This window comes from Micromys minutus, assembly GCF_963924665.1.
Source record: "Micromys minutus genome assembly, chromosome: 27".
Lineage (NCBI taxonomy): Eukaryota > Metazoa > Chordata > Mammalia > Rodentia > Muridae > Micromys > Micromys minutus.
The window spans coordinates 38947638-39008585 of record NC_137962.1 but is presented as its reverse complement, the minus strand read 5'-3'; the positions used below and the strand labels follow the sequence as shown (position 1 = coordinate 39008585).

The 60948-nt window shown below is 51.7% G+C and overlaps 2 protein-coding genes across 7 annotated transcripts; one reads left to right on the top strand and one right to left on the bottom strand.

Annotated features, from left to right (window-relative positions):
- The first annotated feature begins 2509 nt into the window (after window positions 1-2509).
- Window positions 2510-12375, top strand: MAFF (MAF bZIP transcription factor F). 3 transcript variants are annotated; one of them, XM_080939563.1, is made up of 3 exons: window positions 2510-2706; window positions 11360-11426; window positions 11780-12375. In XM_080939563.1, the coding sequence occupies exons 2-3, from the start codon at window positions 11391-11393 to the stop codon at window positions 12212-12214; spliced, it is 471 nt and encodes a 156-aa protein (XP_080795689.1). In that variant the 5' UTR covers window positions 2510-2706; window positions 11360-11390; the 3' UTR covers window positions 12215-12375. The 3 variants fall into 3 exon arrangements, with proteins under 3 accessions (XP_080795689.1, XP_080795688.1, XP_080795690.1); XM_080939562.1 differs by lacking the exon at window positions 2510-2706 and adding an exon at window positions 3054-3187; XM_080939564.1 differs by lacking the exon at window positions 2510-2706 and adding an exon at window positions 9092-9205.
- Window positions 12376-14760: 2385 nt separating this feature from the next.
- Window positions 14761-55032, bottom strand: TMEM184B (transmembrane protein 184B). 4 transcript variants are annotated; one of them, XM_080939396.1, is made up of 10 exons: window positions 54923-55032; window positions 32013-32261; window positions 30599-30764; window positions 23718-23808; window positions 23477-23552; window positions 20814-20905; window positions 19889-20058; window positions 19281-19475; window positions 17692-17712; window positions 14761-16923 (listed from the first exon to the last, which is right to left on the bottom strand). In XM_080939396.1, exons 2-10 carry the CDS (start codon window positions 32202-32204, stop codon window positions 16682-16684), a joined length of 1245 nt encoding a protein of 414 aa, XP_080795522.1. In that variant the 5' UTR covers window positions 32205-32261; window positions 54923-55032; the 3' UTR covers window positions 14761-16681. The 4 variants fall into 4 exon arrangements, with proteins under 4 accessions (XP_080795522.1, XP_080795524.1, XP_080795523.1 ...); XM_080939398.1 differs by lacking the exon at window positions 54923-55032 and adding an exon at window positions 54543-54574; XM_080939397.1 differs by lacking the exon at window positions 54923-55032 and adding an exon at window positions 48461-48566.
- Window positions 55033-60948: the final 5916 nt, after the last annotated feature.

The window sequence follows — 60948 nt, the reverse complement described above, 5'->3', positions numbered from 1 at the left end:
CCTACTATATATATACATATATATACATCTTTGATTACGTGAATATGTGTGTGTCTGTTGTGAGTACATACATGTGGGTACAGGTGGCTCGCTGGAGGGAGGTGTCAGATACCCATGAAGCTGCAGTTACAGGAGGTTGTGAGCCACCTGATGTGGGCAGTGAGAACCTAGCTCAGGTCTTCTGCAAGAGCAAAATGTGCCCTTAACTGCTGAGCCAACTCGCCAGCCTGAAATACATTTTTATTTTTTTAAGTTTTATTCATCATCTTCTTTGTTTTTTACCTATATTCTTTATTCGTCCTCATCTTTTTTTCTCCCTCTCTCCCTCCCTCCCTCTCCTTGTGTTTATGTGTCTGTGTGTTTATGTGTGTGTATGTCTGTGTACATATGTGTGACATGTCGAGGTCAGAAGGCAACTGTGGAGTCAGTTCTCTCCTTTGACATTATGTGGCTTCTGCAGGATTGAACTTGCATCCTTGGGTGACAAGTGCCTTTACCTGCTGAGTCATTTTGACTGGCTCCAAGTATGTGAATTTTGTCAAACACAGATGCTGATGATCTGCTGCAATGTTTTATTACGGACGGGTGGCTCCTCGGTCGTTTTCTAGGGTCACTATTCTCTCTTGAGACAAAAAAAAAAAAAAAAAAAAAAAAAAAAAAAAAAAAAAAAGAAAGAAAGAAAGAAAGAAAGAAAGAAAAGGAAAAAAAAAGAAAAGAAAAAGAAAAAGAAAAGGCAGGGTTTCCTGCTTTTGTCTCTGATTCTGGCGGTGTGAATACTCCCATCTTGGTTGGTTTAAAAGCTGAAGGTGCCCCAGACTTAGGCAGTGGGAGTGGCCTCAGGCCTGATCTCACAGGAAGGCAGCTTATCAACAGAAAGTAACCTGAGCAGGCCTCTGTCCAGTGACCACAGTGACTTTCCTTCCTGTGGGGACTGTTAGAGGGGACAGAGGTAACACCTTTAGAGGGTATGAAGGTGGCACCCTCAGAGGGGATCATCTCCCTTTTCATCCCAAGTGAGCAAGAACTCGAGGTCACAGGTCCTGGGTCTGGTAGCTTTGTTTTGTCCTGTGGCCCAGAGTCTGGTAGATGGGGTGACAGGACAGCAGATGGGGAGACCTGAGCTCTCACCTTCCTCCCACCAGTCCCCTTACTAGAACGATGGGCAACATGGACACCAGTCTCACTGAAATGATGTGACAGATCCCAAATAATAATTTTCTTCTCCAGCTACCCAAGCTCTGAAGCCCAGAACCTGTTCTTCCAGGATACCATTTTTTTGCGGTTGTCCTGTGACTCTGCTGCTGGAGAGTGTGAGAAGGCCAGCCCCACTGTTAAATGCAGCATTGCACAACATTTCGTGGCCATTACCAAAAGGTCGACTTCTGTGGGCAGCAGGGTGTGGATGCTGAAGGCTGACTCCCTCGCCCTCTGAGACTGAGGACAGGGGCACAATGGACTTAGCCACATGGGGTCCCCACTGTCATACAGGTCTACTGGATTTCTTCATTAGATGAGCACCTACTATTTGGTAGATATGGCCTCAGCTCTTTAGAAGGTAGGAAAAAGGGGGTGAACAGGATTGTGTATTTTCTAGAATTGAGAACTTGAGTTCAGAGGTAAGGTTTTTTTTTGTTTTTTTTTTTTTGTTTTAAGATTTATTTATTATATGTGAGTACTCTGTAGCTGTCAGACACACCAGAAGAGGGCATCAGATCCCATTACAGATGGTTGTGAGCCACCATGTGGTTGCTGGGATTTGAACTCAGGACCTCTGGAAGAGCAGTCAGTGCTCTTAACCACTGAGCCATCTCTCCAGCCCCTAGAGGTAAGTTTTTGAAAGGTCTTTTTCTTATTTATAACTGTTATGTTTACCTTAAATTCACCTATTTGTTATGTGTCTGTATGAGAGCACACATGCCTCCCTAAGTATGTCAGAGGTCAGCTTTCAGGAATCATTGTCTCCTTCCACCGTGTAAATTGTGCAAACTGAGTGCTAGGTACCAGAGTTTAGTGACAAGCACATCTACCAACATGGAGTGTTATTGGGGCGAGTGGAGGTAGGGTTGAAGATCTGGAGCTGACACCATGTGACATCCAGGGGTAGGCAATTGCTGTGGCTCTGGGAATACAAACCTAGGGCTCACAGGTACAGCGACGGGCAGAGACTGGATGAGGTCATCCGAGCAAAGGATGTAGATCAACGAGGGAAGAGGCCAGACAGTGAGTTGTAAAGAAAAGCAATGACCTCCACCCACACCGCCGTTCTCCAGAGGTGTCACATGAATGCATTCACAGGACACAGTCTGAGCCCTGACAACCCTGGCGGCTCTGGCTGTGGGTGCCCAAGAGCCGGGCCTACGGGGGCGTGGCCTCACTCGGGCGTGGGCGGGGCCTCGGTTCCCGGCGGCCGCTCTGGTGCTTGCTGGCGACTGGGGCGGTGACGTCACTGAATGACTGGGTTTTTATGAATGAAAGGAATCCTTTGCGTGAGTAATTCCGGGAAGCTCGCCTTACAACTGCGCGCGGCTCCAGCCCCCTGCGCCGCCTGCCCCATAACAAAACTCGGAGCGGCGCTGCGCGGAGCGGGGTTCCTAGTGAACTGCGGTCCTGATCGATCGGAGAGGAGTGGAGCTCGAGAGTGGCCTGGGACCGCCACCGCGACTGCCGCGACACGCGCGCACTGAGCGCCGGGCCTGGTGGAGAGCGGTAAGGACGTGCCAGGGACGGAGACTGAGCTCCAGGAGTGTACGCTCCGGGTCCTGCCTGGGCGGCGCGTGGTCCGGCCCCTTCGGCGCCCCCGAACACCAACTTACCGAGGGGCCTCTGAGGGGCTGGCTGGAAGGCGGTGCGCCCGCCCGGGAGGAAGCCCGAGTGGGGGCGGGGGCGGGGCGTGCACGTACGTGACTCGATGAGAACAGTCCCTGGAGCCGCGCCCAGCACCTTGTGTGCGCGGTTTGTTTACGTCTCCCGGTGGCGTGCGTGCGCGCGTGTTCTCTGGGGAGCGCCTTGGGTTCTGTGGGCACACGGTGTACTTCGGGGTGTGTGTGCGTGTGTCTGTCCGCACGCGCTCCCTGGAGATTGATACTAGCTAGGTGTATCTTGAAGTCGGTACGCACCAGTGTCCACTGGAGCAAATGCGGAATAAGGACCCGAGCGAAGGAAGTGGCCTGATCGGTGGTCACACCAGGTCTGGAATTTTTCTCCCTCCTCTTCCACCCTCCGTCATCCTCCCCCTTTCCACCAGCCGGGACTGCCCGGCCCCTGTTGTCTCTGGAGTTTCCCCTGACTGGAGCCATGTGACATCAGTGTTTGTTCCTCGCCCAGCGCGAGTGTCTGCAGCTCAGAATAGAGCAGAGGTTAGCCAGCCAGCCTTCTGGCCACCTGGTGGATCTGGTAACCTAGTACATGAAAGTCCTTCCTTAGCCCCAGATTTTCTGGCTCAGTATGGACTGTTCATCCCTGGATTGTCACATTCCTCCTGTCTCAGGAGAAACAGGGAGAGCCAGAACGCTTGTGACAGATTGGGGAAGGCAAGGCTCCCGGTGGCTTCTGGTGGCTACTGTGGCTGATCTGGGTGTCACCTGCTGGGTCCTGGAGGGTGGGGTGAGGCCGATTGTCCCACTCACTCCTCAGATTGGACTTCTTAGACTGAACCTCTGTGTCGACTGCTGGACCCCAGGGTTAATTAAAGACTGGGCCAGCTGGCACATCTGGAGTCCACCCAGAACCAGCAAGACCAGCAGCCAGTGCTAACCCCTAGTCTTCCTGAGGGAAGGGTTAATGTGGGAGGGGAGGGATGTAAAAAAACACCTGTTCTGGGAACCCCATAATCCCACTCAGATTTTCCCTCTTGCCCCCCACCCCCCACCCCACTTGAGGGTTCTAGAATCTGAGGAGGTGGGGAGGTGTCAGCTGAGCTTGTTAGGGGGCGGAATTGATGATATTTTAACTTTGAGCCTGAGGGTTCTGCTACCACTGTGAGGTGGTCCCCATCTGCAGCACAATGGCAGGAGAGGCTCTGGAAGATGCTCTGGGAGCTGAGATGTACAGCCTGTTTTCCAGCGGGAAGTGGAGTCAGTCCCAAGGCCTGGAGCTGGAAGTGTATATAGAGTTGGGGGTTGTGGGTTTGCAGCCAGGACCGTAGGAATCATGTGGGTCCATCCTCAAACCTCATCAGGAAACATCCCCCAGTAGTAGAGCTGGGAGTCAGAGGTGAGGGGAAGTGATGGAAACAGCCTTGGAAGATTCTGTTTCCCTTTGAGTCCCCAGGGACCCAACAAAGGTCAGAAAGAGGGTCTTGGAATTGTAGTTATGACCAGTTGTGAGCCATCATGTGGTTGCTGGGAACTAAATATAAGTCCTCCTCTGTAGGCGCAACAAGTGCTCTTAACCACTGCAACACCTTTCCACCTTATTTATTTTGGAATGGAAGACAGATTTATTTGAGCTCATGCTGTGAGGGAATATACACTCGCTGGGGCAGGAAGGGGTGTTGTCTGTGGCTGGGGGTGGCACTGGGCGACATGGGGCAGCATGGGGCTGCTGCCTCCTCTCAGTACACCTGGGAGCTGCTCCGCCAGATGTTGGGGGTGAGGCCGACAGGCAGATCCAGAGATCTCCTGCTAGGAAACAAAGTAAAAGAACCAAAGAAGTAGATACAGTGTAACGGGGGGATAGGTAGGAGGGAGGGAAAGCCACTTTTGCCAAAGGAGCAACAGGGCTCCTACGTAGCTCGGATCCATCAAGGAAGGTTGCCCTGAGGATGTGTCCAGGGACTAGGTGGCTGGTGGTGACTCTGGAACCCTGAAGACAAGAGCTATGATTCCTCTTTGGGCCTTCAAGGCTCAGCACAGGACCTGGCATAGAGTAGGGGCTTCCTGGATGTGTGGCTAGTTGAGGAAACAAGCAATGGGCCCATGCCCTCTTGCTCTGTGACACAGATGGAAAGAGGACCTGGGGTCCAGGGAAGCAGACAGCAAGACTGTGGGCTATTGGAGGCTTTTTAGGAATTTCTCCCAAATAAGCAGGTCCTATAGGGTACAGGAGCGTTCCACACGCAGAGCCCCTGTTCCTTTTGCCCAATAGTCATTAGGAAGTCCTATCTGCTCATTTGTCGGTTACTAGGTAGAAAGGAGGGGACCTGTTAGCAGCCGGAGGCTCCTCTGTGGCCTGGGGCAGCTGACAGCGTGAGCTCTGTGGTTTTGATTTTTCCCCCCCAAAGATTCTTTAAAACTCATTTTCTATTTATGTAGATGTTTGTGCCTTAGTGAATGTACCACATGTGTGGATGCCTTTGGAGGCCATGTGTCAGGTCCCTGGCGCTGTAACTGCAGGCAGGTCTGATCCCCTTGAAGTTGTAGGTCGTCTGCAAGAGCAGCAAGTGGTCTTGACCACTGAGTGATTGACTTCGCCTGGTTATTTATTTATTTATTTATTTATTTATTTATTTATTTATTTTTGATATAGGGCCTCATGTAGCTGAGCTGGCTTTGAACTTCTGGTGTTCTTACCTCTGCCTCCTGAGGGCTTCCATCCTGGTGTACATCGAGACCACACCCACTGACTAGCACAAGGTCTCAAAACATGCCAAACATGGTCAAGTTTGTAGGTCTGTGTTTCTTCTAGTGACCCCTTTGACGCTATTGGAGGTGGAGGCGTGGGAGGGGGCACAGCAGTGGTGAGGCTGGAAGAGGAAGTGCGCCCCAGCTGAGCAGGTGGAGGAGAAAGGAGGTCAGGGCTCCATAGCCTGGCTGCTTGTGCTCTTGTGCTTCTGCCTCCAGGAGGCCCTCCCTGGTTTCCTTTCCTTCCTCTCATGCTTCCATTATGCTAGGGGCTTTGGAGCTTTATGCTGGGCAAGAATCTGACACTGGGAACTCAGACAATGCCACTGCTGGGTGGTACCTTAGGCTCAGGGGAGGTTGGGCATGTTGGGAAATCCAGGCCCAGAGAAAGGCAGTTGACAACCTGAAGCCACAGGGCTAGAGTGTGGGTAGCTGAATGGGGCTGGACCGGCAAGCTGTTGCTTCCCTGGGGTGCCGCTCCGCTCAGTCTGGCTTGCACCCTTCCGGCAGGGAGGAGGCGCTCTGCATTTGCTGCCAAGACTCAGGCAAACACATTTTTTCCCTCTGTCCTCAGCCAGTAAGCACTATGGCTCAGCAGCCAGAGAGGAGCCCGTGCCAGTGGGTGGGCCGCCTGCAGGATGTCTCGGGTGTACAGCTGGGGGCCAGAGACAGGGACAGGAAGGCCATGGCCCATGGCTGGGCAGCCGTCATGTTCCCCAGAATGAGCTCACTCCTGGGTCTCCAAAGAATACAAGGAACCTCAGACCTGGAGTTGGCCCTGCTGGCTTCCCCAGGAAGAAGAGAAACCTTGAGGGCGGGGTCCCTGGGTCAGGCAGACTGGTGGCAGTGGGCTGTCCTTGCCTTGTGTGCTGGAAGCCAAAAGCCAAAGGTGATGGGAAAATCCCCCTTCTCGTGTTGGGACATTCCCTCTGAGACTGGTTGATTGCTGAGCTAAGACATTCCTGGATAAATGTGGGCCTCCATGGACGTCTAGGATGCCACTGAGGAACCTGAGGTCAGAATGGGGGTTGGCGGGACAGAGGAGGATGGGCAGGTCCCCAGCCTTCCTAGGGCCAAGCACTCATTGTCTCTAAAGAGTATGGCTGCAGTCCCATTTCTTGGGGGGCACAGGGGACTGGCTGTGTAGAGAGGGATTCTGAGGCTACTTGAAGAAAGCAGGGAGGGTTTGAAAGACTTGGGCTGTTCTGGCTCACCGGAAACAGCTGATTGGTTAGAACTGTCTATACCCACCCACCCAAGTCCGACTCTGACTTGACTTAAGACTCATGCATTTCACACACTGACTTCACTCTACAAGCAGGGAGGGAGGTTCTATAAGCACTCAGTAGGTCCTTAGTTAACCTATGCGGGAGAGACCCCCTTCTTCCACCAAGTCTCTTGATTAAGCAGTAATCCATACCCCCACCCCCACTCAGCTCCACCCAGCTGGCAAGAAGGCCTGGATGTGTGCGTTGTCATTTGCAGATTCCATCCATTGCCAGCCTAACCCGGTTCAGGCAGCAGAGGCAGAGGGGCTTCTTCACAGAGGTGAGGAGACAGGGTGCCAGAGAAGGGGCTGTACAGAGGGGGTGCTGTGAGGTGTCTGGCTCAGTGGAGCTTCAGTCCTGGGCTCTGGCCTGTGAGGCTGTGTTCCCTCTATCACCCTCTCTGGGCATTACTTGACAGTGTAATCAGGAAGATCATGAAGATGATGGTGGGTCAAGAGTGAGTCCCAAAGTCAGACAGTGGTGGCCCAGGCCTTTAATCCCAGCACTTGGGAGGCAGTGGCAGTTGGATCTCTGAGTTCGAGGCCAGCCTGGTCTAGAGAGAGTTCTAGAACAGCCAGGGCTACACAGAGAAACAAACAGTACTGAGGTGGAAAAACCCAACCAGTCCTGTTATTTTTCCAGTGTCAGGATTCTACCCCCATTGCAGATAGGTAGCTATGTATGTGTCTTCTAACAAGTAATTACCCTCTCTGGGTCACTACCTAGGGCCTTTCCTACATGCAGTTCTGTAGGTGGCCCTTGCTGGCTATGCTGGCTCAGAGCCAGCCCCCAGAGCTGGCTGCAGCCCTGACAGCTGGTCAGGCTCAGCAGTTTTCCTAAGTTCCCAGCTGTTCTCTGCCCCTCTATTCATATGACAAGTTCTCACTAAAACTGTAGAAGAAATCATCCCACTCTACAGATGGGATAGTAGAGACCCGTCTACTATCTACTGGAGAGAGAAGTAGCTCTCCCTAGGTTGCACAGCCTGAAGAAACAGACAGGACTCTGGGTTTGCCTCCCAGCCTGTGCCCCTTTCCCTGTTTCCTGTGCCCGGATCTGGGCCAAAGATCACATGGGTGGGGTCCTGATGCTTGTTCCAGTTCTCCTGACAACTGTGACATCGGCTCCACATCCGGGCAGATAGCAAGGAGGATGAGGAAGCCACCTAACAAGTTTCACTCACACCTTGTTCCCATAAGCTGGTCTTGGAACTCAGCTGGGTCCCTGACCAGCTGGGTGACCATGAGAGAGACTCCAACCATCTCTCACCCTACTCCTTGTTCACCTGCTCTCTGTCCCTGTTGGGCCTTTGCTGGGCAACCTCAAACACCCAAGGCTGACTCAGCTGTGTGGTGCAGGGACAACAAGGACATGGATGGTGACACCATTAAAGGAGAAAGGCTGAAGCAAGAAGGGCTGGGGGACAGGGGGCGAGCAGAAACCTTTTGGACAAACTGAGGGGAAAAGCAGAGAGGTATCAGAGGATGGCGGTGGGGGGGGGGCAGGGTATGAGTGTGAGATGAAGTGAGATTCCCCAAGGCTGGAGGCATAATGGAGGGAGGCAGGCTGGTTGGGGCCAGCACGGTAGGGCTGGGTACTGGGTACAGGGCCTCCTGGGGCCCTCCATGGGTGCCTGGACGCTGTCTTCTGACTACTAGGGATCCATGGGACCCGTCATGCAGTGTCATGTCAGATTTATCTCAGTCCCATCCTACCCAACTCCCCAGTGTGTGGCTCAGACAGGGCACTGTTTAAAGAAAAGCCGCAGGCACAGTGGCCCACACCTGCTGCTCAGATGACTGAGGCAGGAAGATCAGAAGTTCTAGGCACTCCTGTAAAGTCAAGTGGAATTCTTTACCCAGAATCAGCACTGGAGCCTAGACCTGCCCCAGCCCCGGCCCCAGGTGCAGCTTCCTCTAGCTACACCCATCATAAGAGGCACAGTGGCTTTTTGTTCCGTAGAGATAGGGTCTTGCTATATAGCCCAGTCTGGCCTGGAACTTGATATGTAGCCAAGGCTGAACTAAAATGTGATCTTCCTGCTTCAGCCTCCCAACCCTAGGATTACAGGGTCATGCCTGGCTTGGTGGCTCTTGCTTAGTTTTTGGTTTGTTTTAATTTTTTTTTTTTTTTTTTTTTTTTAGGCAGGGTCTCACGTAGCCCAGGCTGGCTTTGAATTAACCATCTATATGATGACTTGAACCTTTGACTCTCCTGAATGTTGGGGATCACTGCTTTGTGCCTCCACTCTCCAGCAGGCCCCCTAAGAGACCCTGCTAGCCCTGAGGCCACAGAAGCTGTTTCAGTCAAAATGTCTTGAATGGCCAACTTCCCTTTCCTCCTTCCTGCTGACTGAGCTGCTAGACCCCTGACCTGGTAGGAGTTCTTCCTCAGAAGCCCCAGACTGTCCCCACCTCGGCCTGAGTCACACTGAGAATCCCGAAGTTGCCACATGAACGTGTTCTCAAGCCAGACACTGTTCTCAGCCCTGGAGAAACCATAGAGGATTCAACAAGGTCCCTGCTGTTGAAGAGGGGACCTCCTCACAGGGCAGACACTGGGCAGGGTGCTGCATGCATGTGGTAAAGACTCAGTGTGAGATGTGTATGTTAGCACGCCGGGTACAAGCGTGTATGGAGGCCAGAGGTTGTTGCTTAGAGTCCACAATTGCTCGTGGTCTTATATAAGTCAGAAACCCCAGTTTCAGCTAGCCTAGCTAGCTCGCTTGCTCTGAGGAGTCCCACACCCACCCTGTCCATGTTGGAAATACAAGCAGAGCACCACACTTACCCTGTATTTACATGAGTTTTGGGGATCCAAACTTAGGACCTTTTACATTTTTAATACGTATTTTTATTTCATTTGTATGAGTATTTTGTCTGCGTGCATGTCTGTGCACTGTGAGTTCTATCCCCAGTGCAGAAGGAAAGCAAAAGGGTGGGAGAGATGGCTCATGTAACCCAGGCTGGCCTCGAACTATGTAGCCAACATTGACCTTGAAGTCTTTCTTGAACCTCTGCTTCCAGGGTTTGGGGTACAGGTGTGAACCACCACACCAGCTTCCCTCTGAGTTTTTATCCACTTGTCTCCCCCATTGCCCTGTACATGGCAAACTGCAGCTAATCAGAAATTGCTCACTGGGGGCTGGAGAGATGGCTCAGCGGTAAAGAGCACTGAGGTCCCAAGTTCAAATCCCAGCAACCACGTGGTGGCTCATAACCATCTGTAATGGGATCTGATGCCTTCTGGTGTGTCTGAAGACAGCTACAGTATACTCACATACATAAAATGAATAAATAAACAAATCTTCTTTTTAAAAAGGGAATTGGTAACTGAAGGAACGTGAGGCTCCTAGGCTCACGGGGAAGGCTCTGGGGACCAATGGGCTAGCTTTAGGCTAGGGGACAGTTGCTGTTCCCTCTAGAGCAGTTGTTCTTAGCCTGTGGGTCTTGATCCCTTTAGGGGTTGAATGATCCTTTTACAAGGGTCACAGACCAGAGACCCAGCATTTTAGATATTTATACTACAATTCATAACAGTAGCAACATTACAGTTAGAAAATAGCAATGAAAACAATTGTATGGTCTGGGCTCACCACACCATGAGATGTTAAGAGGTGCAGTGTCAAGGTCGAGAACCACTGCTCTAGGACCGTGCTGATTTACTGGTGGGCAGACCTAGGCAGTTTGGGAAACCTTTCCAAAACATGACGTAGCACAAATCCTGCTAGAAAGGAGACGTGGGTGTTGTATCTTGGTAGCGTGCTGGTTAGACTTTGGACTTGATGAAGTGTTCACTGACCTGCACACATATGTTTTGGGCACATTTCTGTAGATAGCCTGTAATCCCAGCACTCAAGAAGCAGAGGCAGGAGGATAGTGAGTTTTAAGTCTAGCCTGGATTACAGAAGAAGGCAAGTGAGATGGCTCTGTGGGTAAAGGGGCTTGTGGCCAAGCCTAAGGAACTGAGATCTATCCCCTAGAACCCACAGGTGGAAGTTAAAATATGACTCCTACATATTATCCTCTGAGCTCCACACAACTGTCACAGCTCTGGTGTACCTGGCTGAGGCACACAATAAACGTAATAAGAAATTGAAACAAACCCAACACTTGCATGCCCTGATCCCATGTGGGAAAGGTGGGTGGAAGGATGGCCCATCCCCTCAGTTCACATTTGTTGAGAACCTAGTGTATATAGGCACTGTCCATGGTGTGGTGAGGCTGTGGTGAAACTGGCACTTCGGTGGAGAAGGGGGTGGGGAGGGACAAGCCATCCATTGGGATGGGATGTAGAGAGGACACCTCTAAAAAGGTGGCACTGGGCAAAGACCTAGATAATGAGGAGTCACCCTGGGGAGCTGGGGCAGGACTGGGAGAGCCAGAGCAAAGGCTGAACTGTTGGGGTCAGAGGAGGTTGGCATCAAGTTTGAGATAGAAGCTTCTAATGCCAGGTATGGAGATTGAATTTTCCTCAAAGTAAAACATGAACAAACCAACCAAGGTGACCCTGAACTTCTTTCCCTCCCAGGTCTCCAACCAGGAGGGCACCTTCTGCAAAAATGTCCGTGGATCCTTTATCCAGCAAAGCCCTGAAGGTGAGGCGCTAGCTCTTTGTGGTCTCTTTCTCTCTCTGTTGCTGCTGCTCCTGGTAGAGCAGCGACGTCCCAATTCCCCCTTTCTTCCTGGAAGCCCCAAAGGTCGCTCAGCAGTGACCAGGCTACAGCGCTTCCCCCATGGCAAGGGGCTTTCCAGGCTGGGTTTCTCAGCTGGGTCCAGGACTTGACACGTGGTTAGTTTGAGCCCTCGGTGGCCTCCTGTGTGCGGATGCTGGTCCTGCTCACCTTCAAGGTCTTGGCTCAAGTCCAGTGGCCGCCGAAACGGGGAGAGGGAGGGCACAATGGGAAGTGGGGCGGCATCCCCGTGCCTCAGTTTCCCCATGATCGCTCAGGTCAAGCGCGAGCTGAGCGAGAACACGCCGCACCTGTCGGATGAGGCGCTGATGGGGCTGTCGGTGCGCGAGTTGAACCGCAACCTGCGCGGGCTGTCGGCGGAGGAGGTGACGCGGCTGAAGCAGCGGCGCCGCACACTCAAGAACCGCGGCTACGCAGCCAGCTGCCGCGTGAAGCGCGTGTGCCAGAAGGAGGAGCTGCAGAAGCAGAAGTCCGAGCTGGAGCGCGAGGTGGACAAGCTGGCGCGCGAGAACGCCGCCATGCGCCTGGAGCTCGATGCGCTCCGCGGCAAGTGTGAGGCGCTGCAGGGCTTCGCGCGCTCGGTGGCCGCCGCCCGCGGGCCCGCGGCCCTGGTGGCGCCCGCCAGCGTCATCACCATCGTCAAGTCCACGCCAGGCCCCTCCCCTGCTCCTGACCCCGCCCCCTGCTCCTAGTGCCCGCCCCCACCCCATCAACACCCCTCGGACCCACTCCAGTCCTAAAGAGCCGGAGTGCCTTCTGCTCCCAGTCCCTTTTCTCTGCCATCCGTTGTAGTGACTTCACATTCCTTTCCTGGGCTCTAACTCTTGCAAGCACCCAGACTGGGACATGATGGCCCTGGGGAGGGGCAGCTTTGCTAAGTTGGGGGTGGGGGGAGGCGTTGGGGTTCTAGGTTTCCCTGGGCTGAACGTCCATTTCAGATTGGAAGAGGACATGTAGAAATGGCCTGGAGAACTGTTGGAAGAGGCTTTGTTTGGATTGTGCCAGTATGCCCTTCTGACCCTCCCAGAACTCCCAGGACTAGGTGTGTGGCCTTGTGAGACTGCCCTGCTGGGAAGCAAACTCAAGAGACCTCCCAACTGTGCTTGGGGATCAATGAAGCTCAGTTGACACATGGGCAAACTGTCAGGCAAAACGACCTAAGGCCACTGAGCACAGAAAGCTGAGCTGCAGACCCAAGTGCGGCCTTCTTACAGCTTCCTTAATGAACATTCCAAGCATGGCTTTCACAGAGGGAACAGTACACCAGGACCGAACAATGTGGTTAGGAAGCCTCCCTGGCCTGGGAGACAGCTGTGTGGTGGGGAAAAAGAGAAGCTGAAGGAGAGAGGAGGTGACAAAGGGATGACGTGAGGAGCTGGCCAGCCAGAGGAGGGCTAATGGAGATGCCCACTGAGGTAGAGACAGACATTACAGTCCTGATGCGTGGGAACAGGGTGGGGGTGGGGTGACTTGGAATTAAGGCTTCCACTTTGGTCCGGAGTATCTGTGGTTCTGGGGGGGGGGCAGGCTGACCACTGTCCCCCCAGCACCTTCCCAACACTGTATACAGCTGACTCTTCCACACTTATTTATTGCGCGAATCTAAGTTATTCTCACCAGCCAGAGTCCAGCTCCTCTTCCCTGGGAAATACATGGGCCCTGAGCTGGACTTATTATATTTTATATCTACAAATAAATCACATTTAATCTTATATTTAGGGAAAGCTGGACGGCAAACAGGTTTTTTTAAAAAATTGCGCAGCTCCCAGAGTTTATTTATTTTCTGACTTCATGTGAGCCAGTTACTTGTCTTGAGTATTTTGTAGACTTTCTGAATAAAGTCAAATTCTCTTTTTCCACAAGAAAAGTGCATATCCTGGATTGTTTTGCGCATGCTCTGAATGAGTAGCCTCAGATGGGCAGGAAGGGAGTTTTGGGATGGGGAGGTTATATACACCTTGCAAACAGGTATGGATGGACACAGACAAAAAAGAGCACACACTGTACAGTGCCAGGCAGAGAGAGGTCCTAAGTTTTGAAAACTCTTCCTGCTACTTTCACATGGGTCTGATTTCCTACAGTCTCATGGGAACTACTTCCCAGTGTACTTGATGAAGAGAGAAGTGAATTGCTGAGTTCCAGGAGACAGGCTTCAGTCTTAGGAGGGATGTGTGTACTCGCTGACTCTCCTATCCTCGGCGAGGAGTCTTCAGCCAGGGGACTAGGGTTTTCCTGGGTAGTACTTCCTGTTTTCTTGTAGCTCCAGTTTACTTTGAAACAGAGGTTCTCAACCTTCCTAATGGTGGGAACTTATAATACAGGTCATGTTGTCGTGACCCTCTAACCATAATTTGTTGCTACTTCCTAATTGTAACTTTGCTACTGTTAGGAATCATAACATAAATATCTGATAATACAACCCCTATGAAAGGACTGGTCGACCCCTAAAGGGGTTGCGACTCACAGCTTTAAAGGCGCTTTAGAGGAATAGTCTAGAAAAGCCAGATAGGCTGCAAAGCCTATAGACCAGAGGACTAGAACGAGAATTTTTTATGTGGCTAGTCAGGGAGGGAGAAGCCAAGGAAAGGGGCAGAGGGGAAGAGCCAGATCATGTGGCTTGGCTGGACCCACAGAACTTTCTCCCCCTCAGATTGGGGCTGTGCCAAGACTTCTTCCTGAGAGGCTAAACTCAGGCCTGGCAGCAGGAAGGGGTAGCTGGTGTGGGTGGGCATGTGCACAGATGAAGTAGGCTGTTCCCCTACCCACATGAATTCCAGCCAGGCCTGTCACCCATAGGCCAGGCTCTTTGAAAGGCTTGAAGCATTAGAGAAGGTACCCTTGACCGGTACTCCTGCCCTAGGCTCCTAGTTCATAAGGATGGAGGATGGGTTCAGAGAAGCTGAAGCGGGTGTGCAAGTCTCTGATTTGATTTTCTGGGAGATACCCATAAAAAAAGGTCACCACCTCCCTCTGGAAAAACAAAACAACAAGGACTGAGGCCCAACCCTCTCGGGGATGGGGGAAGGAAACTCCTTGGTTAGGCTGCCTGTGAAGAAAGGAGAAACTGTCTAACAGGGATGTGGAACCTGATTTTAGTCCCAGACAGCGTGAACACTCCCCATGACCTACATCCACTCCGCACACAGGAAGAGGGCGGACACCTCTGCCCACGGCCACTACGCTTCTCCCAGACACAAGAGGGGGAAGGAAACAAAAAAACCTCGCTGGCAGGCAGAAGAGATTTCAATACAATCTGTATTGTCTCATATATATTTCCTCCTGGCTTTATTTGCTTCTGTCACGCATTTAAAATATCACAGAGACCAAAATAGAGCGGCTTTCTGGTGGAACGCATGGCAGTCACACGACAAAATACAAAACTAGGGGGCTCTGTCTTCTTATACATCATACAATTTTCAAGTATTCTTTTTTTATGTACAAAGAACTACTCTATCTAAAAAAAAAATTAAAAATAAATGAGACAAGATAGTTTATGCATCCTTGGAAGAAAGAACGGGAAGAATGAATGGGGCAGTTGGGTACAGATTCCTGTCCTCTGTTCCCAGGGATCACTAGCTTCCTACCACTGAGCTCCCCCACAGCCTCACCCATCTTGTCAGCAGGTAAGTGCCAGGGAGGGTGGGGACCAGTGGGGACAGGAACCAGCAACATACTTTGGCCTGGAAGATAAGGAGGAGTCTCAAAAAACACACCGGGGGAAGCAATCCCAGGAGGGAACCATGGCCATGCCCCAAGGAGCTCCCACCTTTCTGCTGCCTTCTTGGGCAGCTTGGGACCAGCTGGCCAGGCCCTCTGGGTGGGGCCAAAAGCTGGCCTCTGGGCCGCGAGGAAGGAAGGAGGCTAAGAAGGTTGCTAGGATGCAACAGCCCCATGAGGTCCCTCCTCATGGATCCCAGGGAAGGAACCTGTTTGTTGCAGAGGTGACCAAGGGGAGAGCATCCAATGAAGGCTATAAGGTAGGCTCTTCTCCACCTACTGGAGCCAAACCCAAGTGCTGCTTGAATGCTGCTTGCCAGGCCCCCTGCAACCCTACCTTGGAGGTTCCAGTCCTGGGAGGCAGCTCTGGGATGTAAGGTGTAGAGGGAGCCAGGGAGAGAGTGGGTGGTCCCAGACAAGGGTGCCCGACCCAGCGCTGCAGAACCCTGAGTGCCAGCAGCTCAAGAAGCAGTGCCTGGAGCAGGCGGGCACTGGGGAGGGGCTTTCATATGTGACTAAGGCACAGAAGAGATGGGCCAGGGGCCAGATGGAGCAGAATACCAGGCCCTGTATGGTCAGGGGACCCAGGAGGGTCTGAGACCACCCCTACCTTGGCCCTGCTGCATAGCCATCCCTCCAGCCTCCCTCTGGAAGTGATCTGCAATGTGGAGACTCAGACTTTTCCTGTGACCCAGGAGGGATAAACCTCAGGGAGACCAGGACCCAGTAGGAGTCTTGCCTGCTCCACTGAGGAGGTGGTGGGGAACCCAAGCCCTGGCACAGTCAGGAAGTATGGGGGCGGGGGGTTGGGGCTCTGCCCCAAACTATCAAGAACTGGACCCAAGTGAGAGGGCAGTGTGGACTGCTGGCTGTTCTCATGGTGAGAACACCCAAGGATCCAGAGCTCCACATGTCACCAAAGGGCCCATAGGCACAAGGCATCCTTCCTAGGTGGGCCCTGAGGCTCCTGGGATCTGGCTCTGATCCTTGCAGCATGTCAGACAGGCCTAGGTTGGAAGAGGAGGAGGCTCCCCAGAGCATTCACATCTCTACCTGCCCAGAATGTGACAAAACTCACATTGGACAAGGGTGAACAGGGAGAAGCGGGCAGGTGGGAAAAAACCAGGTTGGGTCTGGGTATTGCACAGTATTGGGTGGGCTGGGCCTGACAGCTCGGCAAATATCCTGTTGGGGAAGGGGCTTAGGATGCAGCTTCTGGCCAATGCACAGTACAGGATGGGTAGCAGAGAGGTGACAGCTACAGCCACTGTCCTCTGCTCCTGCTCCAGGTAGTGCAGGGTTGGCCAGGTAGAAATATTCCTGAGGCCTGTTCCTCTGGAAGTGATATGCGAGTTTCTGGTCCAATAAATAAAAGGGCGGCAGCCACACTGACTGGCCGCTCCCCAGCCTGGCAGGGGGCCGGAGGAGACACCTCTCCTTCCCTAGAACTCATCATCAGAGCTGAGCAACAGAGTCTTCTCATTGTCACGTGCACCGCTAAGGCTGTGGGACCGGGAAAGGCTGTGGGTGCCACCACGCCAGGTGGGCCCAGGCTCCAGAGTGGACTGCTGCGTGTACTGCTGGTAGGCAGGTGAGAAGTTGTGGATGGCATCCTGAACGATGTCATGAGGGTTCATGGTCTCTTTGAGGCTGCTGGAAATGCTCTTCATGGGTGCGCAGCGGCCTGCAGGGAGGAGGCAAGTGGGGCATGGGGCCAGAGCAGAAAGAGGAAAACTTGATCAGCCCCTGTTCCTGGGACAGACCCCACCCCAGTGATCTCTTGCTCCCTCCTGGGACATCAAAGGGTAGGACACCAAGGCTGCTGCTGACAAGAAGAGACCTGGGGAGCTGTGAAGAAGGCTAGGATAAAGGGGCAGAGGACAGCACTCACAGGGGGTGGGGGGAGAGGACAGGGCAGATGGGGAAGCTGCAGGCAGTCACTGGGCTCACAAAACTCCAGTGCCAGGCTATGGGCCCCGCCTGGGCTGCTAAACCAGATACAAGAGGCCCCACAGTAGCAGGCTGGCCTGTTGGCTGTCCCTCCAAGAGGGCAGGAGCTTGTTACTTCAACATGCTTCTAACTTATTCATCTGAATATCCAGGTAGGGGTGAGGGCACAGGGTAGGCTACCAAGCCAAGCTGGACGGATGAACTCAACCCTGGGCCCAGGCCTTGAATGGGACTCATAGTCTCTTCACCCTCTCTGTTGTCTTGGAAACACTGCTAAAAGCCCCTACCATTACTTTAGTGGGGGCACTGTGTCCCAGAGCCTAGCAGCCCGAGGCAGCCAAGCACTACGAAGGCAGCCCTCTTAGTCAGGTGCTCAGGGCTCTTGCCCAGGAGTGCCAGCTTGGAGGAGTTGGGTACACGGAGGTTACAAAAAGGCATGCCACTGACAGGAGCAGACCGACGTGCAGGACAGACGTGCAGACAAAGCAGAGAGCAGACCTACCGTATGGGCCGTATGTCGGCACTGCCCAAGGCCAAACCCAGAGCAAATGCAGAGTAAAGGGGCAGGGAGAGAAGCCGAGGGATAGAGAGGACAAGAAGACAGCTGAGTGAAAATTGCCTGCTCACCCCAGGCCCAGTGACACCCCCCACCCAGCCCCAGACACCCAGGCTGTCCCTGAAGGACACTGCTCATGCTGACAAGGGTCATTCTGATGACAGTGGAAAGTCCACTCCACATCTGAGGTCTGCTGGAGCTAGGCCTACACGGAGCCCTGTGTCCTGCCACGCTCACGCCAATGTATAGCTTTGCAAATCAAGGCTCGGGACAATCACAGAGCGTGCTCACCCCAGTGTAATGTGAGGCTGGGAGGGATGGGGTGCCATGATTATGAGAATGGACTACAGTAGCTGCTTGTCCTGGGTGGGCTGTTTCTTCTAGGGTGGGTGCATCTATGGGGGGGTCTCACCTGAGGGAAATACAGGGAAAGACCACCATGTCACCGGTAAAGTGTTCCTGCAGAGCCACCAAGACACAACACCCCTCTGTGCAAGACAACCTGGCTTGCTTCTAGCAGCCTGGCTAACCAGGTTTAAGAGGTATGGATAAATGTTATCAGATCTTTCCCACTGGGGCCTAGCAGGAAGCAGAGTGGGGTTGTGGGGGGCACCAGCCAGCAAGTAGTTCAGCAGAGAGAGTAGAGATGCCCTCAAATACCAGGGTGGCAGCTAGTACACCAGTGTGTCAGAGGGCACAACCCAGCAGAGGCAGCTGAAGGTCTCTTCTCAAGCAAGAACAGTAGAGGGACTGGACAGGGACTTCCCATGCCAACCACAGGAACCTATGGTGGGCACTGAGGCTTGGGGGAAAAGTGTTTCTGCCTTCCAGCCATGAGGTAAAGCTGACAGCAACTGGACGGCAGATGCTTTCATCAGGAGGCTTCCCTTTCCCGCCCCTGCAGTCTCACTGGATGGTAGCCTCAGGATTCCCCTCAGGAACAAGCCTTCTGTCCCCCTGGCCCACTGTTTCTCCAGACACCTGCACTAGCCAGTCACAGAGGTGCCTCGGGTGGGCCCTACCCACCAAGATCTTTCTAGGGCAGTCTCCTGTACCGCAGGGGCCGTGGGATACTGCCTCAGTAACGAAGGTTAGAGGTGTGAAGAGCCAGCACTGGAAACTGCCTTCTGACCTTGCTTCTCATGGGGAAGCAGCGTTTCTGTGCTTTGTTCCTTGAAGAGCCTCAGCAGACAGATGACAGGTCAGAGCAGATGCTACGCTGTGGAGTTCACTAGTCTGTCCTGGCTTCCTTTTTTCCTTTTCTCAAACTCATAGTAACCCTTCTGCCTCAGCTTCCTGAGTGCTGGGATTCTAAGCATATACCTACCCTTCTATAAATCTGTGGGTCTCCACACTAGGACCTACATGGATGAACTGAGCTTCTAGAGGCAAACTGGGGGTCCCTCTGGACTCTGACAGCCCCTCTGCTCTGACCTCTTTACTCTTCCTCCATGATGGTTAACCCTTACAAGATGCTGGGTGGTGGGGGTCTCATGAGACTGGGGTCCCGTCCTGGGTAGGAACCTAGCTCATACCTTGAGCGTCCAGTCTCTTGTCAGCGTAGACCTTGTAGGTGAAGGCATGCCGCAGGGCCAAGGCTGCGAAGAACATCTCAACACAGATGATGAAGTCCTGATAGCCGGCAGCCACAGTGCCCTCACCCACTGACACGCGGGCTGAGTTGATCTTGGGGATGGCCCCGCACTTCTCTAAGATGGCCAGAAGCATGCCTGGACAGGGAGAGTCACTATCTGGTCACATACTGGATCCATTCCCATGCCCTTCATTCATGCAGTGCCACCCAAATAGCCACATGCTCCAGGGCACAATAGATACACTTTGCTCCTGGAGGCAGGGATGACAGCACTGAACCAAAGCCTTTGCAAACCCCACTTTCTCAGGCACCTGTCAGTCAGAAAACTGGGATATTGCTAACTATACATGGCTCCACAGATGTTTCCTGAAAGCTTTACCCCTCCCAAGTGCACAGTGGCCAAGGTATCTCTGAGTTCCAGGCCAGCATCTTAAAGGACAGCACTTTGTCTTGGGACCCACAGTTCTGGAAGCATCAACTGGAGTGGGAGGTGGGACTGAGACGGAAGTGGGCATGGGGCTGTGATCACCAGGCTGAGAGGAGGCCGACCTTGCCAGAAGGAGAGAAAGATGACGGACTTGACCATGAAGAACTTGAGGACGGGGCTGTAGGGACTGAGCAGCTCCCGCGTGGCGAAGTAGAAGAGGAAGAGAGCGTAAAGGGCCAGGCTGACCGAGATGTTGTAGATGATGGTCACGTAGAGGTACCCACTGGTGACACTGTGAGACAGGCATGCTGTGGCTGGGACCAGCCCTGCGAGGGCAGGCTGCTCCCTCCTCTGCCCTGCCCACAACCTGCTCCCCATGGGTGACGGCTGTGCTCTCCAGCAAGGTACAATGACCTCCTGGAGGGAGGGGACAGGGGATGGGGACACAGTGGGAATGGGGAATGGGCGTGCCTGTGAGCAGGCCAGCCTGCCATTACTGCTTCACCCGCTCACATGGAGGTCCTCCTCTGAGCCTCCTCCTGATGGAGGACACTAGAGGGAATCTGGGGCTATGCTGGAGGTGACAAGTGTCAACAGTGGGCATCCTGAAGCTTGCTCTCCTCCTGATCATGGTGGACTCATCTGCTTAGGTGGGCTGTGGTACAGGTTACAGGGAAGAACTCAGTGCACAGGGACTGCTGTAAGGTGCCTTTACTAACCCACAAGTGAAAAGGTGTGGCTGGTTTACACAGTAGGGCCTTTACATCCAGGACTAAGGACTGCTTCCCAGGGCTCCTTTCAGAACCTGCCTTAGAGCAGCCACCACCTTCTGAGACTCACCACTGTACATCCTGAACATGAGCATGATTGGCCAAGAGCTGGCATCTGAACCAAGAGCAAGATGGCCACTGCTATGCTCAGGCTCAGAGATTGAGGGAGGTCTGAGCCCCATGCAATTCAGGAGACCACAGTGGGCTCTGTCAAGGTAGGGACCCATCTGTATGCCAATATTCCACCCACAGAGCCCAGGGGAGGACCCCTGCTTACTCAAAGTCCCCGTCCCGGTACTTGCCAAAGGCCTGGAGGATAACAGTGCTGACGGCCATGAGTGGCTTCACCACACAGAACTGCAGGGTGGCCTGTTGGGGAGACAGATGAGGCAGGATAAGTAGGGGTGTTCAGCCTTAGCATCTCTTCTGGCAGCTGGGCCTATGCTGGTTGCTAGGAAGGAGGAAGGAACTACCTACAGGGGAGGCAGAGTGTGTCAAGAGGATGTTGGGGACTCAAGGACTAAAACCACAGGACCTAGTGGGCCAGGAGCAGCAGACATCTCAGAGAGAGCTCAGAGGATGAGAGGCCTTCAGGAAGATGCAGGATGCAGACAGAGGGAGCAGCTCCAAGCCAATGAGATGCTTCAGGTAAAGGCGCTTGCTTGCCAAGCCTGCTGACCTAAGTCTGATCCTCGGGACACAGTGGGAGACAAAGACTCCTGCGAGTCACACGGGTGCATGTGCATGTATGTCCGCACACGCTGCTCATACAGAAGCTCGCTCGGCATCATGTGAAGGCCGGGTGGTCACACAAGGAGCTCAAGCTTCTCGTCCTTCCTTCCGCTTCCTTGTCCATGCTCTGGCCTGGCCAGGAGTTCTGTAGAGCTGGGGTCTGAGCAGGCTGGAGAGAGCCTTCAAGAGCAGGTGGGGGCAGGATACCCCTTTAATATGCACGAGTCCCAAAAGGTACATGGGAACTCAGGACTGGCTGACTGTTCACTGACTGACTGTTCACTCACTCAGGCAGTAGGCGTCCGGATAAATGTTAAATAACCCATGCCCACAGCACAGAGGTGCCCATGAGGACAGAAGACCCAGATGCAGTATCCTCCCGAGGCTACCTATTCTAGGCACAGTCAGGCTTTTTCAAACTTGCTCAATCACAGGAGGATGTGCTAAGCCAGCTCTGCGGTTTCTGTAATTCAGTGAGGTGTCCGTATCACTACAGGCTCACACTGACCTAAAAGCCATCATCCTCAGTCAGAAGCCCTGAGTGAAGGGGAGGCAGTGGGCACATGAAGCAAAGTGCCTGATGAACTGGTGGGGCTGCTTCTCGTGAGGGACTTTCATCACCTCAGTCACACACAAGTAAACTGAGGCACAAAGCTAAACTGGCCGATGCAGCAACTGGAGCCCAAGCCAGCAGGCTCCAGAGCCTTTGCCCAGCTACACCATGGGTCGGTCTGAGGTTCACAGACCAGGCGAGATGTCAAAATCATGTCAGTCCCAGAGTGGGCAGTCCTTTCTAGAGCTCTGTAGGGTTGGGTTGCGGGAGGAAGCACTGACCTGAGAACCCTTACTCCCCTCCCTTCCTCTGTCACCCCCCGATGCTTCCTCATAGGGACAGAACCCAGGAAAACACACACACACACACACACACACACACAGTGCTTTTCCACTACACTGTAGCCCCAGCCCAGGAATTTCCCCTTTTAACAAATGCTCCAAAAGACTCAGACACTGGGCTCCGGGCCCGAGGACATCCTGGCCCACCCTATGGTGCAGGAATGAAGACAAGACTGTGAGCACAGGGGTGCCTGCTGGGAGCCTTCACATGCTCCTTTCACTCGCTGCCTGCCATGAGGAGGTTCCACAGCTGAGCCCCAGAGCCCACAGGAGGGGAACGGCTTGTACCTGGTGCTGGTGGGGCCAACCGTGTTCTCTGTTCTGCCCGAGAGCAAAACTTTGAGAATAATGTAATGATCAAAAGCGGCTGTGAGTCACAGCTGGGCCTAGACTGAGTGGCTGAACCACATAAACAAAGGCCCTGCAAGCCCCACCCTGGACCTGACCAGTGTTAACCACTTCGGGACCACTCCATTGGAGAGAACCTGAGGCTCCCTCCGGGAAGCAGAACCAGCAGCAAAATTGGGGCTTCGGCACGTCCACTGGCAGGCTGCTGTGTAGGCATCCATGCTGTGGGCCGAGCCTTCTATAGAGGCCAAAAAGAGGGATAGTCTGTAGTATCCCTGGCAGGGGGGGATGTCACTTCTCTAACTACTTGGCCATGTTGGAGGGACTGACAGAGGCCCCGCAGAGGCCCAAGGCAGTCATGAAGTCTGGGTGTGCCACCCACAGACGCTACTTCCCGGAATGAGCCAGAGCCATTCTAAGGACTATATCCTCTTCCTCATCTGCCCCCTCAGGCACCTCTTGGGGTGAGTACTGCCACCTCCATTTTAGAGAAGGACAGACAAGCTTAAGAGAGCAAATGATGAGGTCACACAGTCAGAGAAGCTGGAAGTCCAGCTCTAGCCAGGAAGTGGTGACCAAGAAGACCAGCAGCCATGGCGCTGTGATTGGAATGTGGGAGAGGGCAGGGGCTGCGCATTCAGGTCTCTAATGCCTAAACCTTCTTGGCCCAGAAACAGGGATGAGTTTTCAAATTGATGGTCCAGAACCTGTGTGCTTCCTGGTTCCTGAACACAGCAAGATTCTGAACCAGTTTCTCTGGCCCCAGGCTGCCCCTGATACTTCCAGGATGTTCACTGCCAGTCTCAGCAGATGACACTACCATGGCGTCTCCAGAACAGCTTGGGGACAGCTGGGGGTCCACAGATATGGCACAGGTCAGCATCACACCAATCATCTTCTAGGACAAAGGTCTGAACCAGGACCCCTAACCTGCTCCCAGACCTGGGGCTGTGGATGGGCACATACCTGTTTACAGAACCGCAGGAACCCGATGGAATAGGTCTTTCCCCAGAGGCAGCACGTGCCATACATACAGCTGGACCTGGGAATGACAAGTAGAGAGGGCTGGGGCCAGGGGGTGAAATGGTCTGTGTGCCCACCCAGGGAGTGGGGTGCTCTGTGTGCCCACAGGGAGTGGGCGAGGTCTATGTGTTCCCCTGCCAGGCTGGAAGGTGCCCATGTTGGCTCAGGAGGCTGTCATACTCACTCAATGGCCTTCCCTCTGATCTCAGACATGATGGCACTCTCTCCCCCAAGGTACTCATAGCACAGGCTCAGGAAGTTATAGATGACAAAGGCTGTGAAAAGTCCAGAGCAGAGTATCCAGGTCAGCAGAACGGTCACTCAGCGCAGAGCAGCAAGGCCAGGGCTAAGCTGCAGCAATACTCAGCCCTGCGGTCTTCTGGTGATGTCTGACCCTTCACAGTACACAGAGCAGCACAGAGTTGGGGCAAAGAGCCACGTTCCAGGGCCAGACTGCCCTGCTGTGGACCTGTCACTTAGGAGCTATGTGGCTTTAGGCAGGGTTCTCAAGCTCCTTGTGGCTGTTTCCTCATCTGTGAGCTGGAAACAAGCACTTCTTTAGCCTGCTGTGGGGAGAAGAGCAGCAACTATTCGAGGCCCTACTGAAGAGTGAATTCCCAAGACATGCTCCCATGTGCTCAGGAAATGGTGCGACACTTACTCCAGAACTCCCTGAAGGGAGGAACTGGGTTCTACCCCAGTACCAACCCAAAGCCCTGGTACCTGCAGCCAACACGGAAGGAATGAAAGTCAGGGGATGGTTATGGCACCTAGTCCCAGAAGCATCTACAGAAAAGGCCCAGGGCAGGCCACAAGCCTACTCTCAGACTGGCTTCCACAAACCCTCCCTCTGGGGGGACAGGAAAGGAACCCTTCTTCAAACAGATTCCCCCAGAGAAGCCACAGGGCCCAACACCACCTCCCTCTTGCCCAGCAGTGCCTGCTTTCTTTCAGAGGACATGCCGCCAGAGCTTACACCCTTCCCTTTCTGTGTAGCCTGTGTCTGGGCCAACCACAGCAACACCCAGCTCTGACGGAACTGCTCAGACTGCCACTGCATTCAGCTCTCAGCTCAGGACTGTCTATCAAGTACACAGAGCAGCCAGCGTGCTGTTTCACTGCAAACAATCCCCAGTGAGTCACTAATAAATTCACCAATTCTCAGAGAAAGGAGACGAGAAACAACCTCCCCAGACATGACTGGACTGGTCAAATCAGTTCCCCTGTCCATCTGGGAAAATTCATCATCCCCTTTAGTAGCAAACATTTCAACCCCTCCCGAGGTTTCTACCCTGCTTTAGACAATTTAAGTTCCCAGAGGAAAAGACACACACATAGCCTTTACACTTACAGTAAGCATCAGTACAACAGCTGGTCAGAAGAGACACAGGTAGGGTTTAGGTTTTGCAGGCTTGGAGTCAGAGGAGGACCATGAAAGGGAGAAGAGGAGGGCAAGAGGAAGAAGTGGCCACGGGTTAGGTGAGCCATACGAACATGGTCCTGAGGGCTGGCTGGTTGGAGTTAAGAGCAGCCCAGATAGAACACAGTAACAACTCGGGGTTATCCATAGGAAAGTAGATTCTAACAGCACAGAGGGTGGCAGCTGCCCAGCTCTTGTTTCGCTCAAGGCTTATTAAAAATATAAAGGCTGATTGTGTTTTTTTTATCCGGGAACTCAATAGCCAAAGGTGGGGTAGAAACACGGGGTCAGGATTAAAGTAATTTCTAAAACATTTTCCCTAGGAAAATACAGATTCAGACCCAAAAATGGCATTTACGCAAGAGGCATCTACACAGGCCAGAAATAGAACAGAGAGGCTGACACATGCCCAGGAGTGGGTGTAATTCAGGTTGCAGGCTACCGTCCACCACATTCTCAATATGACTCCAGACCTGGTCTCTGGGAAAGCAGTACCTACCACAGCCTGCATGCCAGGCTGTGTGCTAGGCCGAGGGACACATTAGTGACCATGGGGCCCACAGTCCAGAGGGAAGTGATAGTCTCACCTCCTCCTGCCCTAGACTGCTGGATATTTGGAACTTTCTGCTCCATTCTAGATACCACATGTCAAGTTAAAGAGTATGCCCTCAGGAAGGGAGGATGTAGGCTTGTCCACACAGCAGATGGGCACCCACAGTCTCATGACAGATCCCACAAGGACTTCACTTCACAGACTAAAAACCCTGTTCTCCCTTCATCATGTAGCTGAGGCTGGCCCCAAACTGGCAGAGATCCTTTGGCCTCTGTCTCCCAAATGTGCTGAATTACAGGCATGTGTCACCACACCTGATTTGGAAAGAGTATTTCTAGTGAACATCATCAGAGAGGGAGGTCTGAGCTCCCAGCTGATCATTAGAATCAAGCATCAGAAGCAGGCCCCTCAGCAGACACTGTTGTCCTCCAGTCCTCAGTGGCAGCTTGTCTGGTCAGTAACTACCTAGACAGGAGGTTATAGCCCACGCTACTACAGCCCACTTGGTGTTTTAGCTGTAGTCGTCCCTACAAGCGAACAGCTACAACACTCAGCCTGGGAGCTCAGGACTTGGGTAAGAACCTGCTCGGAAGTGTCCCAGGTCAGGAGTTATATACTATTCAATGTGCACCACTAACTACACCCTGCCACATGGTAGGCACTTTGTACAGAACTGATGGTCCTGAGCGCATCTGGCTGCTCCAAGCTCTCTCCTGTTAAATGTGAGCACCTTCTGCTTGACTCTGTCTCTCTCCAACACAGAAACTCTGAGTTGATCTGGAGAGACCACACTATCTGGGACATTCCAGATAACTGAGGGGATGTTTGGAAAACAAGTGCCAGCTGTGGACTAAAGTACTCCCTGCTTGGCATGCCGAGCCTCAGAACATCCCTCCCCATTTTTCAGGAGTGTGTGGGCAATCACAGTACAGTGGATCAACCCTATGCAAATGTGCCCAATTCCAAGCTGCTCCCAAACCCTCCTCTCAGGTGGCTCCTTATCCTTTATACATCCTGCCTGACCCTGCTCCCAGCACCCCACAGGCTGCTTCTGATTCCTCTTCCTTCAGACCTCTCCCTTTACTCAGATCCTCTGAGCTCTTACACTTCCGGTTTGTGAGCTTGGCCAGTGGTGCCTTTACCCATCAGGTGTCCTGGCAGCAAACTGGCCTATGGTTCTTCTTAAATTATATTCATTTACGTATCTGTACAGGTGTGGACATGTGTGTGGAGATTGGAAGAGCTCGCCTTTCATCACATGGATCCTACAGAGGCATTATGGGCATCAGCCTTGGTGGCAAACATCTTTACCCACTGAGCTCCCTCCCTGGCTCCCGTCCTAGGCTCTTCATTCATTCACTGCACCCTCTCTGTCGAAAAAGATGGTTCATTTTGGGCCACATGTCAAGACTCAGTGTATCTAAAATACAAACTCTGGGACCAGGTGTGACGTTGTACATCTGTGATGCTGTGCAAGGGAGGCTGAGGCCCAGGGCTCACGGATTTGAGGCCAGGCTGGGTTATACAGTGAGACCTATCTCAACAACAAGAATCTGAACTCTGAAACGGGCAAAGGACACTGTGTTCCTCCTAGGTGCGTAAAATCTTTTTCCTCTTCTTCACCAAGCCCAGCGTGCATCAAATCCTGGCTTCATCATCGTCAGGTCCTAACGGGCAAGTTTTGCAGCTACCTGCAGCCCTGTTTTCACACTGTGTAATAGGTATGTGATGCATACTCCATCTGGTGCCAGGGAGAGAAGAACCTGGGGTAAACTGTGAATGCCACACAAACATCAGGAACAAAACATACTGTAGGGGGCAGAGGAAGCTGCATCTCTACCTCTGCTCACTGAGCCTTCCAGACTCTTAGCTCACCTCAAACCCATCAGACACCAAACCCGTGGCGATTGGTTCTCACCCCAGCCCTGTAGTCTCTTCCAGCTCGGTGTGAACTACAGCTCTCATCAGGTGGGTGCTATGTGGAGCTGGGGCATCCTGGGAAAAGCACCCAATACCTCTGAAACTCAGCCCTTGCCAGGTTGCTACCTAAACAATAAAATTTAAATAATTTTTAAAAGGAAAAGAAAAATATCAAAGAGACAAACAAGGAAAGGTCTCAGGCTATGAGCTGGGGAGTTCAAGCTCACAAGGCCTCCCCCAGCACGGTGACTACTACTCTATCTTTGGTGAGATTTTGGAACTTTGAGGTTGAAAACAAAATCTTAAAAGCCTAGAATATGCAAGCAGCTGGATCAGGGTCTAACAGACTCCCTAACAGCAGCAGCAGGAGCTGAATTCAGTGAGAAGAAGCCTTCAGGACCTAGAGAACAACTCCCAACCTTGAGGTATAGTACCTTCCAAACGACATCAATCACAGAGCAACCCACTAAAGACACGTCACATCAGACTTCCTACCAGCAATCCCTGGGCCTCAGGAAGTTGGTGGAAGATGGGCCCTGACCAATGGAGAGAACCAACCACAGATGAAGGAGAAAGGGGACAGGTGAACCACGCAGCACAGGAGAAGCCAACACAGGTCCAAGAATGACAATGACTGGCAGCCTAGATGCCAGCAGTGGAGGCCTGGAAAGCCGGCAGTGCAGACCGTGGAGCCTCATCAAAGGAGAGCCAGGGCTAACATTCACACACGGCCACCACAGGGAGAGCAGGATTGGCTATTTTAAAACCCAGTTGTAGTGTTCAGGGATAAACAAGTGACAAGCATGGAAAACTGGACAAACCCAACATTAAAACAAGTAGCCAAAACCCAGGCGTCTACGCCGGAAAGACAGAGAGAGCGCTGCAAGCACTGCACTCGGGAGCAAGTGCCCGGCTGTGGAAGGAGCTGGTCCCCAAACCAAAGGAAACACAAGGAAAAGAAGATGGGGGGGGCAGTGCAAGGCTCAGCTCCAGGCAGCATTTAAACACAAACATGCACATTCCGATTGCACACCTAGAGAAATCTGTAGGGTCTCCCCAGCACGGTAAGGATAAGAGAAGTGTTAGTGTGTGTGCATGCATATGTGTGCACAAATGTGCGTGTGCTTTTTTAGGTAAGTTAGAGGCAAAGAGATCTGAAAGGAAGTACAGAGGAACAGGTGAGAATGAGGGTCAGGTACTGTGTATTGTTTGTGAATGCCCCGGGAGATGACAGGCCAGGGACAACAGCGTTGCTAGGAGACAGGTGGCTGACAGTGGGGCTGGGTGGGTCAGGTGGGAGGAACAAAGTGGCTTCTGAAGTGGGGTGTGGCCTGCCATCCATGCTACTCTGGGGTGTTGAGGGAGGACAGTCTGGTAGCCCTCCTCCCGTGTCCCCACCGTTTACTACAGGTCCTGTCTTCAGGGTCCTTAGACTACACAGGACACACAGACACCAACACACACACAGAAACACAGACACATACATGGCAAGGGAAAACTTTTTTCTTCTAAAAGAACCAGGGGAGGAGCTGGTCCAAGTTCCCACTCGAGGCTGGCAGCTGCAGGGAGGGTACTCCGCTCCCCCATCCCAGACAGACGCTCCCCGGGGATCTTCTGCTTTCAGGAACATCAAGCACAGTGGAGCACTGCCTCCATTCTCTCCTGGGAGGAACTTTAGAGAGCACCAGCCAGGAGGAGGGTGCCCGGGAATCAATGCAGGTCCACAGAAAGGTTGGACAGGGCTCATAGTGCGCTACCAAGTCCCTTTATTCAAAAGTTATGGGGTTGACTGAGGTATAGCTTAAACAAAGGGCACATGCCTAGGATGTCTGAGCCCCCATTCCTCTAACACACATGCACACACACACGGACTGGACTGGAGATGTATTTTAGTTGGCAGAGTGCCTACTTAGCATCTAAAACGTCCTGGGTTCCCTGTCCAGCACCATCTAAGACCAGGTGTGGCAACATATACGTACAGTCCCAGCACTTGGGAGGCAGAGGCCGGAGGATCTCTGTTCAAGGCCAGCCTGAACAAGTTCCAGGACAGCTAGGGAGGGAGGGCCACACAAAGAAACCTGTCTCGGAGGTGGGGGAATTTGAGGCTAGGGCTGGAGAGATGGCCAAGCAGTCAAGAACATTGGAAGAGCATCATCCTGGTTTTCAGTTCCCAGTGCCTTCTTCTGGCCTCCTCGGGCACTACACATACATGCAGGCAAACACTCACACACATAAAAGATAGACAAAGTGTATAAGATGCCCACCTTTAATCCCTGAACTAAAGAGGCAGAAACAGGCAGATCTCTGTGAGTTCCATGTCAGCCAGAGATATAAAATGAGACCCTGATACCTGCCCTCCCCACCCCCTCGCTCCCTCTAAAAAAAAGTTTGAAGCCAGCCTAGGCTACATGAGATCCTGTCTCAAAGAGGGAGAGGAGAGTCCACTGCTGTACTGTGCCTGGCTCTGTTCCCATAGAGTGAAGCCTCCTGTCAGGGCTGTATCCACGAAGGGACAGACAATGCTTGTAACCATGCATGGACAAGGATGTGACACTGGGGAAGAAACAGGACAAGAATCAGTCCCACACGGGGCTGGAAAATCAGACCACACCAGCTTCCAACACCAGGGAACTACCTACTGCTGAGCTGAAGTGGAGGCTGATGTGTCTCCTGAAGAGAATGTGGTGGGGGACACAGAAATAAGGGGGAATGTGGCAGAAGGTGCTGAGGAGGGGGTGACAGTCCTTTCCTTTGAGATACAACAGAGCACCACATGGGCTTATGGGCCCAGCTGTGTAAATACCTGTGTTTTCTATCCATAGATGGAACATTTAGAAGTTGCCAACCCAGCTAGAGAAGCCAGAGCTGAGAAATAAAGGAATCAGAGGTAGAGCTCCTGTCCCCGAGAATCTGTGAGGGTGTCCTGGGATCCCCCAAACCATGTCTGTAAGCAGAGACTTGGGCTACATGTGGATGGTTATCCATCTATTAGCAATAGACAGACAGCCAGGAGGGAAAGAGGAATCCAGATACATCCTTGTGAGGTTAGTCCAGAGGCTCCTGAGGAATGATGTGCCAGCCTCAGGTCCTAGAGATGAATGAGGGGCGTGCACCCCGACCCCATGGCCCCAGCTCCCCAGCCTTCCCTCAAGCCCCACTGCAGTGTGCTCACCCTCATAGCAGTCACGGACGGTGCCGAAGTACACATAGTACTGGTCGTTGGTGAAGAAGAGGAGGCTGAGCCAGGAGTCGAAGGCGTAGATGGGCACGATGAAGAGGATGCGCACAATGTGGCGCTGCTCATTGGGGCGGCTGTAGCAGCGCAGATGCATGTAGATCTGGGTGGAGGGCACCAAGTCAGCCAAGTCCCACTGCCACTACGCCTGCCTCCCGCCTGCTCCATGGGAAGAGGGTGGCTCCTGACATCTGTCTATCCTTCCTTGCTCTGTGGCCTGATGCAAGTTACCCACTCTGAGCCTCAGTCCTGCTCTGTAAAATTAGATAAGCCTTCCAACATGGGAGTCCAATCAAAGGGACCACATAAAGCTGGTGTGGTTCTATCTACAGGTCACCTTCAGCTACAGGGGATAGTTAGGCCACAGCATTGTTGGAGCTGTGGTCCTCAGTGTGTATTCCTAGTCATTCTGCCTCCCCAAAGTCAAGCTGCAAGGTCTCACAGCAGCAGCATGGAGTTGGCTGAAGGCTGATCAAGGGTAAGTTGAAGCCATCTGGCTGTGGCTGCTCTGCCTTATCCCTTCGTAGATGCTAGAGAGGGTAGAGCAGCTGAGAGCCTCCCTCTGGAGGAAACACACACTTCCGGGCTGTGTGGCCACAGTGTTGTGCTCGTACTATGCCTAGTTCCTCAATCTGCTGAACTAAGGCAGCACTGCACTGTCCCCAGGGAGGCAGGAGAAGGCAGTGCCATTCTGGAGAAGCAGAGCTAAGAGTGCAGCCTCTGTGCCTAGGTCCGGCTCTCATGACATCATTCTTGGCCCAGGCCAGGCCAGCCCTGACTAAGGAAAAGGACAAAATATTTCCATCCGATGTGAGCCAATTTCCTTGGACACTGATGGATCTAAAAGAGACTGAGATGCACGTGACAGCTGGTGAGGGGCTGCCAGGGGTCTGAGCAGACCCACCCTGCCCTCTACATGGGCTCCTCCTTGGGCACCCAACCTCCCCTGAGGCCGTACGGACAACAGACAGGAGACCTGACTCTCTCCCTGAGCTGCTACCCACATATAGCGACCAGCTCCTCTGCCATCTGCCTCAGGCTCCCAAGACACGTGTCTAACAGGAACAGTTCCGTGGCCTCGGCTGGATATGCACACGGCCAACAGACTCTGAGTAGAAGCTCATAGCAGACAAGTATCTGTCTGTCTCCTCACAATCCTGAGGCTCAAGTTGCTACTGGACAGAAGGTGAATCCAGAGCCACCACCTGCTTGCACCTGAGCTGGGCTGCGGGAAAGAAACCCTAGGAAGCAGAGCTTACACTACTGTAGCCTGGCTTGCCCAAACACTTTGTGGAACTAGACACCACTCGGGACACTCAGGGGTGATCCCTGTCCCGTCACGCCTGGGTACCTGGTGGCAGGTGATGAGTAGAGCTGTCCACACAAAGAAGCCGGAGATGGCCTGGGCGCCAGTGGTCATCAGAAACACAGGGTGCTCCATGGCTGTGGGACTGCCCTCAGGGGTGGCAGAGACACTAGATGAAGCTGCTGTAGTTGTGGGTGATGCTGGGTCTGGGGCCAGCGCAGCCCCCCTCACCGTCATGGTTCCCAGCAGCAGCGGGCTCCCTGAGAGAATCTCTTGCAGTGAGTAGTGGCTGGCCTAGAGAAGAAACAGGAGTGAGTGGTGTCATGAGCAACCCTTCCAGGTCTGCATCACGGGCCTAGCCATGCCCGGCTTGGCCCTTGCCCTGGCATCTCTGGGCCAACACACAATGGCCTTATGATGTTCTGAGACCTTAGTCAGACCTCAGTCTTTGTCTGCCAGACATCCTCAACTTTCCCTAGGAAGTTAGAAAGCCAGAACACAGCTAGGGATGCAGGGGTACGGAAGAGACCTACAACTGTCAATAACAGCTTGCCCATCTGCTACCCTGGCCGTCCCTAAGTACTGCTGCGGCAGGCCCTCACATGGCACACAGAACTACCCCATGGGCCTCTTGTTACTCTCCTCGGCAGGCCTTGAGCTCAAATCCTCCTGCCTCAGGTTCCTGACTACTAGGATGAAAGACATGTACCACCCTGATATGGCAGAATTGGTTTTTTTTGTTTTTTCAAGACAGGGTTTCTCTGTGTAGCCCTGGCTGTCCTGGAACTCAGTGTGTAGACCAGGCTGGCCTTGAACTCGCAGAGATCCACCTGCTTCTGCCTCCCAAATGCTGGGATTAAAGGTATGAGCCGCCGCCACCCCAGCTTGGCAAAATTGTTTTATTGCCATGGGAATCCTCCTGAAGGGCTTGCCTTCTGAGATTTCTCCCCGACTTCCCTAATGGCCACCAGCCACCCATTCCTTGGGGACCCAGCTGTGCTATCATGATGACTCTTCCCAATTTGTTCATCTTCAGGCTTCAAATTCTAGAGCCCAGGACTTTACACACGTCAGGAAAGAACTCTACCCCTGCCCCCATCAACCCCCTAGAAATCATCTTCTAACTCAGTGTAGGAATCCTCCTTCCTAAAGCCCTGCCCATATGTTTCCCCAACCGGATACTCCAATCCATTTCATACGCCCTGATTATTCTCTAAGGAACACAAGGTCTACGTTCCGCTCACGAGCCTCTCTTCCTGCCTGCTCAGAGGCAGTGAGCCCCCATTCCCATCTTCCAGTCTCCAGCATCAAGTCCAGCACCCAGGCGGTGTGTCATGCTCACCCTCGTTACCTCACTGATCTGCATTTCCAGAGATGGGAGGGAGGTGGCCCCACACAAGGAACATGGCAGAACTGAGGAAATGGACATTAAGGGAATTTCCTGAGGGCAAGCGAAGCAAAGGGTAGATGGTGTCTCTGTGGAAGCAAAGCCTTTCTAATTCTAGATAGAGCTGGGGTCCCATCTGACATGGAGAAGTAATCCTCACATAGCCCAGAAGAGCTGCTGACAGGTACCCACCAGATGTTTGCCAATTGGGGCAAGGCTGGACCAGACAGCGGAGCTACTTTCAAAGAACTAAGCTTTCCAGGATCATCAGAATGTGCTCTTAGGAGTGACAGCCACAGTGATGTATCAGGAGGGGGTGTCTTTGGAAGGTCAGGAGGGTGGCACCCTCATGAAAGGGATTAGTACCCTAGTGTGAGAGCTTTTCTCTGCAACTTGAAGACAAAGAAGAGTTGTGTATGAACCAGAAATAGGCCCCACTAGACAGTGTGGTCAGTGCCTGGATCTCAACTGCCCAGCCTCTAGAACAGTGAGAAACACAGGCCAGTTTCCAGCCTTCTGTATGGCAGCCAGGAGTCTAACTGTGCCTTCTACCCAGGCACCAGAGCCCAACGAGTCTCATCCTCCTCAGTGCTGCCACCTATTGGCAGCAGTCAGTGCTACCCAGCCATCAGGTGACCAGGAAGGCCAACTGCCCAAACATCGGACTGGACTGGCCGTGACCCCATTCTACAGCAGTGCACGCACGGCCGAGAGGGTAAGTGGAGAAAGAGTACACAGCACAGACACTGGGAAGAAGTCTGATGGAAGCTTGAGTCCCCAACTCCATCGTCAGCCCAGGTGACCAACCAAATCCCAGAGCTGACACCCAGGCCGGAATGTAGTGAGTGACACCTGAAGAAGTCCCGCCCCCTCTTGGTAGGGTCCAGACAGCTCACATCTGCCCTATGGTCCAGAAACTTCCTTGCTGCTGTCCACCTGCACACCTCCTTGGCCATCACTAACATCCTGTCTTCACAGCTAGCTGTCAGAACACTGGGACCCAGGCATAGACCTTGGATTGCTCTCTTCCACAAAAACAATCCCTAACCACCAACTAAAAGACAGATTCAAGACTCAAAGCGGGAGAAGGCATCTAAATTGGGAAACTGAGAAACAGAAGATGTCTAAGTATGAGGACTGGTGGCAAGCTCTGGAGAGAGAGAGACCGTGGCAGCCTAATAATAGCTGCTGTGGGCACGGCTGCCAAGTTGAAAGCTAGTGCCTGAGACGTTTCTTCAGAAAAGTTTGCACTGTGAATCAACGTCTTTGCCTGTCACCCCAGATTAAAAGGATAAACATGGAGTGGGCAAAAATACCCACCCCTAAATTGCCAGCATTTCCCCCCAAATATGATCTTATGTTTGTTTTTCTTTTCCCTCATGGCAACTTTGAAGTGATATTATCTACACCTCGGAACTAGAATAAAGATGTGAAACTTGGCTTTCAGCCCCCATCAAATGGTTTGAAGGTTTCTAGAACATTCTCTCAGATAACAGTTAAAGCAATGCCCTCACTCTTGAACATCTGGTCCCTGGTCCCCTTAAAAGGCAGGTGTAACAGCTCCTCTACTCGGACCCAAGACCCACATGAAGGCTACTGACCACATATGCAATGGGGTCTACATCACCCTAAGCTCTGCAGACTGTTCACAATGTGCAGAGGGTGAAGGGGGAGTAGATCCTGGGACCCACTGTTTACAGTGTGTATAGGAGAAGAAAGATAATAATAGATCACACTGTCCCACACCTACGACAGACAGCTGTCTCCCTGGGAGGGAGCACTCCTGACCCAGATCCCAGAGCAAACAGCACTGGCTTGTCGGAGCACCTGGCCCTCAGAGAAGCAAGAGTGACTGTGGTGGGGGACTACAGTTGACATGGCACCCTCTAATCTGCACCGTCTCTGTGGCTTCCCTTTTAAATATAGTCCATGTTCCTCAAGGTGGGCAGGAGACATACAAGACAAGGTGTGAACTCCAACTGCTTCTAGCAGGTTACAATTCTTTTTTCAGGGGCGGGGAGGGGCTTCATCTGTGTGCAGGTGTTGCTTGTATGTGCCTGAAGTTGTTTTTGAGACAGGGTCTCTCACTGGCTTGGGGCCTTACAATTCAGCTACCTCTTGTTTTTTACATGGGTTCTGGGAGCAAACTCCAACCTCATTCTTGGTGGTTAGCACCTGAACCAAGAGCCATTACCCTAGCCCATGGTTCCCATTCTTAATTGAGCACCTGTCAGAATTCGGCCAAGGGTCTGGCAGAGGGTTGTAGGGATACACCAGAATCAGAACGTATCCTGAAGCCTCTGAACCCTCATGGGCTTGGGAAGAACCAGCCTTGACCTTCAGGAGCCCGAAGCTCTTTCACCACACTGCAATGTGGAGGTCACATCCCACCATGCTACGAAGAGGTGACCGTGTGTGTGGTCAGGCGTCTAATGGGCAAAGACTTACCAGCAGCATCTAAACACAGATACTGCAACTAACTTCAAACTCTTTGTAAGGAAGTTCCCAACTATAAGCTCCAGCCGTGGTCTCCAAGAGACTGAGGATTCCAGGTTCCTTGGCCAGGGCAGCCCATCAGGAGCTACTTAGTAAAGGACTTAGCAAGCTGGTTTCAAAGCACAGAGCCCAAGTCATTTACACCAGAAATACAAAGGGTGGAGATGCCCCAGCTGCTGGTGAAGATGCATGAACAGGTTCAATCAGCTGTACGTTTGGGAAAATAAAACTTTATTGAATAAGAGAGAGAGAGAGAGAGAGAGAGAGAGAGAGAGAGAGAGAGAGAGAGAGAGAGAGAGAGAGGAGAAACATATAGGGAAACCTTTCTCAAAAAGTCTGCATGGGGGAATCTCTTAAAAAACAATGACAAATATATATATATATATTTGTAGCCCTGGCTGTCTTGCTCTGTAGATGAGGCTGGCCTCAAACTAAGAGATCTGCTTGCCTCTGCCTCTGGAGTGCTGGGATTAAAGGCGTGCACCACCACCACACAGCTAAAATGAAACCTGTCCTTAACAAACTCCAACTCTGACTAAGAAGGGAAGAAAGGAGGGAGGTGTTCATACTGTGAGAGTTGTGCTGTGGAGTGGTGGAATGTGCCTGCAGCACAAACCTGGGGGTGGCCAGCATCCTAGGCAGAACAGAACAGCCAAAAGCTCAACTGCACCATCCAAAATGAAAAGAGACAAGAGACTTGAAGAGCATTGGCTAGGCTGATATGCAGCCAGTGAGTACATCCTATCATCAGACAATAGAGAAGAAAATGAAATCCACAGAGAGGTACCCCCAGAACTACACAATGAGACAGCACTGATACAAACGCTGGCAAGGAAGCCGAGAAACTGAACCACACACACACACACACACACACACACACACACACACACACACTGGCATGAAGTTAAAGCAGATTAACGCCTGGCCATTTCTTAAACAACCATGCAGCCTGTGTGGCAGCCCAGCCCACTAGTCCCAGTACTCAGGAGGCTGGGGCAGGAAGATCATTTGAGCTTGGGAGTTCATAACCACTGTGCCAGTCAGAATTAATGGTCAACTTGGCAAATCTGGAATCACCAGGAAGGTAGGATTTTAAGCCAGGCTGAAAGGGATTGTCTTGATTATGTTAATTGATATGGGAAGATTTGCCCACTCTGGGTGACACCATTCCTTAGGCAGGGGATCTGAATGGTAACAGTAGAGAAAGCAGCTGAAAACAAGCACACATGCACAAGTACATATGTCTTCACTGGCTTCTTCTGACTGCTAAAATATTGACCAGCTGCTTCAAGCTCCTGATGCCTTGAATTCTTCACCCTGATGGACTACACCAGGAACTCTGAACTATAATAAGCCCTTTCTCCATTAAGAAGCCTGAGAATACCCCAAATGTCTGTCAATAAATGAAGATCGAATAAACCACTACATCCAGATCTTAAGACTACTTCTCAGCATTAAAAAAAAAAAAAAGAGTGTCTGCCTGGTTGTGAGATAAATATCTTTAATCCCAGAGTTTGGGAGGCAGAGGCAGGTGGATATCTGAGTTTGAGGCCAGACTGGTCTATAAGGTGAATTCCAGGACAGGCAGAGCTACAGAAGACAGGCTAAACCCTGTCTTGGAGAAACAACAGCCCCAACACTAGGCAAAAAAAAAAAAAGCCCTCACGTTTGGGCAGGGTTATTTGAGAGTCGCCTAAAACATTCAGCCTATTGCTATTGCCCTCCAGAAGGGGAAGTTAAGGCCCTACCAACTAAAGACACCAGACACCTCAAACACAGGGCCCAGAGGTCCTGAGCTGGAACTGGCCTGAATGCCTCCTCAAGAACTAGTTTCCATGGTATCTGAAGGCATTATACAAGTTTTCAAACAAGGACATGGGGGCTGAAGAGATGGTTCAGCGGTTAAGAACACTGACTGCTCTTCTAGAGGTCCTGAGTTCAAGTCCCAGCAACCACACGGTAGCTCATAACCATCTGTAACAGGTTTTGATGCCCTCTTCTGGCACACAGGTATGCATGCAGATAGGGCACTCATACATAAATATTTATAAAAAGATTTATTTATTTAATATATTTATTTGAGTACACTGTAGATGTCTGTCTTCAGACACACCAGAAAAGGGCATTGGATCCCATTACAGTTGGTTATGAGCCACCATGTGGTTGCTGGGAATTGAACTCAGGACCTCTGGAAAAGCAGCCAGTGCTCTTAACCACTGAGCCATCTCTCCAGCCCAAATAAATAAGATCTTAAAAGGGGGGAGGGGGGAGGGTGTGACCAACAACAGTCTTACCAGCCATTATGTATCATGAATCACAACTACCAACATGGATGGTACCAGTGGTGGCCTGAATATTGTGACAGTAATCAACAGCTTTCTAATGGAATGTAAGACCTGCTCAAAAACAGAGAAATCACACCATACTGGAAACCTAGCCAAAAGAGATTTTTTTTTTAAAGTACCAATACATACAGCATTGTGTTGCCTCGAGGGCATTATGCTTAGTTAAAGTAGCCAATCCTAAGGTCAGAGCATGCGGTCAGGGAGAGGGAGCGTGCTGCAGGCAGGCGGGTTCCTTCCAGTGATGAGACGTCATGATGGGTTCACAACTCCACATGAGACATCAGAACTACAAAGACACATGCCCTCCCTCAGGTGACAATACAGAACTGAGTGAACCTCACAGCCTGGTCCCCATTGTGCTGCTATAGCTACAGCCAAGGAGGATGTCACCAATGGACGGAGCCTGCACCTTTACACTAGATCCGAACTCCCCGTGGATCTCAATTTGTTTCAAACAGAGGATTGCTTTTTGGATTTGGCTTTTATTTTTAATTGTATTTTATATGTATGAATATTTTGTCTGCATTACTGTTAGGTGCACAGTCCATGGACCTGGTGCCCTCAGAGGCCACAAGATAGTGTCAGATGCCCTGGAAGTATGATTACAGATGTTTGTGGGCCACCAGATGGTTGTGGGTGCTGAGAAATGAACCTGGGTCTTCTGCAAGAGAAACAAATGCTAACTGCTGAGCCATCTCCCTAGCCCCAAATAGGTTTTTAAAGTCCACAGCATTTAGGGATACATACTAGCATGTTACATGGGTAAAAAAAAAAAAATAGTGTGGTGCTATATCTGCACCCCCATCCCCGCTGCTCAAGGCTGGCCTTAAATTCCTATGTCCTGTGTTCACGGGATCCTCCTGGGCTGGGGGGAAGCTCAGTTGATAGCCTACCTAGCATGCCTGAAGCTCTAGGTTCAGCCCTCAAATTGCACAGAACTAACTGGGCATGCTAGTACAGAGGAAAGGGAACAGGGTTGTAAGTCATCTCCTGCTACAAAGTAAGTTCAAGGCCAGACTGGGCTATATGAGACTCTATCTCAAGAAGGAAAAAAAAAAATCCTCCTGTGCAGCCTCCCAGAGCACAGCATCCAGCTCGTGGTACTTTTTAAGGGAAGAGAAAAAAATGAATAAGGTTGGTCACACAGGCGACTGCCTAAGCCCAGCGTAGGGTGAGGGAGAGATGGCTCGTCAGTGTGTAATGAATCTTCCATAATAAAAGCAAAACATCAAAACCTCCACTGAAGCTGAGACCCGGTGACTGAGGAGAGGCAAAGGAGAGACTGTCTCCCTACCTTGCAGAGAAAGCGATCTGAGTGGCCAAACCACGCAAGAGAGAAACTGAGGCTGCTCAGTGCCAGGTGCTTCCGTCTTAAGCACTGAAAAGGAAGAAGCAAACCGTCCCATGCACGGACACTGGTTCTACATTGCCTGCAGAGGCGCGCTTCCTATGTGCCTTCAAAATGTCCTCAGACACATTTGTGACATTCCTTCACAAGACAGAGCTGTTGTCTGAGAGGCCCTCCCTGTGACAGCGCCATCAGAAACACCAAGCAAAGAAGGCTCTACGCAGGGCTTTGTGACCAGCAACAGTGTTATCTGGCATCAATTAAAAAAAAAAATCTCAAATCTGTACTCCTAAGACACAATAAAAGAGAATTTTTTTAGCTGACTTAAAAAAAAAATCCCAGTGAATCTGAGTGTGTTTTGAATGCCTGTGTTAGAGACTTTGAAGCAAATGCCTCTGTTTGGTTTATAAAAACATCTGACAGACAGAGGAAATGAAAGTGTACCAGCTAAGCTCTGACAGTTCCTTTGTACAAACAGTGGCTGAGACGGAACAGTGAGTAGGGGGGGAGGCAAGGAAAAAGCCCTGTCGTCCAGTGCTGTGCCATGTGCCGGGAGCATGTGGCAGGGAGCTTTGTCAGGGAGGGCAGCAACAAAAACCGGGCACAGGAACTCAGTCGGCAGGGTCTGACCTTCCGGATGCTCCCTCCACAGTGCCAAAGCTCATCCACCCTGAACATGCCAGCCTAGGAAGCCAGAAGGCTCGTGCCTTCAAAGACTCCAACTTTTAAGGCTCACGACATCAGCTTGACCTCTGACCTCTATGTGGAAAGGATCTTACAGATAAAGGGTTACGGGAAGGGTGAGTTTACAAATACTCGCCAGCATATGAAAACCCACAATCAAAAAGTCTGGTGTTTATCCATGTAAATGTGCTGTTAAATGTGTATACCCATGTGCACATGGGCACTGACCAGATGAGGCTATCAGGTGTGTTCTATGGCTCTCTGCCTTACTCCCCTGGGACAGGTCCCTCGGTGAACCTGGAGCTCACTATTTTCTGGCTAGAGTGACAGCAAGTGTTAACAATGTCACCTTACTTGTGCTAAGGTTACCGTATGCACAGCCACATTTGGCTTTTTACATGGGTGCTGGGGAGCCAAACACGGGTCCTTACGATCGCAACAGAAGGGTCTCTACCCACTGAGCTATCTTACAGCCCAAGTTTGCTTTTTGTTTGTTTTGTTTTTAGACGAGGTCTCACCAGGCGGGCCTGAAACTCAGAGATCCACTTACTCTGCCTCCTGGTGCTGGGATTAAAAAGCTGGCACGTTTGGGGTTCCTTTGCTGTTAACGGTGTGTAATCAATAGTATGCCCAGCCAAGGGCACTGACATCAAGTCTCTCTGACTCTCTGTGCTAATAGCTCCCAGCACAGTCCCTTAGCCCCACTCAGTCCCAGGCCTCAGATCACACAGAAAGTAAAGCCAAGCACTTGCTCGGCCCACCTGCCGTAAGTGCTGTCACCCCACCACCTACCGTTCACCTGGCAACCTGCAACTCTGAAGAGACCAGGTCTCAAGCTGACCCTCTGTCCCAGGCCCTGACTCAGGTGGTGGAGCTGGACGGAGCAGTGAGCAGGCTTTTATCTTGGGAGCAGAGCAAAGGTGCATACTGTTGCCATGGCCTCTGAGTCAATAAGCTTAGCAACCAGAATTGTCCACACTTTCCAAAGGGTGTAGGGCTGGAAAAGTGGCTCAGCGGGTAGAACTGAGTAGCACCCTAAATTCCACCCAGCACCCTAAGTTCCACCCAGGACCATATAAACCAGAAGTGGTGGTTCATGTCTGTAATCCCAGAAGAAGGCTTGGGAGTGTAAGACTAGTGCTGGCTACACAGTGAGCTGAGGCCAGCCTGGGGTGTATAAGACTATTTCAACAAAATTAAATAAGTAAGTAAGTAAATAAATAATTATAGCACTGCATATGGTCTGCCATTCACACAGGGGTCTAGGCAGCCCCCCAAACCTCCCATGCACAGCACTCCCATAGAGAAAACTGTAGCTCACTTCCCTCGGTAAAACCTTTAAAGTTATAATTAGTCTCCCATCAATTCAGGTCAGATTTTGGCTGCAAAATGAGTCTGCTGCTGACTAAGGAAAACCTCTGGGTTTCTGCAAGATCTGGCGTCTACTTCGGTGAAGAAGGGGCATGGCTAGGGAGGCTCTCGAGCACAAGGACTGACTTCTACACTAACAACACCCTCCAAACCTGAAATCTACTGGGCACTGACAGGAATGGGCTCCAGTCTTGAGTCCCCAGTGACCAGGGCCTCTGGCCTCCTTCCCAGCCTCCTGTCTGAGCCTCCTCAGCAATCCCTGTCGCCCTACACGTGTGAGGTGAACTCATGTCTGAGTGCTCAGGTGCTTCTCCTCTGCCCTGATCCTCAAGGTAACAAGACCACTAATTCTCACCTCACCAAAAAAACATCACCATCACCTTGGGCCCCGCCCACTCCAGCAGAACCTGGCTGCACTAAGATTCTTGCTTCCCACATTCTCAAGGGCCATGATGCCAGGCCTGCAGTAGGAACAGGGGAAAAGGCAACTGTGAGCTCCTGAGCAATGTGGAGCCTGGCCTTGGAGCCAGCCAGCTGACTCAGTGGGCTCTGTCACCTGGACCTTCCCCACTGCCGACATTTTGCAGCTTGGCTTGAGCAGGAAGAGGTGTTCAGATGGAAGGAGGCACGGAGAGGGCAAGGGATGGAAGCTGAGTCACACCCACTGTCTTCCAGCCTGAGAAGCCACACCAAGGAGCCAAGGACTATTACACGGTGGGGGCACAACAGCATGAAGGCAAATCTAGGGAAACAGCCGCTGCCACCAACTGTCACTCAAGCAAACCAGAATAAGGATGTTCCCTGAGCTAGAGATGCCGTCCACGGGTGGGCTCACACCTGCCTTCTCCATGACAACACTGTAAACTCCTGGAGGTCAAGGTTCGAGTTTCAGGACACCTGCTTTGGGCATTAGAATGCTCTGCCATTCTCACTTCTGAGCACTGTCCTCAACTGCCTGCACATGGCCACTTTCTGTCATGTCCATGGTCTTTTCTCTCATGGCCATTTCCACTATGTTGTTTGGCTAGAGTGTATCTGCTGAACACTGATTAGGGGACGGAGCCAGCCTGTGCCCTCCTGATGTTTTAGTAGGCTTGTGCCAAGAAGGCCTCACACAGGAACGGCTGGGCAGGCCACACATGGCGCTGTGCAGCTCACAAAGGCCTTTGGCCACATGTGAAGTAGATCTTAATCTGGTCAGAGCACCCAGACAGATGAGTGCCCTCCCTGGGTAGAGACCCAGAGGGGCCACCATGACACAAGGACAGGGCTCATGTTGAGCCTCAGGCTGTGGCTATTGGGAAAGAAGGAAACAAGCTTGGAGAAACCCAGCTCTCTCCCCTCCACCTTACACCAGAGGGTCAAGGGAGCTGAATGTGACCCAGAAAAGGCTTGAGAGCATAGAATCAGAGGGAAGTGGGAAGGAGGGTCTGGAACACATTTCAACCAGGCCCTGGGCAGTGAGCTATGTCAAACCCAGGAACCCACTCAGTAAACTTCCCCGCCCCCAACACAGGCCATGTCTGCAGCCTCCTCCAGGAAGACAGGCTGCTGTCCCTCTCTGAAGACAGCCTCTTCACACTGCCTGGCCCTTCTTCAACCTTGAGCCCTGGAGCCACATCACCTACACCTGACTCCAGCTGTGTGTCAGAGATAAATTATGCAACTTCTCTCTGCTTGGCACAAAGGGCACATGGCCACGCCCAACCCAGAGGAGATTCCAGGAAAAAACAAGGCTTTTAAGTACTACATGCTGCTGCCATTACTATTACTGGCCTCATGCTAGCGCATCCTCTGTGAGCAGTAGCCTTGGAGTGCACGCTCGGGCAGTGGCACCCTCAGGCCACGCTGCACTGGCAACAGGTGGGCAGGCTCCTCTGGAATGTGAATACACCCAGAGGGAATGCTGTTCTTGTTTGTCTGAAGGAAGGCCCATTTTTTACAGGCCTCCTCCCCTATCCCCATAGGGGAATCACTTGAACACTGCATTTGAGCTCCCGGTTTCTGGGTCTGTAGCCTAAGAATGAGGAGCTCTTAGGCCTGGAGGGTGAAGGGGCTGCTCAGCTTGACCAACCTCCAAGTGGCTGCCTTTGGGGAGAAGCTGGCCCACATCAGAGACAGACATCAGCCCACAAGCTGGCCCTTCTCCAGAGGGGATTAGAGGAAAGAGTGGCTGGCCAGCAGCTGGCAGCTTTGCTTGTTGAGCCTTCTAAAAATGGTCACATGTCTCACAGCAGGACAGAGGTCCACTTCTCCCACAATACTATTCCCATCACCAGACAGGCCACTGTGGAAGCTCCACACCCCCTTCTCCCAGGCCCGCATTCCCATCAAAGCTGAAGCAGAGAGGAAAGCTTACCCAACCCTGGCCAGGTGGTGCTTGGCAGGTGGAGACATCAGAAGCAGAGGTGGCAGGGGAATCTGCATCCTTCAGTTTCTGGGGATGTTAACCCTGTCTGGAATTCAGTGATCTTGCTTTGGGTTTCCCTGGGTTCTGCTGTTGTTTTGTGATTTTTATGACTGTATGTGTGTGAACGCTTTGCCTGCATGTTATGTCCGTGTACCACTCGCATGCCTAGTGCCTGTGGAGGTCCTGGAACTGGAGTTTGGATGCTTGTCAGCTACCATGTGGGTGCTGGAAGAGGAACCTGGGTCTCCGCTGCAAGATCAAGTGCTCTGAACCACTGAGCCATCTCTCCAGCCCCGAATTTAGTGGGGTCTTTTGGTTTTGTCTGTGGGTTTCTCTAAAACAGAATCTCACTATGTGACCTTGAACTCTCTATGTAAACAATGCAGGGCTGTCTCTGATCTGCCTGTTTCTGCCTCTAGAGTGCTGCAATTAAAAGTGTACACCATCATGCCCTGCGTTCAGTGGTTTGGGGTTTTGGCTTTCAAATGAACCAGGCTGAATTCTGGTTACTCAGTTCTTGTCCACGCCGAGTACAGACAGACCAGTGTGCAGCCTGAAAGGCTGAGCTTTGGAGCCTCTCTAAGTAGTTAATATCCAATCTAGCACTGAGCACACGACTGCAGAATCCTAAACCCTAACCTCCCCATTGCCTTCTGGAGCAGGCTTTCTAAACAAAGGTCACTGTGGGTGCCTTTCCCTGGGGTATCAGCAAAAGTCTCAGTGCAGGGTCAGTAGATGGCTCCCAGACAACAAACTCCACTCACAAGTACACAGTGAGCAGGGAGTCCGTCCTGGTACACACCCAAGAGTGTGCAGGGGCCTCAAGAGAAGGGCAGAAGAGGCCACAGCACAGATGCCTGTTCACACAGGGAGTGCTACACAGTGTCATATTCAGCCAGCGAACACCTCCACAGCAGTGAAAGAGAACAAAGAACTATTCTACAAAGCTGGATGGCCTCACTGACACAGAGGAGAAGCCAGGCACCAGACAGACCAGAGAGGCCATGCATCAGATGCCCAAACCAGGAAGAACGAGCATCCTTACCTGGGAGGGTAAGGGATCACAAGGAGTCCCAGGGAAGTCAGGTACCTGGGACACAACGCAGGAAGTCCCAAGTGACAGCAGCAGGAATAGCCACGGCTATGGGAGGGCAGAAGGCAGCACAGAGCAGACACTAAAGTGATTCCTGGAGCTGCTGTGGAGGGAAGGGCAGCAGCCAAGGAGCTGGGTGAGCACAGACATGGAGGTGGGGGCATTAGGGACACAAGTAGTGTAACACCCAGCTTGTCACGTAAGCATGGATCAAGAGCCACCACAGAAGGGTCTGGGACACCCAGGGCTTTAGCTGCCCATGGGGAAAACTCTGAATGTGTCAAAGGGAGCATACTGACCACGGCAGGAACTTAAAAGTGCCAAAGCCAGCAAACAGCAGCGGAGAAGCTGGAGGTCCTATTTACTAAGGAACCCAACCTTGTTCAGACCCTTCTGAGACAACCAAATGTTGTTTTAACTGCGTGAGGTCAGGCCTAAATGAGGCTGGCTGCCTATAAGGGGGTGGCCTAGACAGGACTTCCAACACTGGGCAAGCGGGGAGTTCAGTTAATCCTGTTTGATTTTCTTCAAGGAATATAACATTCATGTTTCAGCCATCAGAAGTACGGGGGACCCAGGCCTGGTGGCATTCAGAAAGGTGAGGTCGGAAAATCGCTGAACCTAGGAGTTTGGAGCCAGCTCTAGAGGATTGGGGCCCCTGTTCTTTGCAGGTGGAATAAGGCACAGCAGCAAGCAATGGCCAGCACCAGTGCATTCTACCCCAGAGGTGTCATGGTCCCAGTGCTAGTGGCTGCTTAGGGACCATCTCCACACAGGAATACTTCCTTCACGTCACAGAGGGTTTCTGGACATGGCCCCTTCCACCCTTTCTTTCATCCAGCGGTTTATTTACAACAGCTCCCCCTCTATTGCCTCTGCTGTGTCTGCATAATATTCCATGGTTGGACAGGCCACAATTTCTCTGGGTCTCCCTGTTCAGAGACAGTGAGGTTGAGTCCAGCTCTTGGCTATTTCAAAGCATCAGCAAGACCCCACAGGCTATGTAACCGATCACTCTGCTCACGGAGTAATACGTCTGTAGGCCAGTTCCTCATGCAGCCTCTGGCGGTTCAGAAATGCACATTCAGACAAGACAGAGGTGGCATACACTCAAGTTGTTCACCACTTGAGGCAGTGGGGGAAGAAATGGCAGAGAAAAGCTGAGTTTTCAACAAACACGTCTCTGGGTGAGGAGATAATGACCCAACTCGCTCATTGTTCCGCCCATGAACTTGCTCTCCTTACTTTCCTTACTTGCGCGTACGAGGAGACCCGGGGATGGGTCAGCGGGAGAGCCCTTGCCTAGAACACATGCTCTGGGGCCTGTCCCAGCTCGGCCATAAGGAAGAGTGAAAAGACTACACCCAGACTGTCAGCTCTACCCAGCTCCAGCTCTCATGCCCTGTTGGACATAAATGGGTCACGGAGATACCCAGCTCTGACTGGCATCCTTGACTGAAGGTGCCAGCAAGCAGGGGCATATCAGCTGGGCTTGGCAGGAAGAGTGGGGCAGAGAACCGAGGGTATCTAGATTCCAATCCAGCGTTCCCATGGGAAAGAAAAGACCTCCCATCACACTCCCTGACAGAGCTGTGGGGACATCACAGTCATGCAAACACTCACACTACATGACATTCACTTCCCTTCTTCTGGTCCATTACATAACCCATGCGCCCAACAGCCATCCCATTTAAGCGTCACCCTGTAGCCAGCCAGTCATGGGGGATAGGGGCAGTCTCAGGCAGGAATCAAGTGTCCTCCCTGAGAATGAGGGCAGCTGAGGACATGTAACCAGCAGGACGGGGTTTCCTCCTCTTCCCCAAATCAAGCCCAGCCACTAGAAAGTGTGGATGGAAGGAAAGGCCCCCTGGCCCCGGCTGAGTGGGAGAGAGAGACCCGGATAGTCCACACACGGTTCTGCTCCCACAGAGACGGCCAGGGACTTTAAAATATCACGTCCCCTTGACTGCACTAAAGCAGTTGCTTCACGAAGCAATGATTCAGCCTTAGCAAGTCCAACTGTCAGGTTCCCGCAACCTCAAACCACATCAGAACACAGATGCATCACACAATGCCTTCCTGGGCGTAAGGCAGGACCCCAAGCCACTCAGGAAGACTCACTCAACCTCAGGGCTATGTCACCTCCGTGTGTCCCTGGCCTGTGTGTGCTCCACGTGGACCCACTATCTGACAGTCCTCTCTTCCTCTCCAACTACCATGAACCACATCCATACAGTTTGCCTTGACTGCCCGTCAGCCCACCCCAGGCAGGAGCCCCACAGGTCAAACCAGGACCTGTATAACAGTTTCCCACTTCTGGCCGTTTGGTATGCCAGGCTTTCACAAGAGGCGGTGATCTCTCTCAGGGAGAGCAACACTGGTAGTTCTTCTGGCCAGGAAGAACCAGAAGGCCTGCTTTCTTCCGAGGACCATACAATTTCGCCCTCTGAATCTCTGCCTGTCCATCTACAGGATAATTCTCAGGGAGTCTGCAAAGCCCTGCACAGATCACATTGAGGACAGAATTAGAATATTTACACGGCAATAATAATATAAAAAGGACCACACATTGTTGCTAACACTCACCACTGTGTGGTGTAGACACCCACACTGCGTGCTATGGGAGCCTCTCACTGCTCACAGGATGAACAGAGATGGAGACCGGAGGCTATGACAGCTACAACAGAGCCTTCAGAGCTTGTCTGAAAGTGACCATGGACCCTGGAGAACAGCTGTGCTCTGCAGAGTGGAGGTCCTCTGCCATTTGCCACAGGACAAAGCCCCTCTTGATGTAGCTTGTCCATGGGGGAGTTCATCAGAAGAAAAACAGAGGTGTATGCCCCTCCCTCATGGTGGGGGAGCTGTGTGATCTAAAAGTCCCTTTTGAGGTGACAAATGTAATTACCTCAGGAGAGATGAGGAGAGAGGGGAACAGCCATCTTGGGATGGGCCATGACACCCAGGTAAAGGATCCGATAGTCTGAGCAAGAGAGAGTCTTCACAAGATCTCTGCTCAGATTTCAGGCTGTGAAAGAAACAGGGGTGTGTGTATGCCCTTCTTCACAGCCATGAGACCTGCCAACCTGGCCCTCACTCTGGTGACCAGCCTTTCTGACCTGGGAACCAACTCCGCACAGGAAGGTGAGCAGTTGCCCACTGTTAGCTTAGAAACAGCAAGTGGCCTGTCTAAGGCCATCTCTCCAGTTTTGCTGCAGCCAGGACAGAGGCAGGAGACCTCATCTTTCCCACTGAACTTCAAGCAAAGCAGGACCTTCACTCTTCTTCCCCTGTGGCCGGCCAACCTAAGCAAATACTTGTGACCCATGCTCAGTAAACAGTGAGACAGTGTAAGTGCCTACCTAGAATGAACATCAAACTCAACAGCAAAGCCTTCTACGGGAAGCGTGGAGAAGTTGAAACGGAATCTGTGTAGCCCAGGCTGGCTTTAATCAGCAGGAGGTACTCCACTAGCACCAGCTCCGGCACAGGCTCCGGCATAGGCTCTCTTCGTGCAGAGCTTCCCACAGTCAATGTTCGCTCTTGGTGTGGGACTCCAGCACACAGAAGAGCCGGAAGTGACTCGGGTCAGGCACAAAGGCTTTCTGGGTGGGATCTTCCCCTCTGGTTTCCAACTTAGAGAAGGAAAAGGAGGTGTCTGCTGGGCTTCCTGCCTTCTTCACACAAGCCCTGGACAATGCTGGCCTCCAGTGATACAACCTCAGTCTTAACAGACAATCTTGTTCTAAGCTGAGCATGGCAGCGCACACCGGCACTCCAAAGTTAAAGGCAGGAAGATCAGGAGCTCCAAGCTGGCCTGGACTACAGGACACCTTGCTTTAAGCAAACATCAAACCAGGCATGGTTGTGCACACCTTTAATTTCAGTACTTGGGAGACAGAGACAGGTAGATCTGAGGCCAGCCTAGTTCATGGAGAGAGTGCCAGGCCAGCCAGGGATATACAAGGAGACTTGTCGAAAATAAATAAAATTGTCAAATAAAGGAAAACTAAATTGTTGGACTTGGTGGCACACCTCTCTAATCCCAGCACTCTAGAGGCAGAGACAGATGATCTCTGTGAGTTCAAGTCCAGCCTGATCTGTATAATGTGTTTGTTCTAGGATAGCCAGGACTATGCAGAGACCCCCATCTCAAAAAAAAAAAAAAAAAAAAAAAAAAAAAAAAACAAAAGCCATAAATAAAATCAAGGAGATAGCAGGACAACCCTGTTCTGATCACCATGGAGGAGCTATCATGTTTCAAGGATAATTTCAGCGTCCTCCTGAGCAGCAGTGCTTTAACCATCCACGGCTCATCTGCCCACTGCAAACTCTCCACACCTGCACTCAGTGCAGGCTCCAGTCAAGACAGTGGGGGCACTGCTGACTGACGGCAGGAGGATTCCAGCCTGTGTGCTGCTCTCAAGAGATCACGGCAGCGTCTAAGAACGTGAGCAAATGCGTCCATGATTGCTCAGGCTAAATCCAGCTCCTGAGCACCCCCTACATGTGGCTTTCTCCCCTCTGAGGCTTTGAAGAGCAGAGTTCAGGATGGCTATTGAGAATCTGCTGGCTGGGGGCTGAAGAGAGAGGGCTCAGTGGTTAAGAGCGCTGGCTGTCCTTGCAGAGGACCCAGGTTTAGCTCCCAGCAGCCACATGGCAGCTTATGATTATCTGTAACTCCAGTACCAGGGGATCCAGTACCTTCTTCTGACCTCCCTGGGTATGCTAGACACATGCACGAATGAGACAGGCACTCAGACATACAAAATAAAAGTTACTAAATCTTTAAAGAAGAGACGAATGCTGTCAGTAACTTCTCAGTGTGTGCTGCGCAAGCATCCACCTCACATCTCAGAGCAGGGCCAGCCGGGAGGAGCGAGGAGAAAACCTAAAACCAGAAGCCTCTGGTTCCCTCCACAGAACTCCCCCTCTGCTTCTTCCCGTTCTGGCCTCCGTGAGGCAGAAATCACGCTCAGTGAACATGGATGACAGTCCTGCTAAGGACCGGTTTGTACGGCTGCACTGATCTATAAGGCTGCACGGTTGGTTTTGTGACATCGATTCAGATCACTGTATAAGCTGTTACCTCTGCCTGAAGCCCACTTTCTCCATCTTTCCACATGGTGACATCATAACTGTCACTGCATCAGAAAAGAGCCTGCCCAGGCAACAACGTTCCCTCAAAGCATCCATGACAACTGTTAACGGTCCTGTTGTTGGTGTCTCTCTCCCCAGCTGGATGCAGCTCCCCACATTATGCCTGAATAAATTAAGTAGCCTGCAAACAAACAGCAGAAGCTGGTGAGAACAGGAAAGAGAGCTTGAGCAGTAGAGTACTGGCCGCACAGCCTGAGGACCTGAGTTCGATTCCCAGCATCCATGTAAAAGTGTGTTGATGCACACTTACATTCCAGACTGGAGAGGCAGAGACAGACAAGTACCTGGGGCTTCCTGCCAGCCTACCTAGCCTGAGAGCCCCAGGTCTTAGTGAGGGACTTTGTTGCAAAAACCAAGGTGAATGAAGAATGTTACCCAAGGTTAACCGTCTAGCTCCCACACACATACTGTGCACTAATGTAAACCCTGGATCATGGTAGCCCTATAATGCCTGTGCGGCTGGTATTTGCATTCTACAGCTGAGGCAAACTGCAGCTCCTGTCCTTCCCCAGGCTGGCCTCGAACCCATCCTCCTGCCTCAACCTCCAAAGTAATTACATAATGTGCAACAATACCACCACCTTAATTTTATCTACTTACTTATTTATTGCTTTATTGTTTGAGACAAAGTCTCATTATGCAGCCTAACTATCCTGGAACTCACTGTGGTGACCAGGCTATCCTAGAACTCACAAAGATCCACCTGCTTCTGCCTCCAGGGTGCTAGAATTAAAGGCATGAGCCACTATGCCTAGCTACCTTAATTTTAAGAACCATGAATTTTTACCTGGCAAGCAATACACCCAAGGACATAGTGCTAATAAAGCAAGGATTTGACCTGCAATTCCTAATTCTCTTTCCAGGTCACCGGAACTGCTCTGCTCACTAGCTCCCTCTCTCCTGCTCCCACATTCCAATGTGTTTACAAATTCATTACCTTTAGATTTTAGTTATCATTACTACTATTGAGTGTGAGTGTGTGTGTGTGTGTGTGTGTGTACACCCATGCATGCCACAGTACACATGAGGATGTTAGAGGACAACTTTCAGGAGCTGGTTCTCTCCTTCCACCACAGGCTCTGGGGATCAAAGCTGGGTCATCAGCCTTACACGGAGAGTGCTTTTACTCACCGAGCCATCTCGATGGCCCAGATTCCTGAACCCTCAGCTGCCTATGCTAAGGCACCCACTGGGCCTCCTCCCTCATCTCTCAAGCTCACACCCTATAGCCCAAGCTCCCACCCCCCAGAACAGCTATGTTTCTTCGACTCCGCAAAGACCCCTAGTGGAGCACACACAATCTCACAGCCTCTGTCCAAAGAAGGGGCGACTGTCATTCCTCAGACAGCAGGACTAGCACATCACTGCATCAAATCCAGCCAGCCTGGCACCTGGCAAAGTAGAGCAAGAATTCTTCACGGAGCTCAAAGGAAGACTCAGCGTCTACACTCAGCTTGCCTGGCTCCATCCTGTTTCTTCTGCCTGTGTTCATAGAGTGAGGGGTCTGAGCCTGGAGCCCAGGGTACCTGGCAAAAATCAGGGGATTTTTTAAAAAACCAAGTTCAGGATTGGCTCAGCAGCTAATGTGCCATCCTGGCATGGCAGCACCATATGAACTGGGCAGGCAGCACATGCCTATAATCCTAAGCATTGGGAGATAAAGGCAGGATGGTCAGAAGTTCAAGGTCATCCTAAGCCACATAGAGGATTCAAGTTCTGCTAGGAATGCATGAGACCCAGTCTCCAATTTAAAACAAATCAAAACAAAAAAGTTTTAGTTCAGTGGAGCCAAATGACAGGGAGCAGAAGAGGCCAGCAGGAGAGCAGAGCCTAGGGCACAGTAACCTTCAGCCCAGAAGATGCAAAGGAAAAACAGAGCAGAGACTAAAGAGACACCAGGGACCAAAGGGGCAGCAGACAGGAAAGAGGCAGGTCATCTTGGAGTTACGTGCCAGAATGAAGGAAGCAAGATGCAGGGTGAAGATACAGAACACAGGGGGTGTGCGTCACTTCCTCTCAGACTTCCAAAGGCTTTTTGTTGACCTCTCTGGGATCAAATCAAAACCCTCAGAGAGGGAGACAAGACAGGCCTCCACATCAGCTTGGGGCTCCTGTTACCTAGATTCTTCCTCTCCTCCTCAGTACTGTACCTCTAACTTCAGGACCAAGAAAGCACTGAGCGTACCCCAGGTCAGAGGGGAAGAACAAGGCTTGGAGATCGGACCAACTGACCTGTGGAATGGAAGGAAGGTGGCAGCCCCACCTCACCGGACAGTGGAGGATGGAATGGGAACTCATGAACGCACTTTGGACTGTGCCTGGCACATGGGAAGTGCTTAAGAGACGAGCTCTTGTTCCTATTGTCCTCTGGGTCCCTTCGAAGCCCTCTCCCTACCCCAAGTAGAACACTGTCTCAAATGTATTAGTGGTGTGCTAGGCTACCTCAGCCAGCCACAGCCTTTGACAGGGGATAACCCAGGTCTCTGGCCTCCCTTACCTGATGGCCAGCACAGTCAGGGCACACAGGAGGCATTCAGTAAGCACCTGCTGCCCCCAAAAGCCTCAGCCAAGGTCCTAGGGCAGACCCTAGCTCCAGGCTTCCCAACACTCACACCAAATCCCCAGTCTCGTCGGCTGCTACTCACTTTCAAAACAATAAAGGCCTGGGCCCTGCCTCGCCTAGCAGTTTCTACTCCAGGGAACACGCTGAGAGAAATGAGCACAGCGGGACTGGAAATAGCACTGAGCCCCTATGGGGAGGCCTGGGCAGGCCAGCTGGCAAACAGGAACAAAACCTCAAAGGCAGGGAGTGCTAGAGGCTCAGTGGCACACTGCCTGCCTGGAGTGCCTGAGGTCCTTGACGGACCTAGTGCACAGGACCAAAGAGGGGAAAAAACAGGGGAAAGCAGTCAGCAGACAGGAGGCTAGTCCACAGAACTAGGACAAGCTGGTCATGATGCCCTTCTACCCGGAAGCTCTTCTCTCCTTCCTAGTACAACCCCACTACCCTGGGAGCAACTTACAAGCCATCTCCCAGGACTGTACAGGGACACCCAGGTCACCTATGGCTCTTAGGGGAATATTTAGAGCCTCACCACCCACATTGACCAATGGGCTCACCATCTATGTCCACCTCCCCAGCCGACTGGGAGCCTTCAGAAGCAGGTCCTAGATCCTGTTCCTCCGTGTTCTACACCAGGGTCATCAGGGAGAGAAGTGAGCCGGCAGGGACTGGAGGCAGCCCCGAGCCTGGTACACAGTAGATGCTCAGTAAGTTACAAGGCAACTGTCAGGACATGGGGATGAAGGACTTCACCAGAGCCTACTAGTCCCACACTGACAAGTGACTCACTAATCCTTATCCCACCTCACCCACCTTGAGCTGCTGCCTCAGTTTCCTCACCCACAACTATTCATGATACTTTATTCATACAGCTACTGTGAGAACTGGGAAAATACACATGGAAAGCAAAAGGCCTCTGAGGAATGTCAGTGACCCAGCTTTGGCTCAACTGTCCCTTTGTACTGGTCTTACCACCTCCCCCCCCCACCTTTGTCTTGTGTTTCTGGAATCCCTGATTTCCAATTCTGATCCTGCCCAAGCACCAGAGAGCTCCTGGATGCCTGGATCCTCACCTCTGTGTACAGGTGAGCACCAGCCTGGCTTCTGGGGATCCCCCACCCCAGGGTTCCAACTCTGGTGCTGAATAGAACTCTCAAAATATCCAGAGGTGCAGAGTCCAAAGGCCCACCAAACTTGTTGACACAGAGGGATGCTGTTCACAGCCTGTCAAGAAAGCCAGCCCTCTGAGACCTGTACCTCCCCTGCTGCTGCTGTTGCTGATATGTGTGTGTGTGTGTGTGTGCGCGTGTGTTGACTGAATTTGCAGCACTAGCCTCCAGGGCACAGATTGCTACTTCTCTCCTTACATAAAGCACCTGGCAGCCAGATGAATAATGCATGGACCTTCACCTCACACAGGTATCAGGCAGGCAGACACCTACTTTGCCCCACCAAGGCCTCCAAGGGATGGAGGGATGAGATGTCCCGCCTCATACAGCCCTCTGGAAAGGATACAGACTAAAAATTTGAGCCCATTCCCCAGACTCCCCGGCTTTGCCATTGCCTGGAGCTCCTTAGCCCGGAGTCCTATCCAAGCAAGGTGTCCAAGGGCGTGCCCAGGAAAACAGGCACAACACACCCAAACCAATCTCTAGGGTTCCTTTGAACCCAACATCCTGGGGACCCCAGATTCCTATCTGTCCCCCTCCAAATCTACTGACCTGTGTGAAAAGCGGGGGCACACCCCCATTTATGCCAGTACCGCCTCAAGGGCCAACCACCCGGCCAGGTCAAAGCTACCGCACGGGGGACTGACGCCTCCTTGCTCGGTTCGGTCTTGCCAGGCTGCAGCACATCCACCGCGGCACACACAGTCCCATCGGTAAGAGGCTGGGCCCCGAGCCGCCCACCCTGGTTCCCCCACGAGCAGGTCGGGTTACACTCAGGGCCCCGCCACGCTGGCGAAGCGGGCACACCCACGGGCAGCTCGGGGGCCTCTGAGTCCCTTCCTCCCCGCGGGAGGTCTCCAGCGTGGGGTTCTCCCCAAGGTGCAAACCCTGCTGGGCCCCCGTCCATCCCGCGCATCCCGCCTCTCGGGTACCTCAGGAGCCCATGGCGCTGCAGACTGCAGGCGGAGCAGGCGGCGCCGCAGCCCGGTTTCTCCGCCGCCGCTGGCGCGTCCCGAGCCCCGCCGAGTACCGCCGGGACGCGCCTGCGCACACCGAACGCCGCTGGCGGGGGCGGGGCCGGAGCGCGTTGCTGAGGTCACTCTCTAAGCCTTAAAGGGGCCGCGCGCTACGAAGCGCCACGCGCAAATCTCGGGTCAGGAGGATGGTGCAGTCCTCTCGCAACTCGAAAACGCACCACGAGAGACCCAAGACCCAGTTTTTCGAGTTCCATCCACCACAGTCCTAGGATGCACAGTCTGACTGGCGGGATACAGACTGTCCGGACGCTCGCGGGCTAGCTAGAGCTTCAGTTCTCTGAAAGCCTTGTGTGCGCCAACGCTGAAGGTGGAACGAGATGTAGTTGCCGTTTGAGACCTGGAGGGTGAGTGGGAGACTATGGAATGGACTTCCACGGAGCGTTTTGTGTAGTTGTGCAAAATGAAACTGCTCCGATGAAGCTGCCCCACTTCGATCCTGGCCGCCTAACTAACCAATTCTGGAGGTGTCATTCCAGTCCCTATCCCATTTTGATTTGAGAGGTCCCCACGTCTTACCCAGATGACTGAAATGCGTAATGTGCAACCAAGTTTATTTTTATCTCCAGCTCCAACTGTCTACCGACGCCTCTTAGCGGGCTCAACTGCTTCCCCTCCACACAGGTTTCTTCGCAGCATTTCCCCAATCCCTGCTTCCAACCTCCATGCCAGAAAGTCTGGAGTCATCCTTGAATGCTCCCTCCCGTTCCCCCTCGTCCCAGGCAGGGACATCCTATATCCTTGCTGTCCTGCGGTCTAGGCTCTGCCCAGGTATTGTGGACATCTAAGACAGCCCCGATTTTCCAACTTTGTCTTCTGCAGGTTTGTGTCAATGTGAGACTCAGATTACCTTTAAAGATCTAAATTGCTTAGCATTCACCAGACCCTCGGTTTGAGTCTTTGCACCAAAATAAGCAAACAAACAAACCCACCGAAGATGAACTATATAGCACTTTGTTCAAAATCCTCAACTAGTTCCTCTCGTCATTCCAAATGAAGCCAACCTCGGCAGATCTCTCTGCACAGCCTTAATCCTGCATCTCCCTCCGCAGGCATCCCATGCCTGACCTCCTCTCCTCCTTTTCCTGGACACTGGCCCCTTGCTTTCCCTACAATCAGGTGTAGGCATTCGGCTTCCAAGTCTTTGCACCCGCTGTCCCCTCTGCGGGGGGTTACAAAGCAAAGCTTGCTCTGCTGGCTTTTCTAGGGAAGCTGAGGCAGGATTGTTTGGAGACAAATATCTCCTACCGGAATAAGACTGCTGAGCCTCTCACAGGCTGTCCACATTCAACATCTCACTGTGCCCTGTCCTCCCAATAAAATTTCGTTTCTAACCTGTATCGATCGTTTCTCTATCATATTTTTCATCTTCAGAACACGAGTTCCAGAAAGACCGTTGCATTAGCTTTGTCTGGGGAGATATGTGCCCCAAATAGGAAGGCATCCAAACAAACCAAGGATTCGACATAACTCTCCCTCCGTGAACCCGTGAGTTTATTGGGTTTACTATGGCAACGCGGGTGAAGGGTTTCTGGCAGCTGTGATATGTAACTCCCACCCCTCCCCCAGCTGAATGCCCTTTGGGAGTTAGAGTTCTTGGGGAGTAGAAAATGAATAGAAGGGACAGTCACTCCCTTGAGCCATGGGGAGGTCATTACCCATGCTGGACTGGCACTTTTTTCTCTTTTTTTTTGTTGTTTTTTTAAATCACCCCCAAGCAACCCTTCCCTCTTCTACCTATAAACAGCTGTAATAGACTCACTGAGTGTTCATTCATCAAGCTAGATTGGGCAGGGTCATTCTTCTATTCTGTGGTTAGTCCGGTGCCTGGGATGGGTAGACAGGTACAGAAAGTATCTGTAACATGGACAAATATAATAGCTAGGTCCTAAGGGGTTTCACAGGGCAATGACACTTGACCCCTTGAGTTCAGTTTCCATGACTCCAGGAGGCTGTCCTGTGGTACTAGAGGCACACACAGTGACATGAACACACACACACTCTCTCTCTCTCTCTCTCTCTCTCTCTCTCTCTCTAAATAATAGAGAGATAGATTTTTTTTTTTTTCAAAGAAAAGAAGCCAAGAATAGTAGCCTTTAGTTGCATCTTACAGGAAACAGGAGCAAGTAGATCTCTGTGAATCCAAGGTCAGCCTGGTCTATGTAGTAATTCTAGGCCAGCCATGGCTACATAGTGAGACAGTTACTTAAAAAATAAATAAGCTGAATATAATGGCATACACCTTTATTCACAGCACTAGGGAGGCAGAGGCAGGTGGATCTCTATGAGTTCGAAGCCAGCCTGTTCTACAGAATGAGTTCCAGGATAGCCAGGGCTATGTAGAGAACACCTGTAGATATATAGATAGATGATAGATGTGTGGATGGATGAATGGATAGATGATAGATGTGTGGATGGATGGATAGATGATAGATGGATGGATAGATAGATGACAGATGGGTGAATGGATGGATAGATAGATAGATAAGTAGATGGATGGATGGATAGATAGATGGATGGATTGATAGATGGGTGGATGGATGGATAGATAGATAGATAATAGATGGATGGATGGGTAGATGGATGGATAGATAGATAGATAGATAGATAAATAGATGGAATGATCTTTTCTATCTTAGTCAGGGTTTCTATTCCTGCACAAACATCATGACCAAGAAGCAAATTGGGAAGGAAAGGGTTTATTTTGCTTACACTTTCACATCGCTGTTTATCACCAAAGGAAGTCAGGCCTGGAACTCAAGCAGGTCAGGAAGCAGGAGCTGATGCAGAAGCCATGGAGGGATGTCACTTACTGGCTTGCTTCCCCTGGCTTGCTCAGCCTGCTTTCTTATAGAACCCAGGTCTACCAGCCCAGGGATGGCTCCACCCACAATGGGCCCTCCCATCCTTGATCACTGAGAAAATGCCTTACAGCTGGATCTCATGGAGATATTTCCTTAAGGGAGGCTCCTTTCTCTGTGATAACTCCAGCTTATGTTGAGTTAACACAAAACCAGCCAGTACAGCTTCCTAACCCAGGTTTGAAATTCACAATTTCCTAGTTGCTCCTGCAGAGTTGCTAACCCCTCTAGGCAAAGTTCTTGCCCCAACTGTCACCGTATCTACACCACTTACAAACCAGACCAGTTTGTAAGTCCTTGCCCCATTCAGAGCTGTTGGGCCACACCATATCCAAATACAGATTCTTAGTTCCTAAACCCCAGGGGTACTCATGGTTCTCAAGTTACAGGCGCCTTGCCTGGCAGTGCACAGGCAGGTGTTGAGTATTTTTAGGCATTCAATCCCAGAAAAAAGGTCCCAAAACAGAAAGTCACCTGACCTGGTGACAGAGCTTCTGACAGGTGGCACTGGGAGCCAGGACTAATTGCTCCCCTCACCACTTAGGCCTTCTGAAAAGATGAGAGCCAGAGAACTGGCTTGGTGGTAAAGGCATTTGCTGCCAAGGTTGAGTTAGATCCCATGGACCCACATGGTGGAAAATAGGGCACTGTGCCATGTGAGCCCCTCCCCCACCACATCATACACACACAAATAAATGTATGTAAAAATGGAGGCCAGAAGAATACATCTCTGGCTCAGAGGTTAAGAGCCCTGACTGCTCTTCCAGAGGTCCTGAGTTCAAATCCCAGCAACCACATGGTGGCTCACAACCATCTGTAATGGGATCCAATGCCCTCTTCTGGTGTGTCTGGAGACCGCTACAGAGTACTCACATACATAAAATAAATAAATGAATCTTTAAAAAAATAAAACCAAAGTCATTGCACAATCTACAAACATGGCTTCTCAACATGATTAGTCTCGCTGTGGAGGAGATGATTGGGACCAATAGTGTACAATGACGGTGGGGAGAAGTTTGTGTGGCAGCCCGACTTGAACGACTTGAACTCTATTTTTAAGAAGTGCTGAAAGGAAGAGATTGACAGGAACACAAACAGATGGGCTATCAAAGGAGCCTCCTAAGCGGCAGGGTTACGAGTAGTGGGTTGTTTTTTTGTTTTTTAAGTTTCCAAAATTTGTTTTCAAAAGCCTGTAATATTTTCAAACTTAGCAAAGCGTTATTTAAGGCGATGATGTATTGTTCCATCTGTGGTTCCGTCTCATTGTGTATTACTCTCCAGCTGTCTGCCGGGGAAGATAGGGGCTTTCTGCAGGGCGGGGGTGCAGGGTCAGCTCATCTTTGCATCCCCACCCCCACCATGCCTGGCTCAGTAAATAGCCACAGACAAAAAGTCTACCCCAATCCTGGGAAGGAGACCCAAGCTTAGTGTGAGGTTACCCATTATCCAGTCTACTCCTAGCTTCTGATAGGAAAGTGTGAGGAAGGGAGGACTCAGATGTGCATGCTGATGAGAAACCCAACTCCATCCACAGCCTCCTTGCTGTTCTCCCTGTCTCCAAGTACACTGTAGGAGTACTTGTGCCTCAGAGAGTCAGTGTGAGTATCAGCAGAAAGTGCTTCCTGGCAGAATGACCTTAGGCATATAACTTTGCTCCTCTGAGCCTCAGTTTCCCCACCTGCCAGTATTTTGCAGCTGTGTCCAGAGCAGTGGTTCCTGAAAACCCCAATCCAAGCCTGTAAGAATCAGACCTCCTGGTTGTAAGCTGACAGCTATTCTGAGGCTAAGTACAGAAGCCTTTAACTCACTTAAGTAGGAAGTTCAAGGTGGGGGATTTGAGGGCTCATGGGTTAACAGGGTCTTTCTTTAGTCCTTTTCTCTCTTGTTTACTCTCCCACCCCTGCCGCTGTGGTATGTGTGTGTGTGTGTGTGTGTGTGTGTGTGTGTTTTGGCTGCATTTCCAGCTGCCCTTTCACCCTACTAAGAGTGTTCCTCTTTCCCACAAATGCCTGTCTATCCCAGGATTGCCTGATTGGTCCAGCTTGGGATAAGATTCCATCTCTGAGCCAATTGCTGAAGAAAGGAAATGCCTGGCTTGGATGAAGATCTTGCCCTGAGGGTCAGTAGGTGAGAGAGTGCATCTGAGCCCAGGATGGATATTGGGCACCTGAGAAGGTGGCTATCACAGCCAGAAGGGAGGAGCACTGGGGAGGAAGCTCAGAGGGAAGCAGATCAGGAAGTTGGGGTTACTTTCCCAAGGTCACCCAGAAAAAAAGAGCAACATCACCCAGAGCAGAGAAATAGGAAGTAGGGTCAAACCAAACAGCCTGGTTTGAATCCTAGCTCTAGCATTGACAGGCAGGGGGAGAAACCTTAGGCAAATGCTTAAGCCCTAGTGAAACCTCTGTTTCCTTTGCTGTACCAGTCTGGTTGGAGGCTGGTTGGAAGCATGAAAGCATGCCTCTAACAACAGCTCTTGAGAAGTAAAGACAGAAGGTTGAGACTCCAGCTTTGGATACACAGCAAGTTCAAGGCTAGCCTTCGATACATAAGACCCTGTCTCAAAAAACTGTAAAAGAAAAAAGCTGCATGTCGTGGGTCATGCCAGTAATCCAAACACCCCTGCTGAAGCAGGAGGATTGACAGGAGTTGGAAGCCAGCCTGGGTTGCATAGTGAGTTCGGGTTGCCCTGAGCTACAGAGGGAGATCCTGTCTTAAAAGAGAGAGAGGCAGTGAGATGGCCCAGTAAGTAACGGTGTTTGCTGACCAAGCCTGATGATCTCAGCTTAATCTTGAGAACTTACACATAAAAGGAGAGAGGTGAGACTCTGCAAGTTGTCCTTTGACACACGTGTACACGCAAAATAAATAAACGTAATAAAAAGCGGAGCAAGAGACAAGAGGAAAGAAAGAGAGAAGACCGGGAAGATAAGGGAAGGGAAGAAAAGTGCTGGGTTTGGCATGAAGTTGAAAGTTCAAGGCTAGACTGGGCTACAGAGTGAGTTCAAGGCTAGCCTGGGCAATTTAATGAGGTACTATCTCAAATAAAAAGTAAATGGCTGG

Bases quoted from the DNA above. Each gene is read 5' to 3' on its own strand.
- MAFF (XM_080939562.1), top strand. From the start codon at position 3,135: ATGCGGAATAAGGACCCGAGCGAAGGAAGTGGCCTGATCGGTGGTCAC. The intron at 3,188-11,359 runs GTCTGGAATTTT...TTTCCCTCCCAG, and splicing joins CTGATCGGTGGTCACACCAG to GTCTCCAACCAGGAGGGCAC. The intron at 11,427-11,779 runs GTGAGGCGCTAG...ATGATCGCTCAG, and splicing joins TATCCAGCAAAGCCCTGAAG to GTCAAGCGCGAGCTGAGCGA.
- TMEM184B (XM_080939396.1), bottom strand. From the start codon at position 32,204: ATGACGGTGAGGGGGGCTGCGCTGGCCCCAGACCCAGCATCACCCACA. The intron at 20,059-20,813 runs GTAAGCAGGGGT...CCTGTCTCACAG, and splicing joins TACCGGGACGGGGACTTTGA to TGTCACCAGTGGGTACCTCT. The intron at 19,476-19,888 runs GTCGGCCTCCTC...CTCCCTGTCCAG, and splicing joins CTTTCTCTCCTTCTGGCAAG to GCATGCTTCTGGCCATCTTA.